Source organism: Mixophyes fleayi, chromosome 1 (assembly GCF_038048845.1).
Source record: "Mixophyes fleayi isolate aMixFle1 chromosome 1, aMixFle1.hap1, whole genome shotgun sequence".
NCBI lineage: Eukaryota > Metazoa > Chordata > Amphibia > Anura > Limnodynastidae > Mixophyes > Mixophyes fleayi.
The window spans coordinates 36,463,693-36,535,781 of NC_134402.1; the positions used below are offsets into that span (position 1 = coordinate 36,463,693).

The 72,089-nt window shown below is 42.0% G+C and overlaps 1 protein-coding gene across 1 annotated transcript; it reads right to left on the reverse strand.

Moving 5' to 3' along the window:
• Positions 1-22,528: 22,528 nt before the first annotated feature.
• On the reverse strand, positions 22,529-49,749 carry HTRA3 (HtrA serine peptidase 3). The gene is made up of 9 exons (XM_075194383.1): positions 49,103-49,749; positions 37,885-37,984; positions 31,309-31,531; positions 30,121-30,315; positions 28,898-28,930; positions 27,399-27,513; positions 26,640-26,688; positions 24,491-24,586; positions 22,529-23,044 (listed from the first exon to the last, which is right to left on the reverse strand). Exons 1-9 carry the CDS (start codon positions 49,506-49,508, stop codon positions 22,879-22,881), a joined length of 1,383 nt encoding a protein of 460 aa, XP_075050484.1. The 5' UTR covers positions 49,509-49,749; the 3' UTR covers positions 22,529-22,878.
• Positions 49,750-72,089: the final 22,340 nt, after the last annotated feature.

The following is a 72,089-nucleotide window of genomic DNA, read 5'->3' on the forward strand; positions in this document are numbered from 1 at the left end:
CATGATACCTTTGAACCTTTCTTGAATAACTAAGACTTATAGCATATGTTCCACAATATGGAGCATTAAAGAGTTACTAACAGACATAGAAAGAGTCACACAATAAACATAAACAGGGTTAAGGTATAGAAATTACTGCTCATTAAGTTTCCAGCCAAAAAAAACAGTCACTCTCTGGTGTTTTGGAACTACAAGTTCCAGAATGTCCTAAGTGTGGGGAAGTGCAAGCCCCATGCATCTTGCAGACAGGGCAAGGTTTGACTTAAAAACAAAGGCTGGAGAACCACAGTTTGCCTACCTCTAAAACAACGGGCAGAACCATGCATTGACATATCCCATAGTTTGGGTATAGGCCCAGGGATGCTGCTGTCACCTCCCAGGCCCCCCATTCTGCATGTGCCTCTCAGAAGAGGACTCTGCTCTTTTCAGAGCAAAGCCGAAACCTCAAGGGATGGTGTGGTGGGTCCCCATGGTAGTGCCGCCACTGGGGAACAATTACAATACAAGGAGTGAGATAACAGGAGATTCCCTGAGGAGGAGAAATTATGATGTCGATGACATGAACACTGGTCTGTGTTTAGAAGGGAACAGAGACAATAATTGTTTAAAAATGACAGCGTAAAATCAAAACTAAACATTTTTGGGGTAAATTACACCATTTTGTCTAAAAATATGTTAAGGCTGGTTTTTCTTGACATTGGGTTTCTTTAATTTTTATGACAATGAATTTTTCATACAAAAAGTTGTCTAAAAATGTATAATTATTATTACAAAACGTGTTTTTCATGGTTGTTAACAACCAACAACCTATTTAGTACAGTTTTTATTTCTGTTTTGCTAAAAATAAATGTATTAGCACACTGAACTGTGGAAGTCACTTTCATTATAAAGTATTGTTTTGCATAGTCTTTTTTTTTTTTTCATTTGACCTCTCTACAAGAATTTTAGAAAAATGTAATTAACATAAACCATGGTCATTTTGCATCAAAAGCTTATATTTTAACTTGCATAACTTAAATGTTTACACCATTTTAGGAGATTTCAGGGAACAGATGGGGTAAAGAAAGTAAAGTGCATCCATGTGTCCGCTCCTTGGAGATGGATCATTACCTGTGGCACCTAATCCATAGTTGTCCTAGTGAGTGCAGTGCGGTTATAAGAGGCTGCGTAATCGGCCACTAGTCTTTGCAGACTTTGCTCTGTTTATAGACTATAAGCCTGATTGGGCAGGGAGATTGTTTCTGAAAATTTTGTTTACAACACTGTGAATTCTATGCACTGTATAAAAATGTAAATAATGATAATTGAAATATCTGCTTTGTAATTCTGAGACATATAGTTATTTTGGCTGGTTTGTTCCTCTTATGACTCCAAAATCTCTTTAAAATTAAATTTTTAAGCAACAATTTTACACCTATTGAAACTTGCAATGCCAGTACATGGGTCTGTAAATTTGGGGAGCTGCAATGTTATGAATGATTCAGAGTAGAGTCAGGAGACAGCACTCAGGTAGCACACTCAAGAACAGAGGCAGAACACCGCACTCAGGTGGCACACTCAAGAACAGGCAGAACACCGCACTCAGATGGCACCCTGAAGAACAGAGGCAAGACACAGCACTGAGGTGGCACACAAGAACAGAGGCAGGAGACAGCACTCAGGTGGCACACTCAAGAACAGAGGCAAGACACAGCACTGAGGTGGCACACAAGAACAGAGGCAGGAGACAGCACTCAGGTGGCACACTCAAGAACAGAGGCAAGACAGCACTGAGGTGGCACACAAGAACAGAGGCAGGAGACAGCAATCAGGTGGCACACTCAAGAACAGAGGCAGGAGACAGCACTCAGGTGGCACACTCAAGAACAGAGGCAAGACACAGCACTGAGGTGGCACACAAGAACAGAGGCAGGAGACAGCAATCAGGTGGCACACTCAAGCACAGAGGCAGGAGACCACTCAGGTGACACACTCAAGAACAGAAGCAGGAGACAGCACTCAGGTGGCACACTCAAGAACAGAGGCAGGAGACTGCACTCAGGTGGCACACTCAAGAACAGAGGCAGGACACGGCACTCAGGTGGCACACTCAAGAACAGAGGCAGAACACCGCACTCAGATGGCACCCTCAAGAACAGAGGCAGGAGACAGCACTCAGGTGGCACACTCAAGAACAGAGGCAAGACACAGCACTGAGGTGGCACACAAGAACAGAGGCAGGAGACAGCACTCAGGTGGCACACTCAAGAACAGAGGAAGGAGTCAGCAGTCAGGTGGCACACTCGAGAACAGGCAGGAGAAAGCATGCAGGTGGCACACTCAAGAACAGAGGCAGGAGACAGCACTCAGGTGGCACACTCAAGAACAGAGGCAGGAGTCAGCACTCAGGTGGCACACTCAATCTCCCTCTTATAATCCCAGGCCAAAATTAACTTTCTTGCCCTTTAGTGTGACTTATTTTACGTCCTGTTCCACATTGGTGTAGAGCTTTATTGCCAACTACAAATAAAAGAATTCTTTCGGTATTTTAAAAAATTTTGTTTAGTAATAATGGTAGATGTTCATAAGAAAATAGTGACAAGCCTATGGGGACTTTCCTCAAGCATAACTTGTACATCTCTCTTCTGCTCTGGTCTTATTCGGACCCAAAGTCGGTGGGTTTGTCATGTGGTATGGAGGGATAATTTGAAAATCAGGACTATAGGTGTCAATGAAACTACTTTTAGGGTTACTTGACCAGCCATGTGAATCCAGACACATTTGAAATGCACATGCCTCCTATCTTCAGTTGTAAATAGTTAGTGTACATGTATACATGCTTTATAGGTGAACATTGTACTGCGCAGGCAGGTGCATATAAACTCTACTTTTCCTATCTCACTTCTGGCAGGACAGCTATGTCCAGTTTGATATTGTAATCTTAGCAATATTAATTTGCAAAGCCTACAGTTTTTCCCTTGGTGTTAATAAGTGTAGCAGAAATTATGTCTCCAAATATACTGAGAAAAATATAACTACATTGTTTTTTTCAATTATATATCTGCAGTGATATACCCCACATATCAAATATATTAACCATCACGTAATAAACATGGCAACAAACATGTACCTGCAATTTTTAAGTGATATTTATAAAAAAAAAAAAAAAAAGCTTCAATGTGGTATGGAAATGTTAGGGAAAGAGACACACATGCCAACAGTGAAGAAAGTGAATGATCACATTCCGTTTTACTGTTGGAGAATATTTTTGGGTATGGAAAAAAAATAAGGCCAAACATGCATTGTTATAACTAAAATATGAACATTTTTTTTTTCAATCAAACAATAAAAAAATCACATGAAGATTTGTCCTGGTGGAAAACTGGAAAGAACTTACTGAGATATATCTCAATTAAATATATGTAAAAAAATATGTATTAAATATATATATTACATATGTTCAGTACAGACTACCATAGAAACTGTTGTGTCAATACAGTTGTATCCATTGCACAGATGGATCTGAGTTGTGTTGCATCCAAAGGTGTTGGAAATATATAACTCTGGCTAGATGACATAAAGCTTTGGTGAAGTAGAAGTGCATTTAAAGGAAAATATTTAGTTAAAGTTGCTGGATGGCATTTATAAACCTATTAATTAAAGTTATTATTATTATAAAAGGGCGTATTCTGGCCTATATGTTTTTAAGGTGTAGTCGACAGGACTGGGAGAGAGTCTGGATGTGAGGAATAAAGTAGAGGGAAGAGTCAAGTGTGACACCAAGGCAGTGGGCTTGGAAGAATGAGGAAAATGTGGTGTTATTGACAGTGAGGGAGATTTGAGGGCAGGTAGTGATGGAGATTTGAGGGCAGGTGGTAACTCTGGCAGGAGGGAAGATAATAAGCTCTGTTTTGGACATGTTGAGCTTTAGGTAGTGTTGGAATATCCATGTTGAGATCACAGAATGACAGATTGTTACACAAGATAGGGGAGGGAAGGGGAGAGGTCAGGGGAAGAGCTATAGATTTGGGTGTCATGAGCATAGAGGTGGTAAAAAAGTAAAGGGCCAAGAACAGAGCCTTGTGAGACCCCAACAGATAGTGAGAGTAGAGGGGAGGATGTGCCAGAGGTAGAAACACTAAAGGAGCGGTACGATAGGAACCAGGAAAGATCTGTGTCACGAAGGCCAATGGAGTGAACGGTGTGTAGGGGAAGTGTCTAAAGCAACAGAGAGGCGCAGGAGAATGAGTATGGAGAAAAGGCCCATAGATCATAGAACACATTTGTGAGAGCAGTTTCAGTTGAATGTTGTGGGCGGAAGCCTGATTGCAGAGAGTCGAGAATGGAATGAGAGGAGAGAAAGTGAGACAGGCGTTTGTACACTAATCGCTCAAGAAGTTTGGAGCCAAGGAGAGGAGAGAAATAGGGCGGTAGTTGGAGAAAGGCTGGATCAAGAGAAGGTTTCTTTAGAATTGGTAAGATAAGCGCATATTTAAAGGAGGATGGCAATATGCCAATGGAGAGAGACAGGTTGAAGAGGTTACTAGAAATGGGGATGCAGTGGGTGAGAGGGTGCAGAGAAGTTGGGAGGGAATCGGGTAGAGGGGGCAGGATGTAGGGTGAGATGACGAGATGTGTGTAGAGAGACTTTGTCTTCAGTTACTGGATAGAATGACTTAAGGGTGGTTTGGTGAGTGTAGGTAAAGGTGGGTAGAGTGGGTGGAATTTGGCATGAGAAAATGTCGAATGGTGTCGATATTGTCTTTGAAGTAGGTGGCAAAATCATGTGCTGTGCGGGAGGAAGGAGGAGGAGGAGGTGCAGGTGGGCAGAGAAGTAAGTTGAAGGTGGGAAAGAGGCGACATGAGTAAGAAAACTGGTTGGATATTAGAGATTTGAAGAATGTTTGTTTGGCAATTGAAAGGGCAGAGCTGTAAAAGTTGCTTGATTAAGGCAAAACTGATTTTGAATACAATGAGTTGCTTGACTAGTTTCTAAAAGATCTCAAAGGTCTTTGTTCCAATTCTCACATAGCTCAAACATTATCTCAAGTTCTACATCTCAACCTATACAAGATATAAGCCAAATTATGACAGCCAGAGTGGTATGGTGGGGGCACTCCTGGCTTAAAGCCTTTGTGTTGGCAATCTCATTATATTGTAGGAGACCTTACCTGTGTCCCATACTTTCTCAAACATGCCACACCTTACATGTGAAGAGAGGGATTTGTGTGCAAAGATCTCATTGGACTTATGTGTCATATGACTGTGTGCACCGTCCATACATTATATCCACCTACCACTGCTAGCTTGTCACCAGTTGAGAAGGCACTAGAGTAATTCTGCTATTTCCTTCCTACTTCTCATTTTTCGGTTTTGTGTAACTAGAGAGACCTTCATGTTCCCAAATGTATATACATATCTACATGGGAACACAATTTTGTACCACAGCAGTCCTCAATATGGTTATTTGCTGCACATTTAGTGGACCCACTTTGTTGCAAGTAGTGTTGAAGATGGATGAGCACAAAGTCGATTGAGTGTCTGGTGTTCCCCAAGTGACCACTAAGGAGGTATTGGACTTTGCTACAAGACACAGTCATCCAGGATAGCCCCACTAGGCAGCAGCTGAGAACAGACAGAGAACCAAGTTTGGAGACTAATAAGGAGTCAGGACAGGAAAGGAAGCACAACTTGGGAATTGGTATACAGGCCTGGAAATTAAGCAGACTGGTGTGGTTAGGTCAGTAATGGCTGGTCAATCAGCAGACAGAGGGCAGGTATTCAACAAGCTAGGGCAATAATGGGCAATGAGATCAGCTTCAATAAATTAGCACAGAAAAAGCAGATTCCCATGGTCACATTAATGTTTTAAATCCAGCACCTTCTGATATCAGCAGACACAAACCTGAGAAATTGCCACACATTCTGCAAAACATAAATGATGGGAAGAGCAGAGACCCGGCGCCTGGAACGAGTGCTCCAAGCAAGGGAATGCTTCTGTGACACCGCACAATGTGTATGTATATAGGTAAATGTTTCTAAGTTATATAGCTTTGGTGTTATACTCCTGGAAGCCCTGTTAACATATTCTACTCTTGGAAAAAATGTGGAAACTTTCACTTACATTCCATATTGTTTGGTCCTGTACAAAGATCCACGTCTTTGTGCTTAATGTACATATTAAAAACTATTTTGTCATAGAAGAGGTTTGCTAAAATTGTTTTTTAAAGTTCCAAAATAATTTTATGAACACCTAGGTAGGGTGTATTGTAGCTCCTCTCCTTCCATGGAGCCCAGGGTGCTGTCCTTTGGTCTATCCCACCCCTGTTCTGCAGTTACTATAAAGTGACAAACAACAATGTTCACCACTTTAGGTGGTAGGGCATCTTTAATAACTATACTTAGTGCATTGACATATCTAAGTGTGTTTTACATAAATTGTACATTATGTCCTTCTGGAAACAGAACCCACTGAGAAAGCCACATATTGTGGTGAAACGTGTTCACACTTCACACCTTTCCATAATTATTTCATCTGCACCCTCACCTTCTCCCACCTGTCAATACCCCACATATTCACCCCACACACTAACCCCTTCCCCTCACCTACCCCATAAATCACTTCCTCACGGCCATCCTCTGCACTCCTACATACCACTAACCCAGTGGTTCCCAAACTTTTGCAGTTCGCGGCACCCTTAGAGTCTCCACATTTTTTCAAGGCACCCCTCCAATATAATTATTGAGCAGTCCTGTTTTAGAAGTAGTTGGGTCAAAAAAATGTAATAAGTATTGAGGTCAGGACAGAAATACTTATTTAGTTGTATGCAAAAATGCCCCCTCTGCATCCAGACACTCTGCCCTCAGGCACTCTGTCCCCTCTGCATCCAGACACTCTGCCCCCTCTGCATCCAGACACACTGCCCCCTCTGCATCCAGACACACTGCCCTCTCTCACACTGCCCCCTCTGCCCTCTGTCACGCCGTCCCCCATCTCTGCACTCTGTCACGCTGTCCCCCTCCTCTGCCCTCTGTCACGCTGTCCCCCTCCTCTGCCCTCTGTCACGCTGTCCACCCCCTTTGCCCTCTGTCACGTTGTCCCCGTCCTCTGCCCTCTCACACGCTGTCCCCCTCCTCTGCCCTCTCACGCTGTCCCCTCCCCTGCCCTCTCTCACGCTGTCCTCCTCCTCTGCCCTCTCTCATGCTGTGTCCCCCTCCACTGCCCCTCTCACGTTGTGTCCCCCTCCACTGCCCCTCTCACGCTGTGTCCCCCTCCACTGCCCCTCTCACGCTGTGTCCCCCTCCACTGCCCCTCTCACGCTGTGTCCCCCTCCACTGCCCCTCTCACGCTGTGTCCCCCTCCACTGCCCCTCTCACGCTGTGTCCCCCTCCACTGCCCCTCTCACGCTGTGTCCCCCTCCACTGCCCCTCTCATGCTGTGTCCCCCTCCACTGTCCCTCTCACGCTGTGTCCCCCTCCACTGCCCTCTCACGCTGTGTCCCCCTCCACTGTCCCTCTCACGCTGTGTCCCCCTCCACTGCCCCTCTCACGCTGTGTCCCCCTCCACTGTCCCTCTCACGCTGTGTCCCCCTCCACTGCCCCTCTCACGCTGTGTCCCCCTCCACTGCCCCTCTCATGCTGTGTCCCCCTCCACTGTCCCTCTCACGCTGTGTCCCCCTCCACTGCCCTTCTCCTCTGCCTCGCTGTGCCCCTTCTCTGTCCCCGCTGTCATCCTCCTCTGACCCCGCTGTCATCCTCCTCTGCCCCCGCTGTCACCCTCCTCTTCCCCGCTGTCACTCTCCTCTGCCCCTGCTGTCACCCTCCTCTGCCCTGCTGTCACCCTCCTCTGCCTCTCCTCTGCCCCGCTGTCACCCTCCTCTGCCTCTCCTCTGCCCCGCCGTCACCCTCCTCTGCCTCTCCTCTGCCCCGCTGTCACCCTCCTCTGCCTCTCCTCTGCCCCGCTGTCACCCTCCTCTGCCCCGCTGTCACCCTCCTCTGCCTCTCCTCTGCCCCGCTGTCACCCTCCTCTGCCTCTCCTCTGCCCCGCTGTCACCCTCCTCTGCCTCTCCTCTGCCCCGCTGTCACGATCCCTCTAACTCCTCTGCTGCGGGCCAGCCATATAAAAATAAAAGAAAGAACACAGTAACTTACCAATCCGCCGGGCGCCGGGACCCAGTAGACTCCTCTCTCCCGCAGCAGCTGTCACTGACATCGATATTCAGTGACAGCTGCTGCGGGAGAGAGGAGTCTACTGGGTCCCGGCGCCCGGCGGATTGGTAAGTTACTGTGTTCTTTCTTTTATTTTTATATGGCTGGCCCGCGGCACCCCAGTGATAGCGCCGCGGCACCCCTGGGAGCCGTGGCGCACAGTTTGGGAACCGCCGCACTAACCTAAGCTTCCACTCCCGCCAGTCCTACTGGCCCTTCTTACCAAACTCTTCATATGACGGTACAAAAATCTTAATACATTCATCACACTGTACCTTATGCATATCATGTAAACTTTCTCGGCACAATTTACATATTTATCTCGAGTTTGTTAGGACTTCGACTATTATATAAGCTTTTAGGACCGGACTAACACGTCTTCACCTTTAACAGCCATCTTTCCTGTACAACTGATGTTGTTCGGAGGTACTCGGATGCCCCCAGGACTTAAACGCTAACGTAGTACAAGCTTATCAAAGTAACTGCAGTGCAGGGTGGAGGTAACCGGAATACTGGAGGCAAGTATCAGAAACAGGCCAGAGCTTGTGGGTCAGTAGCAAGCACGAAAGATCGAGGACAGGCCAATGGTCGTGGCAAGTTGCAGGCAAGAATAATCCAGAAAACAGGGAGAGGTCAGGGGCAATTAGCATTCAAGCAAGGTCAGGGTCAAAGCCAAAGGTCACAATGGAAATCAGATCAATCAGAGTATTGACAGAACAGGAACAGGATAGAGCTTGTCAGCAAATGTGTAGCACTCGGCCGCTATAACCGGCAGGGAGGCTATGCACTCCCTGCTTTAAATACAAACATTGCCCAATCAGATTGCAGACAGCCAAGGGGCCTGATTAGCCACAGGAAGCTGTAATGAAATGAACACAGGGGCTGCCTTATAAATCTAAGGAGAGGAGGCTGCCTAACACTAACAGCCTAAAAGCGCATGCGCCCTAGTTGCTGGGATGCGGCGCTAATTATCAAGGCGTACTGGCCAACAGGGTTTCACGCAGCGTTGAGGTCCAGAAAGCGAGCTGCTGCAGCTCATGATAGAGTTACACTGGATTATTTACCCTAATAGCACTCATTTCTTGCATAAGAAACAGATTTCAGCAATGAAGTGGATAATGGCGCTAATGGGTAAACAAAAAAACTCTCCGCAAATAATATATATGTAACAAAACAATATGTAAAATAGCCTAATAGTTCATATCTATTGGGGCAGGGACTGATGTAAGTGCGTTCGCTGCGGAATTAGTGGCGCTATATAAATAAATAAATGATTATATAATATAAAAAATATAAGTCCCAAAACTTTCACAGTTCCAACATGGAAAATGATTCAACCATAAATGTGTAGTGTATCTTATGTCTTAGTTTGGTTTTTCTTGTTACTTCCAGTGTGCCAAATAACAATTTAAAAAAGCAAAAACACATCATAGTGTAACCTGTCTTAGCAAGAAGAAACCACATATAATTAAACAAATAAAAACATTGCAATAAATTATTTTCTTTTTTCTAAGTTATAATGTTAATTGCAGATGCTATTGTTTCCATTATCAAAAAACACACTATAATCTTCAAATCTACTTTTGTGCATCGAGTATGAGTGATTATGAAAATACAGGGTTTTGATGCAAGTAGTCCTAATATTCGACAATAAAGGTGTTCATTTAAAATTATCTGGTACTTATATGTTGCAATAGCAGAAATTAATTAATGATCAAGAGTGAAAAATAAATATTATCTTTATTATGAAAAAAAACTCTGGACACAAACATAAAAGTCAGGAGAAAGTACAATTTTAAAACCTCCAACACAGGTGTAGGTGGATCCTTATCGTAGGTAGATGAAAAAATCGCATAGAGACAAAATCCTATACAGATGAAGACAACGGGAAGACGACAGAAGCTCCACGGACTCTGGTTTAAAAGAATGCACCTCTCCGTGTGTCGATACCCACCACCAATGCGTTTCGATTATCAAATCTTTGTCAAGGTTCGGGGATAGTATAAATGAGACCGTATACAAACAGTTCTAAGGGGCATATTTAATAAAGCACGATAGTGCTTTTAACGGGTCATTAAGGAGTCCTCCTGTCCTCCGCAAATTTATTAAGGGTGCATCGCATGGATATCTGCTGCTTTGCACTCCTCTTCGTTTTTGGGAGCAGTCACCATTCAACAGAATGGTGACTGCTCCTGGCCACAATCTAACAAGTCCCGAAAAAACATTTTTTTGGGGAACTTGTCATGTTAATGTGCGTACATCATCGGAATTGAGGAAATCTAATGCTGTCAGCTCTGCTCCGAAGAGCAGAGCTGGACAGCGCATGTGTGGAGGGATCACATGATCCCTCCCTGTCACTCAGCGCGCTCTCTCTGCAACGATAGTTGCAGAGACAGAGCGGGGATCTGTGTGTGCATGTCCAGTTCTTGGAACTGGACATGCGCAATTGAAGAATGAAGAGAAGACCCGGAGACAGCGCTTCCGAAGAGGGGGGTAAGTATGATTTTTTTTATCACTGAAACGCCAGTTTTTCGGAACTGCTGTTTCTGTGCAGGGCTGTACATAAATGTGAGAAATAGTTCAATCCTTATCATTGCGATAAGGATTGAAAACTACTTTTCACTTTATGTGAATATTGATAAATGTGCCCCTAAGTCAATTATCACACATGTTAAATAACACTCCTCGTCTCAGACACATATGGCAACAATGTTAATGAACATAACTGAAACCTAAATAAATCCATGTGGGATAAAGCACAAAAAATGATACGTCCATCGTTAAAATCTGTTTGTTCTGTAGGATTTTTTTGGATGAGATCCCTGCCATGGACTGCTGCTCTTGAGTGTTTGCACCAGACATCCTAGAAATATATTTGTTTGTTTCGCACTCATTTCTTAACTTACGTTATGACCTCTCAAACCCCAGCTCCGAAAACCAGGAACTACCCACTCATCCACCTCTAAGGACCACGCTTGCACCCCCACATATTATAAACCTGTAACAAACATCCTCTTTTCCATCTGTTTTATGTTAAATGGCTGTTGAATTACTTTTGACATGCTCTTAACTTTCCATTGCATAGTTGGAGACAACTGGGATTGTTACTAAAATTATTTATACCAATTTCAACATTAGGTTTGTTTATGCTAAAACTGTTTATAACAATCAGATAAAACAGCTTGGTGCATATTGGATTTTCAGATGCGTAGCCCAAAAAAGAATGTTTTTGCAAACAATAGAGCCAAATATTTTTTAAAAAATGAACAATATTATTTTTCAAAATGACTTACAATCATCTGTTCAAAAGTTAGTGCGCTGCAATAGGAGGCGGAATAACAGACCTATGTTAGAGAGCAACTTATCCTGTAAACACACTACTGGCATACAAGGAATGAGATCTTTCACGCTCTACTACAACATATGAAAATATAATGTGTGCTTGCTTCCACTTAAAAGAAGTGCGGATAGTTTATCCTGTCCTCTGCAGGGCTGACTGTAAGCATATGAAATTCAGACTTCTTTAGTTTTCCTTTTTTGTCTAAAACAAGATTACTGCAATGTCTGAGAGATGCTTTTAAAAGATGCTGTTTTTTAACGACAACACTGAAGGACACATCAGAAGTATAAACATTGGACCAGTGGTCGAAGTGGAAATTTCAAAGGTTTAGAGATTTAGATAGAGTAATTCATTTTAGATGCATTTTAACACTATAATATAAAAAAAAAACATTAAATGATGCAAGGCTATCCTCCCTGTGTCCCCCACGTCTCCTGTGTCCAATAGCTTTTCTCTTTGTCCCTCTACCTCTCCCTCATGTCTCCTTTGTGTACTTACATTTTCCTCACATCTCCATAATATTATAGTACAACTTTCCAAAATATCTGTTTCCTTTCTCTGTTGCTATGTGTCCCTATCTTCATTGCAGGTATCTCCCTCTCTCCCTCCTTCCCTGCTCTTTCCTGTTTCTCACATCCTGCTTCTACCTTACTCCTTGATCCTCTCTATCCCTGTTCCTGGTCCTATTATTTCCCCTCACTAGTGAATTCACACTTTTGCCTATCCCTCATCACAGCATGCCTCCTTCATCACGCTGCACCCTCCTTCATCACACTGCACTCTCCTTCATCACACTGCACCCTCCTTCATTACAGCATGCCTCCTTCATCACACTGCACCCTCCTTCATCACAGCATGCCTCCTTCATCACACTGCACCCTCCTTCATCACACTGCACTCTCCTTCATCACAGCATGCCTCCTTCATCACACTGCACCCTCCTTCATCACACTGCACCCTCCTTCATCACAGCATGCCTCCTTCATCACACTGCACCCTCCTTCATCACAGCATGCCTCCTTCATCACACTGCACCCTCCTTCATCACACTGCACCCTCCTTCATCACAGCATGCCTCCTTCATCACACTGCACCCTCCTTCATCACACTGCACCCTCCTTCATCACAGCATGCCTCCTTCATCACACTGCACCCTCCTTCATCACAGCATGCCTCCTTCATCACACTGCACCCTCCTTCATCACACTGCACCCTCCTTCATCACAGCATGCCTCCTTCATCACACTGCACCCTCCTTCATCACACTGCACCCTCCTTCATCACAGCATGCCTCCTTCATCACACTGCACCCTCCTTCATCACACTGCACCCTCCTTCATCACAGCGTGCCTCCTTCATCACGCTGCACCCTCCTTCATCACACTGCACTCTCCTTCATCACACTGCACCCTCCTTCATTACAGCATGCCTCCTTCATCACACTGCACCCTCCTTCATCACAGCGTGCCTCCTTCATCACGCTGCACCCTCCTTCATCACACTGCACTCTCCTTCATCACAGCATGCCTCCTTCATCACACTGCACCCTCCTTCATCACACTGCACCCTCCTTCATCACAGCATGCCTCCCTCATCAGAGCGTGCCTCCTTCATCACACTGCACCCTCCTTCATCACACTGTGCCCACTTCTCCATCACACTGTGCCCCCTCCATCACACTGTGCCCGCCTTCATCACACTGTGCCCCCTCCATCACACTTTTGCCTATCCCTCATCACAGCATGCCTCCTTCATCACAATGCACCCTCCTTCATCACAGCATGCCTCCTTCATCACACTGTGCCCACTTCTCCATCACACTGTGCCCCCTCCATCACACTGTGCCCCCCTCCATCACACTGTGCCCGCCTTCATCACACTGTGCCCCCTCCTTCATCACACTGCACCTTCCTTCATCACACTGCACCTTCCTTCATCACACTGCACCCTCCTTCATCACACTGTGCCCTCCTTCATCACAATGTGCCTCCTTCATCACAATGTGCCCTTCTTCATCACACTTTTGCCTCTTCATCACTGTGCCGCATCCTTTATCACACTGTTCCCCCTCCATATCACACAGTGTCCTCTCCATATCACACTGTGCCCTCTCAATAACTATGTCCCCTCCATCACACTGTGCGTCATCCATCACACTGTACCCTCATACTTTCCACTGTGCCCTCATCACTCTGTGGCCCTCCTACATCACCCTGTGGTTCTCCTCCATCACACTATGCCTATTCCACCACTCTGTGCCCTCATTATCACAGTGTGCCCTCCTTCATCACCCAGTGGCCCGCCTTCATCACCCTGTGCCCTCCTTTATTACCCTGTGGTCCTCCTTTATTACACTGTGGTCCTCCTTTCCTTACCCTGTGCCCTCCTTGATCACCTTGCACCCTCCTTCATTACCATATGTTCTCCTTCATCACCCTGTGCCCCCCATTACATTGTACCCTCCTTCATTACCCTGTGCCCCTTAATCGCAATGTGCCCTATATCATCACCCTGTTTCCACTGCTGTCGCCCTCCGTCTCTACTTACCTTTCTATGAGCTTCTTAATGCTTCCTCTCCCTTGATGACATCACGCCCGACACTGTCAGCGAGAATGGACCTCTGAGCTCCTTCACCATCACCTCTGTACCCCTTCACCATCACCTCTGTACCCCTTCACCATCACCTCTGTGCCTCTTCATCATCACCTCTGTGACCCTTCACCATCACCTCTGTGCCCCATCATCATCACACTGTGTATTACCCTATTAAGATGTATGGCTAGGGCTTTTGCACAGTCACAGATTAGGAAGATGAAGGGTCTATATGAATCACATTGTCAGGTTCTTCTCTGGCTTATGCAGGACAATTATTAAAGCCTCTAGCATAGAGCCAAGCCAGGTAAAGAGCTTGTATGCTTGATGTAGAAGTTTACCTCACCCTATGTGCCTCTGTTGTTTTACTTGCCTTTCTATTGCCTTTTTCTCTTTTGTATTCCTCTTTTCTGGTCTTCTTGTCTTCCTGTCTTCTTTCTTCTCCGGCGCGCTGCTCCTCTCGGCTCCTCAGTTAGTCCTCACTGTAACCGGACAGTCTCATGATCGCGTTGCAGCTCCCGCCAGTCTATCCTCCTGTCTGCTACCACTGAATGTCTCAGTGGGAACAGACAGGAGGAGAGGCTGCCAGAAGCCGGCGCGCAATCACGTGACTGTTTTTTGTTTTTTTTTAAAATCTGTTTCCGGCCACAGTTTGTTTAATTATGCTGGCGGACAGATGGGGGTGGCAGGTGGAGGGGAGAGCCCCTCTACCTTGCCTAGCCCGCTCAGCGCCGGCCCTGGGAGGGCCCTCTGGGGTGGGGGAGCTGCAGGGAAACTGAAAAAAAAAGAGAGATATTGTGACATACATTCATTGTTTAAGGTGCCCATAAACCTTAGTTCTTAAGTGATCCCTTAGTTTCACCTTGTGATAGCCCGTGCTATAAGTCAGGTTATAACAAATGGGAGAATAGAGCTCAGAATGCAGAGGCAGTCAGCTAACAGGCATAGGGTCAGGACACTGGGAAAAAAGGAGAGAGAGAGAAATACTAACCAGGGAAGGGACACCTCATACGTGTAGTCAGTAGTAATTGTAATGAGGATTAGTATATTCCAAAATTCTTTCTTAATGGTTTATATTGCTCATAGACATGAGATGAATGAGAAAAACACACATTAAAACATTTTATTCGTATAAATTAAAATTGTATATATTAAAAGCAAAATATTAAAACTTAGTGGTGTAAACGAGTAGCTACAGATATATATATGTATATCTCAGGTAATCCTCTTTATAAGGCTCTTATTAGCAGTAATATTAATGGTATGATGCAACATTTGTATAGCCAAATATAAGAATTAATAATATCATACAAAATATACATTATATTTGATCAATCCTTTTCTAATGCAAAGCACATTATTAAGTGTGACTTGTTAAAAGAATCTGCACGGACAAATGATTTGTGCTGTTCAGTGCATCTATAGCTGATTGTCTGGATCAGGTTACTTGCATCAAATAACTGGTGTTTCTAAATAGAATAAATCTATGGTGTTAATCCGGTTACGGAATTCAAAGCTGGATTACAGTTACTACTGACTACACATATGAGGTGTGCATACTTGCCAACTGTTCCTTGTTGGCTTGAGGGAGATCCCGGGGGAGGTGGGCGTACAGGGGCGGGGCTTGATGAATCACACCATTTTGGCCCGCCCCTAAACAATTGTCACAATTTTGACCAATGACAGCAGCGGGTCGGGGCTAAGATGACGCGATATTTGCGTCATTAAGAGCCCCCCCCTGCCACTTATCTATTGCGGGGACGAGAACCCAGAGCTTGCCCTGTTCTCCCAAGAGGTCTCCAATAAATGCAGGAGTCTCCCGGAATGTCAGGGAGACTTGACTTTGCGTTAAAGAAAAGCAGCTAATGAATCTCTAGAGACTGAAGTGTCTTTTACATTTCTGTCTCCATTACTAAAGTCATGTTGTCTTACCTGTCAGTCTTTGATTAAATCTGGGTCTCCATGAAAATGGCCACCTCCATAGGCATCAATACATGGACATAGGACACAATTTCTGAACAGTGTCATCATGCCACAGATGGACCATCTCTTGTACTGGCTCAGCATCAGGGAGAATGCCAGACTCTTCAGGGACTGAGGGAGATCACCCCTATTTCAGGGAGTCTCCCTGACATTCAGAGATGGCAAGTATGGAGGTGTGCCTTCCCTAGTTAGTATTTCTTTCTCTCCTTTTTTTCCCGGTATACTACGAATCCAAACTACAGGAAGCAACACCCTCATTAGCAGTTATTTGTAAGAATATTATTCTACCACAAGTTAGACACCACTATCTTATTTGGGCCATTCTGTGTCAATTATACGTTATATAAAATGAAGTAAAGGACTCTGTTGCGGAATATAATCCTCTGTGCATTACTATATGATCAGGACAGCCTGCAATAATTAGGGTCAAGTAACAGGCTAATATTTGTATCGGGATATGGAAATGTTAACACCCAAATAAAGCAGCTTCTCATGTTTGCTCTTGTGAACCTCTGCCTATGGCAGACAGAGAGAAGGCCCAAAAACTGCATAAATATCATTTTAGGTATAATATTTCGGTTCATTGCATTTAACATCAGAAAACAGTGTTTGATATAACTGCAGTGCTATTTTATTATATGATAATAAAGAGATCTGTGCTGCAAACGATACACGGCTGATTCGTGTGTCTTCTTATAAAACAGATAAAAGAAATATCTGTTATTTTGAGTGTTATATTTGTGCCTTGGCTAAACTTGGTTTGTTTAGATGTCTTTCCTCTCACCACAACCTGGCCATTCATGTCTGAATCACAGATGTTTATACAGCTGTGTCAGAAAACAGCTGCAGAGAAGAACTTCTGCCGGGTGTTTATCATATCCAGCCTTTAACCATTTGCGCAGAGATGGCAAAATTCCCCAAGTGGTTCTTTTAATTGAATACATTGTATGAGAAAAGCTTATTCCTTCCAGATCGGGATCCATCCTATTGCGCACCAGTTGTTGGTGAACTATAAGACCCAGCATGCTTTGCTCCCTTTATAATGCACAGTATCAGGGCCATCTTTTCAATTGGGCACGATGGGCAGGTGCCCAGGGGCCCCACGGACAAGGGGGCCCCATAGGCAGGGCTCTTAATTAGAATAAATAATCCTGCAAAAGAAAAAACCTGCAGAAAAAACCTTCAAGGGTCACTGAGCAAGTACATCTATCTATCTCTATCTTTATATATCTATATCTATATCGGTATCTCTCTCTCTCTTTATATATATATAAATATATATATATATATATATATATATATATATATATATATATGTGTGTAGGGGCCCCGGTGCACTGCTTTGCCCGGGGGCCCATAATGTTGTTAAGATGGCCCTGCACAGTATCCTGCTGAAGGATATGTCTTATATCTATTTTATATGTGTGTCCCCGAGACAGAGTAGGTAACGATTGGCAATCCGGAGGTTTGTGGCAACTGCTAAAGATGTTTTCGAGAATTGTTTGTCCAATTACCACCTTGACCAAACAGGGGACTCCTTGAATTGTCTCCACCCCTCTGCACCCATTCTTCAGTATCTGGAACCCAGTTGCGCACATACAAGTGAAGTTGACGCCTCTGAGAACGGGGCACTAGCTGTGCTCTCCCAGACTGACAGCAGTAAGAAGGGAATTGCAATAGTCCATGTGGGAAATAATGAGTGCAATAATTTAAAATGTTGTAGTATCTTGTGTGAGATACTTGAATATTCTGGAAATATTTCTTAAATGTAATTAACAGGAGTTGGATACAGATTAGATGTGGGGAACAAAGGACAGTTCTGAGTCAAGGATGACACTTGTTGTCAACAGAAATAGGGATATCAGGTAGGTAGTTTGTGTTGGCTGGTGTGAATATAATTAGCTCAGTTTTTGAGAGACTGAGTTTGAGGTGGCGGGAGATCATCCAAATGTAATGGCGGAAAGACATTCAGTGATGCGGGCAGCATAGAATGTATCTTCCGCATATCTATCTATCTATCAATCTATCTATCTATCTATCTATCTATCTATCTCATATCTATCTCTACATCCATCTATCCCATATCTGTCTGTCTATCTATCTATCTATCTATCTATCTATCTATCTATCTATCTATCACATATCTATCTATCTATCACATATCTATTTATCTATCTATCTATCTATCACATATCTATTTATCTATCTATCTATCACATAGCTATTTATCTATCTATCTATCTATCTATCTATCTATCTATCTATCTATCTATCACATATCTATCTATCTATCTATCCCATATCTGTCTGTCTATCAATCTATCCATCTCATATCTATCTATCTATCTATCTCATATCTATTTATCTATCTATCTATCACATATCTATCTATCTATCTATCACATATCTATCTATCTGTCTATCTACCTATCTTTCTATCTATCTATCTCATATCTATCTCTACATCCATCTATCCCATATCTGTCTGTCTATCTATCTTATATTTATCTATCTATCTATCTATCTCATATCTATTTATCTATATATCTATTTATCTATCTATCTATCTATCAATCACATATCTATCTATCTATCTATCTATCTATCTATCTATCTATCTATCTATCACATATCTATCTATCTATCTATCTATCTATCTATCTATCTATATACCTATCTATCTATCACATATCTATCTATCTATGTATCTATCTATCTCATATCTATCCAGGTGCGGGCTGGCATATTTCAGCCCGGGGGGACGCTTCCAATGATGTGGCCTCATTGTGTGTCATGTGATGCGGCCACCTGTGCGCTGACGCGGCCGCATCTGGTGTCATGAGATGCGGCAGGCGGTCAAAATCAGGTGATTTTGCATCTGAGGGGCGGCCGGCTGGCCCTAACAGCGCTGAAGCTGAGCGGCCCGGGACCAATGCCCCCCGGGCCAGCCCGCCCCTGTATCTATCTATCTATGTATCTATCACATATCTATCTATCTATCTATCTATCTCATATTTATCTATCTATCTCTCATCATCATCATCATCTATTTATATAGCGCCACTAATTCCGCAGCGCTGTACAGAGAGCTCATTCACATCAGTCCCTGCCACATTGAAGCTTACAGTCTAAATTCCCTAACATACATATATACATACAGAGAGAGAGAGAAAGAGAAACTAGGGTCAATTTTGATAGCAGCCAATTAACCTACCAGTATGTTTTTGGAGTCTATCTATCTATCTCATATTTATCTATCTACATATCTATCTAATTATCTATCTATCTACCTATCTATCGATAACTGTCACATGTTTCTACATTCCGTTGCCACTTTAACTATTCTAGGTGAAATGTTATATTTCCTGTTAAAATCCACCTGATATACTAAGCTTTCAGAATGAGACAGATGATATAAAATTAATTCTGAGCTTTTTTGTTTAAAATGAAAACCGTGTGAAGCAAGATTTTTTTTTTACAGTACATAAACTTTATTTTTACAGCACAAATATATACATTACAAGCAATACACAGTATGTTACCTGCAACTGTCATTGGTGAGCAACCATTGTCTTTTACATAACATTTTATTTTTGTGCATCTATAAGGCATTAATTCTATAAGAATTATTTGATATATTCCAGAATGACTAGATTCTGGTGTAGTTTTTTCCAATGCCTACAGTCAGAGATAATTTTTTACTTAAAGTGAATCCATCACCTAAAGCAAAATGTATTAAAACATCAAAACAAACATCAATCTAATGCACTGTGTAGTTACTTTAACTCGTCTCTTTCCATCTACATTGATGACTAACATAAATGTCACTGGCATTAGGGAGGGGCTTCCAGTGAAGCAGATGTAGGAGACCATTTTATATTATATACAGGTATCAAATAAATTTCTGACATAAAGTACTCTAGGGTCACAAAATTTGTACTAAATGCTACTTTTCAGTATACCGAAATGAAAGTGTCCCCTTACCAGTGGAGGCAGCCATTTTGTGAGCTGTACCAATTTTCTAGAAGATGTAGACTATCAATGCAAGTGATAGGTGACATTCTCATATTGGTTCAGTCCATAAAATGACTGTGTGTAGATAGACTATGTGTAGCTAATACGTAAACTTCAGATCGGACCAGTTTTCAAACACTTAATCTATAATATAGCACGTTCTGCCTTCTGCCTGAATGGGAATAAAATAATTTCATAATAATTAGCACTGCTAACGTTCTAAACCAGTTTGTTCTATAAAAAAAAATGATATAGTAAACTCTACACAGTACATCTTTAAAACATTTCTGTCAAAAAACTATTTTTTTTTGTTACATTATATAAACACTAATACATTAGTCTACTAAAAAATACATCAGCAACAACTACTACTTTGGTATTACTATATATGTTGTTTTTAACCTGTGATACTGGCCAGTCAGTTGAGGTTTTACCTTAATACATGCAATAATTTATACAGTGAACATCCCTAAAACTATAAAATGTTATGTGTGTTGGTATATTTTTTTGGAACTGTTATGTTTGTTAGTATGCTTCGTTTTAGAAATGTGCTATTTGCTCAGATTAATGTATATATATATATATATATATATATATATATGTATACGTGTACATCTTGGATCAATTATTTTTTTAATGTAAACAATATATTTTACTTATTCATCTAATAATGTATTAGTTTAATAATATTTACTGTTGGGCAGAGTATTGCAACAGCTCTGTTTCACCCCACTAAAGTGTGATACAAGGATGAAACGCGTCAGCACATGTCTCACAATTAAGGCTGTAATCCACAAAGGCAATGGTGTCATAGCAGCTATTTCTCTACTCCGTTTATTGATATTTTCCTGGTTAAATACATATCATTTAAGGTGGCACTTTTTCCAGACTAAATTTCTTATATGCAGATTATTATCGCGCCCAATCTTACCTACAGACCACAGGAAAACTCGGCAAAGTTCCCAGAATTGGGCTATTAAACTGGCACAGTTTGTTCCACAACTGTAGACATTGTCTTGCTAATCTTACCTTAACTTCTCCAGGTTTACAGGATTCAGGTATAAAATTCACAGGTTGTTGAGTGTATAGTTTTGTGCTGCTCAACTTAACTGGGAACTGGAATCGTGACCTATGAGATTTAGTATAAAACTGTTATGAACCAGGATGTGTAATTTTGTCTTATTTGAAACTGTCTTACAAATAAATTCCTTTTTAATGTTTAATTTAAAATTGTCAAGCCAATTTTTGTTGTGGTATGAGATCATTTCTGCCATATGAATATGCAACAGTAATTTTTAGCTAAACAAGATTCAATCGTTTCTGTACAGATAAACCGAGGTTTATCCCAAGTAGTAAATGTTTGTATACTGCCTCTTGCAAACTTGGATGCTGACATTTGACAGATTGTGAAAATTGGCCTTCTTTTACAACATGTGTGATCATGGAAACAAGCTGTGCAGGATCATCAGCAGTCGTTCCAATTATATTGTGCGTTTTGGACTGCTTTGATATTGTCAAGCATACCGGTATTACACAGCATTACAGTTATTTTAATTATAATTAATATTTGGAATGTGATTTAACAATATGTTTCACTGTAATCTCCCAATGTCTCCCTTACTAGTCATCATCATCATCATCATCATCATCATTTATTTATATAGCGCCACTAATTCCGCAGCGCTGTACAGAGAACTCATTCACATCAGTCCCTGCCCCATTGGAGCTTACAGTCTAAATTCCCTAATATATACACACACTCACACAAAGACAGACAGAGAGGGAGACAGACAGAGACTAGGGTCAATTTTTTATTTTTTTTGATTGCAGCCAATTAACCTACCAGTATGTTTTTTTTGGAGTGTGGGAGGAAACCGGAGCACCCGGAGGAAACCCACGCAAACACAGGGAGAACATACAAACTCCACACAGATAAGGCCATGGTCGGGAATCGAACTCATGACCCCAGTGCTGTGAGGCAGACGTGCTAACCACTAGGCCACTGTGCTGCCCAAGTCAGGTACATGTAACCATTTATTGCAGTATATCTGTAACCGTGGATACATGGAGAAGTCAGAAAACTGGGTGATTAAATAATAAGTAACCCTGTTGTAATTACAGTGTATCTATTTAAAGGTAAATCTCTTAAATCAGTACATATTATATTGAAGCATTAGTTTAGATAAGAATTCATTGTGAGTTTAAGTAAGAATATCTTTAGTGTGTTGGTAATGGTTTTTGTGTTTTGATGTATTTATAAGAAAATCTGATCTACTCTGCTTGCCTAAGGAAATTCACCTGCAGCAGATTGTATCATAGTGTTCCCTAGTTGTCTTAGTACATCTTATATTAGCACATACTCAGCCTTTTGGACTGACCTGCAAGTTGTTTGTTTATGAAGTATAGCACAGACATTGCTCAAATAATTGTAATCCACCAGAACGTATAGAATCAACGACCAGTTTGAAAAGGAGGTATTTCCCGTTTTGTGTACACCATCATATCTTTTGTATAAAATGTTGACTATTTCATCCAGAAGAACATAAACACTGGTATTTAAGTAAAGCAACATAATATAACAATAGAGTTTGCCACCAGCCTAATTTCCCAGAGCTTCGGCAGAAAACACATTGAATGTTTTTAAAGAAAATACCGAATGTTCCGATCTTGTGATTCTTTCACAACTTTCTGTTCCATGGACCTTGACTTTATAGAGCTATAATGTTCTGACCAGTACACTAGTTGTTTGTTTTTTCTAAAAACTATTTTGAAACTCCAGGTTCTAAGTTAAATAGCAGGTCATCGTTCCCTCTTCGGACTTCAAGTAGTAAAGGGGATTCATGAAGTACAGCCTCCTGCAAATCACTAGAAGTCATCAGTGGTCGTCCATTTACCTTCACAATAATATCCCCATCTTTGATTCCACCTCTGCAAATGCATTAAAAAAAAACAACAATCATTGATAATAGCTCAATGGTCCGAGGATGCAAGTCAGACTGAGATATATAAACAAACGGCACTATTTAGGAACCATGGGCCTGATTCATTAAGGAAAGTTAAGCAAAAGTAAGCAAGTAAGACAAAACCATGTTGCATTGGAGGGGGAGGTAAATTTAAAATGTCATGGTAGCTTTATATTTGGGGTAGGACATGACCTAGATCAACTTTAAATTTCAGTGTACAAATAATCTATCAAGTATTTGTGTGCTACATAAAAAAACAGACAATATTTTCCTTGTGTGCAAAAAAATAAGCTCATTTGCTCCCCTTGCATTGCAACATGGTTTTGTCCAGAACACTTAAGTAAGAAAACTTACTCAATTTTCTGCTTAACTTTCCTTAATGAATCAAACCCAATGTTTCTAACTATACATACACGTACAACTGCCTGGTCCTTGTTGCGATCAAGTGACTATTTTTAGTTAAAATTCACCATACATTCCCATGCACAATGAATGAATGTACAAACTAAACAAACTAAAAGACTTACAAGACTTAAACAATTATTAATCAATATTATTGTACAAATGAGCCAAAATTAATATCAGCCAATCAGATTCTAGATCAAGTTAGCTTAATAAAATCGACAATTGGAGGTTGGTATGGGGTACAGAATATTGTATCAAGCTATTAAAAAATTCCAAACGCTCTATTTTGTGCAGTGTGTGTTTTTTTTCAGTGAAGCATTGTGACAAAAATTAGTAATACTTTAGTAGTGGGTCTGTCATGCAGTTTTGACATATCTAATTAATTGTACGGCCTGGGTAAAAACCTACCATTACAGTTGTGCAAATTCAGCAAAAACTGTGTCCCTACTTTGTGTCCCTATATTATAAATGCTTACGCCTGTTAGCGTGGACAGATGTTCCTGTGACACTGAGCCCATGTGATCACTGACAGCCAATGTGCTGAAAGTGGGCAGTTTGATGTTCCTCAGGACCACAATGAGCATGCTCCTGCCAGTACCTGGGATGTTAACTCTTTGTTAATACTCACGAATATACATAGCTGTCCAGCAGATGGCTAATGCCATGCATACATGTAAAAAGGTGAGTGTATAAGAAACTATACCATGTAACACACAGTAACTGTAAACATACATTTAGTTACGTGTTGTCCCTTCAGATATTCGCCTAATGCACACTTTTGTGTATGTGACAGGTATGTTTTAAGAGTAACATACAATAAGTATAGTAAAACATGAAAACATATCCAATATCCATATAGCATGTGATCTGTGGTAAAGTAGGAACAAACAGGAGGAGAGGACATGTTATAACGAGCCATCATTTCACACATATGTAGCAGCGTGCTTAATAACATACCGAGTGATAAGAATGTCATTAATTATCAGTGATAACAGAAAATCTTTACCTGTGGGATGGTGAATCGGGCACAACTTCGTGTACATATATTCCGCTGTTAACATCGGGAAAATCTGGATTGTTAGCCTTCAGCTCCTCAACAAGACTAGAACCAAAGTTTAGATGAGTATTATTATCATTCTATTTTATCTATTGTTTATAGAAATTATTCTGCAGTGCTGTAAAATAATGGGATACAACTTATAACAGCTAAAAAGATAGTGCAAACGGCTATGAACAATCTAGCGACAAGTAGAATTGACCCAGCTAATGACACAAATTATATTACCCTCCTCTTTTCACTAATAGGTGACGTCGGCCTGACAACCTTTTTGAAAATTGAGTTTAATTTATTTGCTAGCACAGTGGCTTAATGGTTAGCACTTCTGCCTCACAGCACTGGGGTCATGAGTTCAATTCCAGACCATGGCCTTATCTGTGTGGAGTTTGTATGTTCTCCCCGTGTTTACATGGGTTTCCTCTGGGTGCTCCGGTTTCCTCCCACACTCCAAAAACATACTAGTAGGTTAATTGGCTGCTATTAAATTAACCATAGTCTCTCAGTGTGTGTGTGGGTGTATGTTAGGGAATTTAGACTGTAAGCTCCAATGGGACAGGGACTGATGTGAGTGAGTTCTCTGTACAGCGCTGCAGAATTAGTGGAGCTATATAAAATAGATGATGATGATTCCCATTTTTGCCACTTACTCCTGCTTTATAAATGCTTCAGACTGATCCAGGACTATCTATAATGAGGACATCTTATTCTGGATAACCAGGGATGTGTCCAGCTATTGTGCTGCCTGGGTTGGCAACTGGAATGTGACTCCCTGAGACAGATGCCTCTGTTTGCCTTAGACACGATATTGACTTAAATATTGGATTTAAATACTATATTTTCCTTCTGGAACCAGGCCCGTTGGACATAAGAACTTTGGATTGAGCTGTATGCATCTCTCCGTAACTAAGCTGCCATACTCTATTTACTGTCCTGCATCGGTCCTTCACCATGAGCCATAAACATCAACATACAATACTTATGATCGGTGCAATAGGTGGAAAAGAAGGTCGTAAAATAAAACAAAGGTATAAACACAAACCCAGAAGAACACTGTAGCAAAAATATTTTTTTTATGCATTTTAATCATATACTGGACTTTATCAGAACTTTGTCTGAGGTCTTAAAGGTTTCTTAACTACAGTAACAAACGTTGCTGTCCGGTGATTGGTGGACCAGCTCGCTGTATAACTATGTCAGTTCATTACAGTACGGCAAGGGAAGAGACTAACAGCTGTACCCGGGGAGTAGTCATGGGCAAACGCAGGAATTGTACACACCACGCCACCAGTGGGCGTGACCAGCATGCATGGGGGTGAGGCTATTATTTTAGACAGTGCCTGGCTGCTCTCCAACTTTTCCTATCCCCATAATATACATGGACAATGCTGCGTGCACTACTGTTAGCTGCACACAGTTCTTCCTTTTCAAGCAGAGCTGTGTGAAACGGGAGCAGGGCCAAGTCACCTCAATTATACAGTGCCCCAGGCATGGCGGGGGGTTTCCAGGCACTAGGAAACCCCTCCCCTCCTTGGTTTGCCTATGGTAGTTGTCGGTTACGTTGTAGACAGAAGTAAGAACATTTTAGCATTCTTTTGTATATCATATATAAGGAAATGATTATTATTATTATTTATTATTTCTTTTCAGTTACCAATTTTACCCATAGATTAGCTGTGTGTCTTATGTGAACATGGGAAGGCTTTGGAATTACTGTTTGGCTTACATTGGTTAAATCAGTTTTAACCCTTGGATTAATATGTTTGAAGCAAACAAAAATAATCAAAGTAAATCATGCAACCTTGTCCTACTGTGGAAAAATGTGTTGTGTCAGCTTTGTGTCGTCTATTTAAACACAGTCTAAAGATGAAGACTTAAACCAAACATACATATTAAAGTTTATACAGCAGAAAAAAATAAGCTAAAGAACTAAAGCAGTTTAATCTTTTGTTCCCGGACGTGTTAAGCCTTTGAGTGCGTTCACAGCCTCGGGCCAGAAAGTGTTTTGTAACAATTTCAAACACTACAGCTAAAACATCTCCGCGGCAAATCATAAAAACTCCTTTTTGGCATCTACACAATTTTCTCTTTGTCAACTTACGTAGGCGTTATGGTCAGCATCTTTATCCCGATGAAACGCTTCTTCCCGTCTGAAGAAACAAACAGTGGCAAAATGTTTTGTAATATTAGATTAAAGTGCATTCAAATTATTATATTTGAATTGTTGAAAGGTCAGATTCCTCACCTCCAATGCAGACATTGTATTCACATATAAACAGTGAGTCAGAAATGATGCAGAGTGTAAACTAAATTCTAAACTTTGAAAATGTATACAACACAGCAATATGTTGAGTAATAAAGTATATAAAGTTCAAATGTTTATGTCATTATACAGTACATTACATGCTATTTGTTTAATACAACAAAATATCGATGTTTACATTGTAGGCTGCCATGAAGCAGTACTGAGCAGTAATTGTGAACTATAAATATCAGAACGGTCCATAATGAACATTAAAGAAAAAAATAATGATCAAAATCAAGACCCATAAAAATCCAAGTACATTTATTATTATCAGGAATCAGTGTGCTCTGTTATCTCTCTCTGTGTGTTGGTCTAGTTCTTATGGCGTTTATTACTGTCTGACTACAGATATCTTCTGAGCATGTGAGAACTTCCCTTCCTACTCTGTGTAATAAATCAACCTCATGGTCAAACCACAGGTCCCTGAGTTCCTGTATTTAACACTGCACCACTCACCAAAGGTCACAGTGTTATCACTAGCATTCCTGCCACAAAATCTCTGCTAGCAATTATTATCACAGTGCTTTGTATTTGAAGCATGTCCTATATTTTTACCTTTAAAATGTTTGCCGTGTGCTTCAGTCATGAACTTTGTAATACGATCGGAAGGAATTGCAAAAGAAATCCCAGCTGTCACCTTCAGAGTATTAATTCCAATCACTTCTCCATCCTGAATGGAGAAAGAAGACACAAGAACAATCAGGTCTACCGTTCCATACCTCTGTTAGTCTACTTTATTATGTTCACTTTGGTGAACATGGATCAGTGATTTCTGTCTCCCTTACACAGCATGCAGTAGTAACAGGGACAAACATCTTTGCAAGGATATGCACCTTTAATTAAATAACAAATCTCGTACTATTTACAGCAGTCTGTACACAGCACTATAACTTTTATGGCCCTCTTTCTTCTCAGCCGCAACGGGCAGATATTGATGAAGGGGGATTTGTGTTACCTCACGTGACTGCACTGGACCGAAGACTGGTGGGAACCAGTAACATCTGTGTCCATTGTGATGTAGCCACTGTGGGGCACATTTAACAAATGACGGTATTGCACTATCGTGCACTTACCGTGTAATTAGGCAAAGGAAGTCTGCAATTGATATTTATGACAGCTCCGTTCGACTGTTCAATCTCCAAAACCATTAATTTTCGCTGCAGTTCGTTTTTTCTAACAGTCACCATTCAACAGAATGGTGACTGCTCCTGGCCGCAATCTAACAGGTCCCGAAAAAACATTTTTTTCGGGAACTTGTCATGTTAATGTACAGCTGAAGCTGGCGTACATGAGGAAATCTAATGCTGTCAGCTCTGCTCCGGAGAGCAGAGCTGGACAACGCATGTGTGGAGGGATCACATGATCCCTCCCTGTCACTCACAGCTCTATCTCTGCAACGATAGTTGCAGAGACAGAGAGGGGATCTGTGTGCGCATGTCCAGTTCTTGGAACTGGATATGCGCACTTGAAGAGTGAGGAGAAGACCTGAAGACAGCGCTTCCGAAGAGGGGGGTAAGTATGTTTTTTTTATCACTGAAACAGCAGTTTTTCGGAACTGCTGTTTCTGTGCACGGCTGTACATAAATGTGAGAAATAGTTCAATCCTTATCATTGCGATAAGGATTGAAAACTACTTTTCACTTTATGTGAATAATGATAAATGTGCCCCTAAGTGAACTAAGTCCTTGTTCAGATGATGCTTTTTAGAGAATTTGCTCATGTTGCATACCAAATGGAATGCGATGCAAACTGACAATAACTTTGGACCAATCCTGCTGCCTGCAGTATTTTAAAACTTATTTTACTCATATCGGGTTCTATTTGGAATGTGGGAAGCATGATTACCTGATTACTTACAAGCGCACCTCACTTCTGGATTATCAGGCATGTGGTCTGCGTATATATATCCTGCAATTAATCTCAGACTATGTCTAAGCAACTAGTTCCTAACTTGTAGTAGAAGTGAGTCACTATTTCTTGGAATGCAACTCTGGCTCTGAAGATAGATTAGATATAGATTTTAAACAAACAAACAGCAAAAAAACAGCACTTACTAAATTTACCAAAGGACCTCCGGAATTTCCATACTAGAAAAGATAAAAAAAAAAATGTTTAAATGACAGGATATGTATAGTAACACTAAAGCACTTAGGTGTCAAGTGAATTCAAATATCTCGGATCTGGACTTCAAGTTCCGCTGTGCATGAGCGAGTCGGCCATACAGCTCAGGCATGAGCAAGTGATAGACCAAGCGATAAGACCACATGAAACCAACTGAAGTGTGGTAGAGACACACTGCTCCCACTCATTTCACATGAAGTAAAACAGAATTAATCTTCACATGTATCTAACATTGGTTACATCACACTCTTTTTTAACCTGGAATGTCTACCTCCCCCCTTTTACCCAGATGGGAGACGGTGGAACTGACCTGTGTTGTGAGTTTGTGGCTTAGCGAGAGTGGGTCCGTCCATAACACTCCCTTAGAGATCAATAGAAGCCCTTTAGTAGACTAAACTCAGCTGGCTATTAGGAATATTTTAAAGGGAAAAATGCACGTAGCCCAGTGACCCAGCCCAAGGTAGCCGACTATAGGACTGGCTCCCCTTGTCCCCCAGCCCAGTTAGCCCCTGACCTGCTGGCAGTCAGTGACAGTCTTGGATGAAAGTACCAGGAACTTGTCGTCTGTGCACTTGGCCTTTACGATGTACACTGTCTGATATAGCGGAGAAGGTTCTTCCACACATTAATAAAAGGGCTTTCAGAATGTGAAATAGTGCTCCCACAATATTTTAGAAACTGGAAATCCTTTATCTGCCTAAATAGACTGTGGGGGAAGGCATAGGCACACCGAGGGGGGGTTCCTAGTGCCTGGAAACCCCCTCCCAGCCTGGGGTACTGTATTCTTAAGGTGGCTGGACCCTGGTAGGGACAGTTGGGAGGTATGTCTCGCTTCACAAGGCTCTGTTCGAAAAGGGAGAGCTGTGTGCCCCCAACAGTAGTGCACGCAGCATTGCCCGTGTGTATGATGGGGATAGGAAGAGTTGGAGAGCAGCCAAGCACTGTCTAATATTATAGCCACGCCCCGAAGCATGCTGGCCATGGCCACTGGCATTGTGGTATGGAAACCCCTCTCTACAAATCCTGCGTTTGCCCCTGGAAGGGGTAAGGGATCGGCTTGTTATGGTCACAAAAATTAGGAGCAGGAAAAACGACGACTAATATAAATAAAGGCATACAATACGTGTATATATCCAGACACTGAGATCTGACTTACATTAATGATGGCGTCTGTCTGCACATAATCCATATCGGAGTCACGTAAACCCAGCTCTCTTCCATCTCTCTGAGCCGTGCTGACAATCCCTGTTGTCACAGTGTTCTGCAACGCAAATGGACTTCCGATAGCTACTACAAATTCTCCAGGTCTAAGATCTGCCGACTGACCCAATAGCAGGACTGGTAACTTTTTCTAAAGCCAAATGAAACACAGTTTGGTTACATAGTTACTGTATACTAAAGTTACACACATGAATAAAGGACAAAACAGTGTCATGTTCCTATGCAAACGTAAATAACTACTAATTAGTCATGTTTAATCCCCCACCATAGTCTACTGTGCTGTTACTTGGTAACCATTAAGGAGAAAATATACTCCATACTCCATTAAAGTAGGACAAAAATATAATTATATATTATGTGTATACATTTACTCATTGTTCAATAAATGTTCACTTTACATTTATGAGATTAACCTAATCTGCATATGGAGCGAAATCTCTCAGCCACCGTTTTGTTTCTCACTAAGGTAATATGGAACTCCAAGGGGACAGTAGACAAAATAATTAAAATGGGGGAATGAGATACAATTTAAGCCAAAAACATGATATTCTTTATATATGGATGTAATATAGATAGGACGGATTTATATTCTTAGTTTGCAATTCACAGAAAATCACAGGCTACAGCTTACATCGTGAAATGTTGAGTGAACAAAGCTACCAAATAGACTACTTCATCTGTACACGTAATGTTAATAATAACCTTAGAACCAATAATGCTCTAAAAGGGTTGTACATATTTGAGTTCTGTCCTACAATAACCAATCCATACAGGGATCCCAAATTTTGTGTCACTGTCCCAATTTTTGGCAGTCAAAGTGTTTCTCAGCATGTACGCTGGAATGGAGGTGAATCATTACAAGGGTTAGTTGGGAATGTTGGTACTAGGTATGTTCAGGGATATTTATCAATGTGGTCACGAATACAGTTTGGTGGATAATTGGGCACATATTTTAATTATTTCATGTATTTATTCACATTTCATTGTTAGGGATTGATAGAAAGGGCGGGCTCTCCATCGCCACCTATGGGACATACAGCAGATCTGATTTTCTTTTAACATTACAGGCAATATTTTTTGTCTAAGGGAAGAAAAGGCATGAGTAGCATAATCTTATACTTACTTTTGGGTAAATCTTGATTGTTGCAATATCTGATTTCTTATCAATGTCTTTGATTGTTGCCTCGTAGGTATCCCCGTTATGAAGCTGTACTTTTAGGTGCTGTCGGCCTGAGACGGTGTTACTGCTAGACACCACGTGGGCATTGGTCACAATTAAACCCATGTCAGAGATGATAAAACCTGATCCACTCGACAAAGGAACATTACGTCCAAATAATGGATGCCTGGGGAAATTTGGGGAAAAATGCTGCAGGTTAGTTAAGTAAACATCATCAATATATCGTCAATGTCCATTGACTATAACAAGTAGGAGATCCCAGCAAATAGTAGGATATTTTTTAAACTATATCAATGTAAGCTATGGCAATTATTTACTGATTGAGTTTTCTATAGCACATACAGTATTACACATTGCTGTGCACTCAAAATTTGACGGGTAAAGTTTATCTGTCCATTTAAGCTTATAATTATTTTTTGGGGTTATAAAGTGACTTGACCAAGGTTCTCCTGCACACCCCTTATCACACACCCAGTTATAGTGATATGGGGCAATTTACCCCAGAATGAGCGCAATGCCCAATGACAATCTAATAAGAATTGTTCTGACCATTACTGCCCATTGGTAATGCCACTGTTAGATGACCCCTATGACTCTGCAAAGACATTAGCACTTTGTACCAGCTCTGACCCGGTGGAGTTCTTTCACTGGGACACATAATGTACGTTTCGGTGGCACTTTGTAAGAAAAGCTAATTTAAAACAAGGTAAAGAAAAGCGAAATGCGTCATATGTAATCCCAATGGCTCCTCTGACGCACCATATTTTAAGACATGAATGAGGCTAAAAAGAGAAGTAATTTCGAAGAAAAACTGAAAGATTAATTGAATGAAAGTAGAGGTTATAAAGTGTTAGGAAGGTGGACTTTGATATGATGATTACATTCTTGCACAGTGCGTCTCTTTAGATTTATATACCTCCCACAAAGACCTGTGGTATGCAGAAATGTCTCCCAAGATGGAGTGAGCTTTGTAAATGAGGTCCACTGAATACTTTCACAATAACGTCATTAACTCTTACAGGCAGGGCCGGATTTATCACTAGGCAACCTAGGCAATTGCCTAGGGCCCAGCGGTCCCCAAAGGGCCCTTCCAGGGCCGGCGGTGAGACCACCCTTTAAAAATGGGCTGCTACTTATGGGCCAGTGCTATGTGCTTGCCCCCCCCGGGCTAAAGTCTACCAGCAAGCCCCTAAATAGGGGTATATGTTATGCTAAAAAACTACAGTGCAATGGATTTTTTCAGGGAGGGGGCCCCAAACCAGTATCTTGCCTAGGGCCCCGTGAGGTCTAAATCCGGCTCTGCTTACAGGTTGATGCGTGTCAATAAAATAGAACACTGAGCAAAGTGAGATGAACTTTTAATATGTTGTCTCTAGATTGTCTTTAAGGGGGAGATCCAATTCGGCTTGAGGTGTCAACGGAACGGAGACACATTGTGCCGATGTTATGGCAGGAATCTCCGCTCACTTTTTCACGCATCCCATAGAGGTGTTCAGAAAAATGAGCGGAGATTTTTAACATGATAGCCAGTAATAGGCGCAGTTGAACAACAAGGTGATGTTCAGCGGCACCTCGCGCTGAATTTAATTAATTTCATGCCGAAATTAAACATTCTTCTGTACTTTTAAAACTGTATGATTTCAACTTCCAATTCTGCCACAATATAGCTGAGGAATTTCAGCTCAGTAAATAATGCACAAGGTAAGATAATGGCCATTTGAGCTCGGTCTTCCTGTGCTAATGGTAAGTCATTTCAGGACATAGTATTTTCTTGAATCAAAATATGAATGGGGGAGGAGCACAGATTAAAAAGTAAGCACTTAAGAATTTTTATGACTGTCTGAGACCATAATTGACTTTGGCAGTGCCGCTTTCTCCAGCGTAACAATACCTTACTGCGTTTAGTACTTCCCTATATTCAAATACTATAAAACAAACTATTCCTTGGCTTTAGCTTCCTAATTGGTGATTTAGAGAAAGCCAGTCTTGCATGTGGCTCATTTATTAAGGCCAGATAATCATTTAATTTTACCACTATGGCGACGTTGTTGGTTAGTCCTGCCAAGTTTTGAAATAATCCCATGTATGCTTTTGAAGAAATGTTTAAGTTTTCCAAGTAGACATAATACTTGGCAATGAGCCGTGTTACTATGCAAACAGTAGCTCAAGTCAAGGCTATTAGACTTTGTGCATTAAAAAAAGATCATATTTCAAATCATAGGATAATTTAAGAATACAGTAAAGCAAGTCCATAGTGCGGTACTGGGGAATAGGGTTTGATTCAGGGGTCTTACATGTAGTGAAATTCAGACACAATATTTTCTTTTGCAGAGCAGGATTATTAAAATGAGATAGAGGGGTAGAGAGGGCTTTCTTGCTATGCAGAGAGGCACACGTACATTTCCACTCCGTAAAAGGACTTGCACATACTTTCTGGACCTCCCATCTGCAAATTGTGTCATGCATGTCCTGCCCTCTTTACAAGAGGAGTGATACGATCTAGGAGAGTCTGGAAGAATTCCTTGACATTTGGGAGTCTACTGGACATTCCTGGAGAGCAGGCAAGCAGGATTTGGCACCAGCTGTGACCTGACAGTCTTTGGGTCTTCCACTACTTTAAAGGGCCCCATTATATGCCTATAAGTTGCACTTTGGCAAAGAAACTAATTTCTAGGCGCACTCCAAGCAACGTAATCAAAGAAGCCTCAAACAAATAAAAGTGACACAAAAGCAGTTCTGGGGGTAAATGTATCAAGCTGAGAGTTTCCCGCCGGGTGTGGTAAACCAATCAGATTCTAGTTATCATTTATTTAGTACATTCTACAAAATGACAGCTAGAATCTGATTGGTTGCTATAGGCAACATCTCCACTTTTTCAAACCCGCAGGAAAACTCTCAGCTTGATACATTTACCCCCTGATGTCCCATCACTGTCTTGAGTTATTTAAGCCATGAACTCCCCAGTATAATTGGAGACATATGGGAAAGTTTAATTCAAGGAAAGGGGTGGCCCTAAAGTGGTTGGATGTAACATTTACAGTTGGATGCACGCATCTTAAAACGCATCAGTCTCCCTTCAAACCTAGGTGCATCTCTAGATTGTGGAGGTGTCTCATAAATGAAGGCCAATGTGTAAATATACTGCTCTAGTCTTTTGCTGTCTGAGTTAGCATTGCACTATTATTTTCTTTCATTTAGGGTCATACACATAGAGGCTGATTCATCAAGCGATATTGTGTGTACAATCCGCAAAATCACTCTGCACAGCAACATTCAATTCATCTTAGAGCGCAAAGGACTCTTACTACAGCTTATGAGTTAAGGGAGCCAATGTTGTCGGGGAAGGGGGGTCATTTGGGCGTAGTCAGTGTACTCTTAGGGCGTGCCAAACACGAGCGCAGCGTCTGATCAAAGCTCTGGGCATCCCGAATGTACTTGTTTTTCAGTCATTTATTTTTCTCCAGCTACAGGGCCAGTCTAAGTGCTGCTTACTAATGATTTTGGCTGTGTATACATGCTGCAAAGTCTGCAATCAGTAGCAACTGTAAAAATATATTTTCTGTATATTAATACCATCCTAAGAATGTATTTCATGGGGGAAAAATACCATTTATTTTTAATGTTTTGTCATTAATGCCTATATTATTACCAGGTGACATTAATTCAATGTTTTTTTTTTCTTGCGTTTTTTATATACCACATAGGTATTGGGCTTATCCTGCAATGTCCTGTATAGTGGAGTAGAGCAGACCTACATCTTCAGATCTGCTCCTTGTTGAATTCGGGAGTGCGCAGACTCAGATTACATGCGGTCTGAAACAAGCGCACATTGCGCTCAGTATGCGTGCATAGATTACAGTGTTACTTGTCTCAGATTGTTAGTGAACAAAAGATTGGTCTGAATTAGGGAAGGTTTTGGTGATTCACTTTTTTCATTTGCACCTATATGGACAACAAAACTCAAGAATTAGCCTGTATTGGTGCAATATCCGTGCGTGTCTTTGCTGAAGCAAACCAGGGACACAACTTACAGAAAGTTTATGTGATGAATTGTAGTTTCCTGGGGCAGTATCAGGTATTAAATATTGCCCCCTGAGAATGCTTATTGCAGAGGAATACTGAAAATTAAAAGAGAGCATCATAATCATGTTCTATAGACTATTATGGCAACTGTAGTGCTCCAAGGTCCGCCAAGATAGTATTGTATATAACATGATTAGATAACATCTATTCAGTAGCGCTGTGTCCCGGGAAATTATTTGAAGCATTAGAACAAATTGCATGTTTTAATCTGTGTTTGGTTATGGTCAGAGCAGCAATCTTCATCTCTTGCTACACTGGATGTTCCCAGGCTAGAAGTGGGAAGGAATAAATCAACTTGTAGACAATAATATTGCCAGAATGTTCACAGCAGCACAATTATTTAAAGATATAAGTTTGCTGAACTCGTCTTCTCTCACTCATCTGATTGTTTGAAGGCACAGGACAGGGAAAAAATCATGGTGTGAATGAAGGCAAGCCAGAAACCACAGACTTAGGGCTAGATTTACTAAACTGCGGGTTTGAAAAAGTGGAGATGTTGCCTATAGCAACCAATCAGAATGTTGCTGTCATTTTGTAGAATGCACTAAATAAATGATAACTAGAACCTGATTGGTTGCTATAGGCAACATCTCCACTTTTTCAAACCCGTAGTTTAGTAAATGTACCCCTTAGAGTTAGATAGAGGAAGAGGCAGTGCCCCCAAACAGTACAGGGTAGTAAATAAATTGATGGGTGAAGATTGTCAAATGTGCATCTATATGTAACGAACAGCATACATAAAGTTTTTTCAAAGTAATTTGTTTTAACAACATAGGATAGACATCATGTAATATTAGCCAATATCTTAAGAACTGCTAGTAGATTTTGTTCCCTGGATATAGAGAGAAGGAGTGAGCCTGTCACCACTGGGATAATAGTGTTTTATTTATTTTATAGTAGCTTTGGCATATGCATTTAGGCATTGAAAAACTGCCTCGCCAGTACTAATTAACCAGAAGAGCTGTAGCATTTTGGGACGTCAACTTGGGAGAGTGTATTGCACAGTCGGATGCTCAATTTGGTAGCCAAGGTGAGCAATTAATGTACTTAGTGTGAAATGTCACAGGCTATCTCCCAGGCAAATGTGAGGGTAGAGAGACACATTGTTTTAGTTGAGCTTAGGAAATATATATATATATATATATATATATATATATATATAGTGAAAAGCGTGCAAACAGATGGCTCCTCACACAGGTTTTTCTGAACCACTTTGACGTTTATTTACTTTTCAGGGTGAATAAACAGCCTTGGCAGTGTCTTCAGCAATCAAATCAAACATAGTCACAGCAATAAACACAGTCCCATAGTCCTAAACTCTGGCTATCGCAGTTAGGTCCCTAACTGGTCACTGGCCACTTGTTGGCTCCAGTCTCACACACACAGCACAAAATAGCTATTTATACCTTCTCCCCAGCACTGCTCTAGCTGATTCCTTGATAGCTTAGACAAAGGTGCTCCACACGTGTGTGTGTGTGCGTGTGTGCGTGTGTGTGTGCGTGTGTGCGTGTGCGTGTGTGTGCGCGTGTGCGTGTGTGTGCGTGTGTGTGCGTGCGTGCGTGCGTGTGCGTGTGCGTGCGCGTGCGCGTGCGTGTGCGTGTGCGTGCGTGCGCGTGCGTGCGTGCGTGTGTGTGTGTGTGTTTAACCCTCTCTGCAGGGAAACCATGAATCTTTCTTCCACTAGAAGGAGGCAAAGTATCCCAATTGCCACTATATATATATTGCCAATATATATATATATATATATATTACTACTTATATATATTTACATATATTACTAGTTACTACACCAAAAGACTCCTACAATCACCCACCACTGAGCTTCCTCCTTCTTTACCATGGGCCAGATTATTATTATTATCATCATAAATGTGTAAGGAGCCACAGTGCTTGCAGCGCCGTACAGTAGGGAAAACTGTACATATGTAAAACAAGGACATACAAGGCAGACAAAATAAGTGCAGACATGAAAACAAAGGGTATGGAGGATTCTGCTCATTAGAGAGCTTACATTCTAAGTGGAAGAGGGCACAGCTGAAGCAAGAGGAGTAAATGTGGCTTAGAGTGGAGATTGGGACAGCTGTGAGAGTGTATGAGTGTGAACAGTATCATCAGGGATAAGGTAAGCTTTACAAAAGAGATTGGTTTTTAGAGAATGTCTAAAGATTTGAAGATCTGAGAGGGCGGGAGGGAGAGTATTTTGATATGACATTTGAGTGGTATGAAGGGGTGTTGTTGTTGAGGGCTTTGTAGCTAAGGGCGAGTAATTAGAATTGGATCCTGGAGGACACAGGGAACCAGTGTAGGGATTTGCAAAGTGGTGCAGCAGATGTGGAGCGGTGGCAGAGGAAGATCAGTCTTGCAGCAGCATTTAGGATGGATTGAAGTGTGGCTACATGGGTGTCGGGGTGATTAGCAGTAAGTAACAGTCATTACCTCAGAAAAAGTTCAATGTGGGCAACTGCAGGTGCGATTTTCTCCACCACATCCGCAATGAAGTTAAATTTGTATCTCGGACTGTTGGGATGTTGGTGACCTATACTGGCAGAAAAAATTGGGGATGTTAGTAAGAACATTCATTGGTGAAATATACACACAGACAGGCTTACTGTAATTACAGTCTTTGGGTTTTCACTTCTGGCTAAAATGTCTTTGACTGCTTGTAAAGCCACAAGTAGTCCTAACCGTGGCTGACTCCATTTATCTCGAATATACAAAACAGGATAAAAATAAGACAAGATTCAGAGGACTATCACTGAAGCTTTAGGTGTAATTTGTTCTGCAAAGGGCAAATTTATGTTACGTCCTTTGGTGGCACAAAATCCAGTAACTTCAAAGGGGTTAACACAGAACTTAATTTGTTCAACCTCACAGCATACACGTAGTTCCAGACTGGTGAGACTGGCCCCAAAACGTCTTCCCTGTCTCGCCTAGTTGCGGTGATGTATATGTACTTGAGGATGACCACATGAAAGGTCCACTTTGGTGTTTATGTAACAAGCTTCTCAAACGTGTAGAGCAGTAAGGTTTCATGTGGCCCCAAACCACAGGCATCGTCTTCACATGGAAATATTACAGACAATACAAAACATTTAAATATTTACATTTAAAGAACCATTGAATGAAAAATATAAATTGTCTTTTATAAACAAAAATGCCAAAACATTACTAGACAGACATATAAATATATAGATCGATAGGTTAATATGAAATAGATAGATAGATAGATATTAAATAGATAGATAGATAGATAGATAGATAGATAGATAGATAGATATGATACAGATAATAGATAGATAGATAGATAGATAGATAGATAGATAGATAGATAGATAGATAGATAGATAGATAGATACAGATAGATAGATAGATAGATAGATAGATATGATACAGATAATAGATAGATATAGATAGATATAGATAGATAGATGTATAGATAGATAGATAGAGATAGAAAGATAGATATAGATAGATATGATACAGATAATAGATAGATTGATAGATTACAGATAATAGATAGATAGATAGATAGATAGATATAGATAATAGATAGATAGATATATAGATAGATAGATATGATACAGATAATAGATAGATTGATTACAGATAATAGATAGATAGATAGATATGATACAGATAATAGATAGATAGATAGATAGATAGATAGATAGATATAGATAATAGATAGATAGATATATGGATAGATAGATATGATACAGATAATAGATAGATTGATAGATTACAGATAATAGATAGATAGATAGATATGATACAGATAATAGATAGATAGATAGATAGATAGATATGATATGATACAGATAATAGATAGATAGATAGATAGATAGATAGAGCCTAGCTTTGTATGTTTGTGGATGCACCAAAACAGAACATTGTGGATAGAGTTCCGCGACACTCCTGCATCCACCAGAGCAGCTGCCTATTCACCAACTCCTCCCAGCGGCAACTGGACAGTCAAACAGATAGTGCAATCTATGGGGCATATTCAATTAGCCGCAATTAGCACATTGTCCGGTACTACGGTACCTCCACATCGCGGATTTCTCCTCGCACCCGAGAAATCCACAATGTTACATCAGCTTGGTGTTCCTTCAGGACCGTTCCGGAGCCACTCTGCAACTAATTGAATATGCCCCTATGTGTTTACCCACAAACCGGGTGCATTTGCACAAACGTAGACATGTGATGCCACAAATGGAACATTTGTTCTGCAAGTCTGCACTTTTGCAAATAAGCCTTTTTTTCTTTCCAAAGGATAAATGAGTAATAAACTATGATTTACATTGGGTCTATAGTATCAGGCTTTGCTGACTGGGAGCCTTTATAAAGAACAAGTTAACCCGTGCGTGATACTCATGCATTCTAGTCAAATCAAGCTACATAAGGTGTTAAAAAGGTTCTTGTCATGCATTTGGGCCTAGCCCAGGCCTCCTCAGGGGAAGAGCGTTACTTCCCGACGTAAGCGCCCTTTTTTAACGTGGTTTTGTCCACATGTCACCACCTCATCATTTTTCTCCATCACCTCATCCTTCATCTTCATCGCCACATCCTTCATCAAGCTACTTAAGGTGTTAAAAACTCCCCAGTGTCACTCCCGGCAACCACCAACCACTCCCAACTGTCACTTCTCCTTCAAGAAATAGATAGGTCAGTGTATAACTCTGCCCAGCAGGTGGCGCTGCAGCTTGTTTTTTTTTTTTTTTTCACACATGCCACTAGGCATTTATATAGTAGATACTATACACTATATGCCGAGGGTAGAGAAAGATGGAAAAAACGCTTTGCTTTAATTTTTACTTTGAAAGTTTGATGCAATGAGGTCTTCCACTGAACATATGGCTACAACAGGGCAAATTATTAATCCAAGTCAGCAATTTCTGGGGTGGGGAAGACTTTTGCAGGCATATGGTAGCATACAGTGAACAACTAATAAACAATGATTAGTTTTATTCATAATAATTAGAAATAATTGCAATATTAAATATTTCCTTAGTAAGGATCACACCACACCCATGCTGATCTCAAGGCTTTTGAGCTGTCTTATATCACACTTTATCTGTTTGTTACTGACAACCGGTTGAAGATCACAACGTAAATAAAATTATTCAAAATAGGTAAAGATGGGGATCCCAGAACCTCAACTATTCGCAAACAGGGAGGGGGTCAAAAATGAAAACATTTAATAGTGATAGCAGCCCTCTAATATATACTCGTATTCTATTGCATTTACAGTAGCTGCTTTAATTTCGGACTTTCGAATTTGTCTCTATATGACAATCTGACTTGCAATCTGACTTTAGTCATTTTCATTCATGCTTGATGCATACAAAACATTAGCAGAAATATTTGATTGCACAGTGGTTAAATATTTGACACCTACTCAGATATGGCAGCACTTCTAAATATTTTACAGTAACACTTTTCTAAACACTCTGCTCACCCGTTTTACCAGCTAATTACTGTAAATAAAGTCGGAGGTAGATCTTAAGCTGTGAGTGTACAACTGTACAGAGACGCACAGGCACTTCTTAGAAGAAACGTCTGTGTGTCTCACTCTTTACATCGCTCTATGGCAGATTTTCACATTTCATGACTGCACGACCATAAAATTCTAGATCATTGGCCTTAGTGCATAAATAAACAAACCGCTGGGCTCCCAGTTATAGGGCAACGGCAGATGTGAAGCTGCTGCTCAGTGGCTTCGTCTCATATACCTTAGGAAAGATTAGGAAGATTAATATTTATTTTCCATTTTAACAATGCATATCGTAGCACGCTTACAGGAAAGACACTACATTCATAACCTTGGAAAAAGGGAATTCTTAATCTAAATGGGACAGTAGCCAATGAAACAGACATTAGGCTCATCTAGTCTGCTCTGATCAAATACAAAGTTGCAAAAAATGGCAGCCCGCAGTCTATGCATTTTTTGGGCAAATACACTTATTCAACCAGCAAGTGCACAATTTTACAGCCCCTAGTAACAAATAGTGGCCATAGTGCAAACGTTGGTGCGTGAAACAACAAATAACTATTTGTTGTGCATGCTATGTTTTTTTTATACTTTGTAAGTAACCGTTTCTATCTTTTTAAAAGAGAAAGTTTTATGAATAATCGTCTAAAGGATGAATTAATTATAACAATCCAAAATCATTTTTGGTCCACTGGCGAAAAATAATCTAATTGGTGGGAAAAAAAAGCACAGTATTTGCTTTATTTAAATTATATTAGCAAGGTCAACTCAAGGACTTATGGAAATACCATCCATCCCAGGTTATAATGAGCAATAAAGAAATATTATATTTCAAAAAGCATAGAGAGTAGAAATTGTTGAAATTGTTCAACGAGGTTCGTCGCAACGGTTCTAAAGTTTAAAAATTTGCAATAAATTCTTAATCTTCAGTTAGACAAAGAAAATTAAAGTTAAATTGAACATTTTTTCCATGTGAACGGCAAATTCAAACAATGAACTGAAACACAATAATGTTCACTCTTCAAAGTAATAAAAAAAAAATACTATAAAATGTAACCATTTTAAACTACATCAGGCAGAAATTAGAACATTTTACACGTCATTTTAACATCTTTTAACTGTGAACGGCAAACAGGAACTTTGAACTTAAAGTTCAAACTCGGACTTCAAATTCAATTTAACAGTGATGACGGCCAAACAAAAAATTTATTTGGATTTTTGAGACTGGTTCAACCAAATGTTTGAGTCAGTCGAACCACGACCATCAGTGTTTATGGATCTCAGGGAGCTGTGAGCTGAAATCCGGCTTAGAATTACCATAATACCGGTAATACATTTTATTACCATTTAAGGGTATATAGAAATGTTTAGTGAAGTGTTGGATTTTGCTGTCACCCATAGAGTTAAAGTTGACCAAAATAACCTATCTTACACTAAGGAGGTCAAACAAGGTCAAAACAGGTTGTTAGATGTTCTATGTCAGCAGAAAGCTGTGTTACATTCTAAGAAACCAGTGGTATTACCCAGAAGTCTGTTCTTCTGGCTAATTTGCATATTGTCCCTAGTAGGTGTAGCTTGGAAATCTCCCTAACTCCTAGGGCTAGATTTACTAAGCTGCGGGTTTGAAAAAGTGGGGATGTTGCCTATAGCAACCAATCAGATTCTAGCTGTCATTTTGTAGAAGGTACTAAATAAATGAAAGCTAGAATCTAATTGGTTGCTATAGGCAACATTCCCACTTTTTCAAACCCGCAGCTCAGTAAATCTAGCCCTTACTGTTTTAGTGAGGTTGTCTCTGTAGCACTTTACAGATGAGATCAAACAAGGATGAAGCAAACTCCAGTTGGTTGATTTTTGTTAGCAGGAATGGGGTTTGGGTATAGACCCTTATGGGCTACTCTCTCCCCTTGTTGTCAGAGGCTCCCTCCTTATGCGGGGAGCTGAAGAACCAATCCCCCAGGGGTAAGCTTTGGCCAACCTCGGGCAGAAGGGACTGCCTAAGACTTGTGGCAGAGGTGGTCCCAAAGATCCTTGCTCCCTAAAGGACCTTATGGATCTGGGGGTCAGGATGTAAAGCGCCCCTTGCCTTTAGCATTGGCAAAAAGGGGTTTGAAGATCATTGTCTCCGTGAGGGGCCTTTTGGCTCCTGGGGATGAGGAGGAATGGTGCCCTTTTCCTTTAGGGAAGGGTCCAAGAGTCCAAGTGCTCAGCACAGGCTTTTACACTGTACTGAGCAATTTGGATCACCGCACCTCAGGCTTCAATAAAGAAAAAAAATTAAAAAAAGGGCTGCCAGAAGTCTATTCTCCTTTTGATGTATCTTATTTACAGACAAACAATAAATGAAACCTATAAAAGATACAAAAAAATGGTAAAACTAAGGTTAAAACCAACATCATAAATTGGCCCACAAATTAGCAAAATAGGAGTGGTTTCAAATTAGCCGAAAGCTACCACCACCTGGACAGATCTGTATTAAACATTGCACACGAAAAAATATCTTTAATATTCATAATAATACAGCACATGCCACATTTCCCATCCTTAACAGCACATGAGGGGCTAGATTTGATAAAGAGCGGTTTGACAAAACCATCAGTTTTTTCGGTGTTTTTTTCTGGCGTTTTTAAATGCTGCCACTTGTGGTGCCACGTGTGTGCAATATCAATGGTGCTCCCATCATAAATAATTATTGTCCCCCGTTAGCAAGCAAATATTATTTCTCCTGTGTCTGCTGTCTTCAGTGTATGAAAAACCTGCCCCAAACACTATATTTGTGAGTGTTATTAGTTGCTGTCTTATAATAACAGTTTGGGGCATATTCAATTGACGGCGGGATCGCCGAAAATCCCACGCTCAAAAAAATATTACCGTTATTACGGTAATCCTGCGCGGGAAAACCGTTAATACGGTAATTTACTCGCTGGATTTCAGGGAGCTGCGAGCTGAAATCCAGCGAGATATTACCGTATTAACGGTAATATTTTTTGAGCGCGGGATTTTCGGCGATCCCGCCGTCAATTGAATATGCCCCTTTGTGTTTTTAGCTTTAGCAATCCTTTTACTAGGAGAAAAACAGAAAGTAATAAACAGAGGAGGCTGAGTGTGTATAGATATAGAGTGCCCAGCACCAACCAGACTTTACTGCTCCGTACACTGTCCTTCTGGCTGTTCTCAAAATATTAGCTGAAATATTCCAAGAATGAAAACAATAGCAAGAAAACCCATGTTGTGTCTGTGTTCTGTTTCGTTACCCTACAGTAAGTTCTCTGAAATCTGAGGCCACGGGCTCCAGGTAGTAATATATAAATGGAACTAAAGCCAAAAATATACACTAAAAGTAAAACACCATGTAGTAGATATCTTTACTTTTATCTCTTTAAACGAGATCATGTTATTATCCGTTTCAACTTACATAAGTTCTACAATCTCAACATTTGCTGAAATGTGGCTGCCGTGGTCTGTAGCATTGTATGTATTTTGTGTATTCCGAAAATTTCGGCATAATGAAGATTTGCTGCTTTATTTTGGTGGCCATTGCTCTGCTTGTGGTCTGATTTATGCAATCCCTAGAAGCAACCTCAGTGGTAGAAACCACTAAGGTGCCCTGAGGTAGCTTGTTGCCATTACTTGTCGGAATGTCCAAGAGACTCACGAATTTCATGGACTCCTCCCTGACTACCGGGAGATTAGGACAGCCACCTATCATTCAGGGCCATCCTCACCCCCCCCCCCTACCTCCCCCCGCACTTGCCCTCTTTACCTTCCTTCCAGGATCTCTCAGGGGGAGGCTCAAAAAGTAGGCGTGTACTGCTACTACTTCAATATGCTGTAGGAAGGAGGAGAAGATTGACTATCAACTGTAATTTTGGCTGATAAAACTCAACATTCAATAAGAATGCAGTGTAAGCAGGGGGAGTTGGCAAATCTTATCCCGGGGGGCAAGATTCGACTCAGCAGCCTATTTTAAAGGAAAAAAAATGTAGGTGTCCCTGTGATCTAGCCCATGGTAGCCCAATATGGGACCGGCCCAGGGGGCAGATGCCCCCCTGTCCCTGAGTGTAAGCCAAGAAATGTTGCTGTCTTCTGGCAGAAGTTTTTTTGGGTGTGAGGTAGGGGGAGAGAGATTTACCCATATGTCTACTTTGTAATCAGATAACAACACCTTCACTCAGCTTGTGCACGTTTCGTCTCCGCAAACACTACAATCTTGCCCCACAAATACATGCACTTTGGTGGAAATTTAGGCACACCAACATAAATCGACAGCCCGTCAAATTATGTATAGGGTAAGGGAAGCTTAGGCCCAACATGTGCACTGTGGCCACTTAACCTTTAATTAGGACACTGTTTGCTACTTTCTCTGGTATCTCTTTTGCTCTCACTACTCCAAACCATCCACCGACTGAACCTGTATTCTACCGAACTTCCAGGATGGCGAGTCGAGGTTGACGGACATTAACCACTCAGTCAAGACCTCTTTGGTCTTCCTTGGTCCCCACTGAGAGGTAGGTGTAACTTGGGCGGTGGAGAAGGCATTTAAAAAATAAAACTTTCTAAAAAGTAAAATGAATATCACAGTATAAAAATTACAGGGGGTTTGCAGAATGATTACAGTCACCAGGGTCATATGTTTATGGATATGGAACATACATACCCTACTGAACGTATAGCAGTCTAGCCTAGGACTGCCTTCGTCTAGATTTGTCATACATATTATGAGGGATGGAAGTAAAGTTGTCAACAGTCAGATACCAGTCTGCTCTACCATTGATGACCACTGAAGTTTATTTCATACTTGTCACATGAAGTCATGTGACAAGTGGTAGGAGGGGGCGTGGTGACATTGTCGCGTCACCATAGCACCACCCCCACTATGAAATGCCGGCATTGAATAGTGGGGGACAGAGCTTAATGACATGATTAAGCCCTGCCCCTTCATTCAATGCCGTGAATTTCGGCGAATGCGGGAGCTTTGCCTACTCTTCCAGGAGTCCGGGAGGACTCCCCGAAATTCGGGAGCCTCACGGGAATTCCGGGAGAGTAGGCAAGTATGGTTTATTTATTCAACCAAGTCCGTAACTTACGATGTGGGATGAATTTTCATCTGAGTACAAAGAAGTGTTATGAAGTGAGGTAGTCTACAATTCTACTTCCACTGTAATATGCCAAACCTTATTAGAGTTTACTATCATCAGTCTACCCCTCAGTCTCTGGTGATTTCCTTAGAGGTTGCTTGAAGCATGTACCCATACATTAACGAGACAAGCCTAATAATCATTTGCAAGACTGATGTATAATAAAAAATGTCAAATAATGTTGGATTAAAATAGTAGTAAGGGTGGAGTCACGTGACTGCTTTTCACAGCAACTAATCCTTTGCATTTGAAATCATTAATTTCTATGAGTGAAACTGGGAGGATGTCACTTTTTATCGCACTAGCGGTTTTTAAATCACTGACAGCAGCATTTTTGACATGTTTGCCCAATAGAAACGCTCTCCAATTAAAATACAGTATATTTGAGCAGACCCAATCACATGGAGCATTATAAGCGCTCATTATAAAGTGGGAGATATATATAAAGTCTGCACCTTTTCAGCTGCAAAAAACATTAGGCATGAGCAATTCTAAAGCTGTAAAAGTGCGACCGTGAAAAGAGGCCGCGTAGCAGAACCTTAAAACTTACTGATCCATCTGTTCATAGTAACCTCACATGTGAACGGGATGGATAATGAGGGATAAATGTATCAAGCTGCGTGTTTGAAAAAGTTGATGATATTGCCTATAGCAACCAATCAGATTCTATATAAATAGGGGATATCAAAAAGCGCTTCTGGTTCCACTACACAACGACATACAATGTGGGACAAGGTATTAGCAAACACACAATTTCAAGTGTTAATCAGTTCTCACAAACAAAAGTCCGAAATTTCCATATATCGTTTATAACTCCCCAAAATGTAAGATAATCCTCATCGCAGACGGATAGTACTCACAAAATCCCCGTCTAAAAGATCAAATTAGGCCGAGTCCTCAGAAAGGTCGGGAGGTGATGATAAATTCACCCGCTATGTTCTTTGAGGTCAGGCGGTATCTGTCTGGGTTAAAACCATGTAAAGGAATATGGCACATTTTCTGATGATTGGGAGGATACGTTGATCATCTTCACTTTGTAGGAACAGGGAGGAACCTTCCCCCCCCATCTGCATAGTTGCGATAGAACCATTTTCGAAGATTGTCATCTGATTGGTCCTGGAGATGTGTTTTCTCTAATCGTCATAAAACGTGCCGTATTCCTTTACGTGGAATACCTTCCTTTACGACCTTTCTGAGGACTTGGCCTAATTTGATCTTTTAGATGGGGATTTTGTGAGTACTATCCGTCTGTAATGAGGATTACATTACTTTTTGAGGAGTTATAATTGATATATGGAAATTTCTGACTTTTGTTTGTGAGGACTGATTAACACTTGAAATTGTGTGTTTGTTAATTCCTTGCCCCACATTGTATGTCGCTGTGTAGTGGAACCAAAAGCACTTTTGATATCCGCTATTTATATATCATTTGTTCTATTTATCAGCAATCCGGTGTATTGCTTTAGGATGAGGTCAAGCAGCATCTATTTGAGTGTCAGTTGAGTCTGTTTTTTATTCTTTTCATTAACCAATCAAATTCTAGCTGTCATTTTGCTATAGGCAACAACTCCACTTTTTCAAATCCGCAGCTTGATAAATGTACCCGAGTGTCTTAATGGTTATAACATCTGCATTGAATCGGGGCCATCTTTTCCATTGGGCACGATGGGCAGCTGCCCGGGGGCCCCACGGGCAAGGGGGCCCCATAGGCACGGCTCTTAATGAGAATAAATAATCCTGCAAAAGAAAAACACCTGCAAAAAAAAACCTACAATGGATACATCTATCTATCTCTATCTATATATATCTATATCTGTATCTGTATACATCTATATATCTATATCTAGGGGCCCCGGTACACTGCTTTGCTCGGGGGCCCATAATGTTGTTAAGATGGCCCTGCATTGAATACCATGATGTCTCTGTTATAGAACATATTACCAATACTGTCTGTCAGTTATACCATCACATTAATGTGGAAGGCCATGAGTGACAGTTCTGCATCCCTAGTTTCCACAGCTGCTGCATATGATATTGCATTCGATAAATGACTCCAGATTAAATCTTAAACCAACTGCCATTGGGTGGTTAGAAAATGAAACACTGCTGCTGTCAAATTTAGTACAGAGAACACAAAACATAAATAACATTTTAGCTATGTAATAATGACTCCTCCTGTTCCCCAGACGTTTGCTTCTGTGTCTGTGAATGTTACACTTAATTCTCTTTCCCATAACAAATATCACAACATTGTTGTAATAAGACACACTACTCTAACACACAGTAATATACAATGTCTTAAAAGGCAGTTTTTTGTGCCAACTGGGGAGTTTAAACATTCCCCAGATTCATGAGAGTGGTTTAGTTGGGATTTAGACAATGTAATATATAAATAAAAAAACATTAGTTTAACTACAGCAAGATTTTTAACCCCTGCCATATAATCCAAATTTACAACCTGTGGCTCTCCAGCAGTTGTGGAACTGCTAGTTCCAGCATGTTTTGCAAGGCAGTGGCTTGCAGAGCATGCTGTGATTTGCAGTTCTACAGCAGCTGGAGCGTCAAATTATGCCTAGGTAAGATTTAATCTTAAGGGGCCTGATTCATTAAGGAGAGCAAAACAAACAAAAAGGAGTAAATTGGGACAAACCATGTTACAATGCCAGGGGTGCATATTTGTTTACTATTTTACACATAAGGAAAATGCTGGCTGCTTTTTCATGTAGCACACAAATACTTGATAGCTTTATGTTTACACTGAAATTTTGAATTGATCTAGGACATGCCCTACCCCAACTATAAATCTGTCCCCACATTTTATACATATATACCCCCCCCCCCTCCAATGCAACATGGTTTTGCCAAGGTGCAAATTTACTTCTTTTTTTTTTTTTTGTTTTACTTGCCTTAATGAATCAGGCCCATAATTGGTAAACAAGCAACTTGATGCAAACTATTTCTGGAACGGCACTAATTACCACAAGTATTGTAACACAGACCCATGATCATGCATGCCACTACTTACCCGATTGGCAGGCTCCCTTGTGCACCTGCACCACAGAAGGGTGCCCTTTTTGCAATGCCCTCCTGCTAGCCAGCTTCAGCTGGCACAAGTTGTTGTACGTTTGCCCGTCGTTGGCACACACTTTGTAATCGTGCTTGCACTGGCAGGTACCCTTCAGCCCTCTCATGCCAGGTGGTGGCTTGCACTGCAGAGTATCTCCGCACGGTGGGTCTCCTTCCCGGCCACAAGATTCTCCTTCCCCCGCGGCGCAGATCAGGCAGCAGTTGCAGCGATCTGGAACATACCCATTGGGGCAGACAGGGCTCGGACACCTTGACACGTCACAGCGAGACGGGCAAGCTGAGGAGCCATGGATCAAGAGTAGGGAGAGCAGCAGTAGGAATGGGCAACAGGAAGACCGTTTCATACTTGGATAGCAGATTAGTGTCAGAGAGGATCTTCTAGTTGGGCAGATGGCAGCACACACAGTATATCTTCTATACCTTCCAGCCTATATGATATATAACAGGGTTCTTCTATAGACGAAGTCAGCTGGGCACACTCTATATTGGAGAGAGGATCCGGGGTGATGAGAGTGCTCTTACTCAGGTCTGTAAATGATGTGTGTATCTCTCTCTCTCTCTCTCTTTGTAACCTCTGTTATATGGAACAGTTCTGTGTAAGCTGGGGGGAGTTACAGGGGCTGGAACAGTCATGTTTTAAGTTTCCTTAGACTCAGCCTACAGTACTCCCACCACACCCACCTCTGCTGGCATTCACTGCAGAGAGAGGAGACGATAGTGGCATTTCCTTGTTTATGCCAGTGAATGTATAACTAATAATGCCACCTTGTCTGCTATGCCCTGATCTGACGTTTCAGCAGCCAAAGCTGGCAGATGAAGACTAAATTACAGTCACTGACTCCACAATTATAGATGATAGGTCTTCATAGTGCTGACACACAGTAATTACATCAACAATTGGCTGCAAGTACTCCAGACATTTGGCGCAGACCCATATGTTCACGTTACTGTATGAAAATTATTTGAATTTTCAGAGTTGAGGTTGCATTGGTCTGTGCAGTGCAGTGATGTGTGTCCTTTACTGCTGCACTGTGACCAGTCATTTCATAATGATTGTTAAGTGTCTCCCAACAGCTGTGACGTATAATGAGACACACTGCCATGTAGCGGGCCTTTCCTTAGTGACCCTCATTACCTATGGCCAACAGCTGGACCATGCTATATATATTAGGGTTGTTGAACTAAAGCCATTCTGTTCAATAAAGATGAACGGAATCTTTTGTTCAGCTCTATTATTATTGTCTAGTATTTATATAGCACCAACATACTGCACAATATTGGAAAATTGCAGTACCAACAACAAGCAAACACCGATGCATGAGATATAAAACCCCTGCCCCATGAGCTTACAATCTAAAGGAGAAGGAAGGGTGAGAGTCAGTGAAGAGGAGTGAAGTATATAAGGGGTATAGGCTGACCACACAGTGCGCTAATATATAAAGACTCTGAGACAAGTATTTGGCAAAAATATTTTGGTCACAGTTCTATTAAACACTTTCTAACTTGTATTTGGCAGACAAGCGGCGTGCAAGGCTTAGAAAAGTTACCACATTTTTCCAGTTCTATCTAGAAAACTAGGGTATGTTCTACCTGCCATGGCGGCACAGCAACAACATCCTCCAGGGACTGGGCACGTCGCCCGTATTGGCCCAAGCGTTGAAGCTGGAGGTAGGCATGCGGCCATCTACCTGGAGTGATACTGCCCGGCCCTGCTGGCTCGCCCCTTTCTATGCCATGCTCACAGCTTTCCCACCAAGCAAGGTCCTCATGAACCTGTCCATGGGGACCCAAGCCCCCACCGCTACGGCCTCCTGGAACAACAACCTCCCAAGCGCCTTCTGCACGATATTGTTAAACAAATCAAGTACAACAACTTAGGTGCACCCCATTTATCCTATAAAAACCTGAACATTTAACCCCAATTTGCTTCTGCTGCTGTCGCCGCCATGGGAGGTAATAAATGTGGCAATAGCAGGGTTCACTTTCTTTCTCGCCCTATCAATGGCTGCCCCTGACATGTCTAACCACACAACCAACTACACCTTTCAAAAAAAAATTCACGGTAGAATTCACATTTCTATCTGCCTCCTCTATAACGAGGCCGCCCATTGGGTCATGCAACTTGATCCTGAGTATTATCTCTGACTAAAGTATTCGGGTGTAGAGTCATTAACCATGGATATCAATGGATTTTCTGTTCTCCAAATCGTTCCCACGGAATGAATGACATAATTCAGGTACCCAAACCTTCCTGCACCATCCATCGCACTTATTAAACTGTCTCACTTCAGTCCTTCTCTGCCCAACCCAGCGGTTCCCAAAGTGTGCGCAGCGGCTCCCTGGGGTGCCGCGGCTCTGTCACAGGAGTGCTGCGGCCGCCCTTGCAAAAGAATAAAGATAAAAAAAGAACTTACCAATCCAGCGCCTCCTCCTCCTCCTCACTGTTCTCACTGACTGCCGGGCGTGACGTCATCACGTCCGACAGTGTCAGTGAGGAGCCGCAGCAGAGAGGAAATCAGGTAAGAAAACAGCATAAAATGAGGAAAGAAGGTAAGTAAAGGAACGGAGAGTGAAGGGGGGCAAAGTGTGATGATGAAGAGGAGGACACACAGTGAGATGGTGAAGGGGGACACACAGTGAGATAGTGAAAGGGGACACAGAGTGAGAGATGGGGAAGGGGGACACAGAGTGTGAGATGCTGAAGGGGACACAGTGTGATATGATGAAGGGGCACAATATGATGGTGAAGGGGCCTAAATACATCTTACGTTATTTTGACCCAACTACTTAAAAAATGGGACAACCCAGTAATTATTTTGGCTTAGGGGTGCCTTGGAAAATTTATGGAGACCCTAAGGGTGCCTCGAGCTGAGAAAGATTGGGAACCACTGGCCCAACCCCTTATTAAGTCTGTGCTGGCCAACCTATTCAAACCCATGCTATTCAATACTTATGATATCTTACAGACTCTTGGCCACCTAGGATGAATTTGGTTAAATCAATAGTAAAAATCAGAGCAATAAGTCATGGTAACTGCGTTATTACGCTACTACAGCATTTCACCACCTTAAATAATCTGTTCTTTAATTACTGTCCTACATCAGTGTTTTACAAAGTACACATATATATATACCTGCTATACCAAGTCCACCATCATACTATATATGCATTGTTATTAATTAATTGATGACCTCAATGCTGCTCGTGATATAATTTAAAGGAGTCTAACCACATAATAAATTAACCTGTGCAGCATAAATAAAATTTACATTCACCTTGTAATGAAAATGCATGTGGTTGAGGAACTATGAATACATTTAGAAACCTTACAATGTAATAATATATAATATATGTATGCAGTTTTGAAAATAATGTCTGTATTATAATAATTATTGGTGAGGCGTCTGTAGTATCCTATATCTATATATATCACCGCCAAATAGTAATTTAAGGTAGCGTATTTATAAGACTACATCAGCACAGGACAGCTATGTGACCAGGAAGTGGAAGGAAAAGATAGAGGAAAAGAAACAACAGCATGTATATATTCTGAGTGACTACAAGTCTTACTACTAAGAAGTAAATGTTTATAATAACACAGGGGCGGATCTAGAAAACTGCTGTACCCGGGGCGATTTAGGGGGGGCTATTTAGGCCCCGCCCCTTTCTAACATCTTAGGCTGCTGACGGCTGCATACTATGTGCAGGTCCGTCCAGCCGTGACAGGCAGGGACAATGTGCTGCCGGCTGCTCTGATTGTGTTTAAAACACAATCAGAGCAGCCGGGCAGCACACTGTCCCTGCCTGTCACGGCTGGACGGACCTGCACATACTGTGCAGCCGTTGGCAGCAAGTGTCTGCTAGGGGTCGCCCCGATCGCCCCCCCCCCTAGATCCGCCACTGTAATAACATACATGGTTAGTCCTTATTGCAATTGTAACCACAGCCTGGCTATAACCTTGTCCCCTCTTGGTAATCAGCCCGATCAACCTGCAACTTCACTCCCTGTCTCCTAAACCAATCAAGTCAAACAAAGAATGTCTGTGGAAGGGGGAGGCTAATTGTTCGTACAATCAGAGCATGATTGTGTATATCTCAATGACAACATTGTCTCGCACAAAACAAAGTGCAGATCACATCTTTGAATTAAGTCACATGTGCCACTGCCTTGTCCTATCTTAAACAGTATTATTTTGTTATATATGCATAAACCATATTTTCCAACATTTAAAAAATGGTTTCAGGGACGGAGATTATGCAAAGGACACATTTGCCAAAGTGGATGTGTCCAATCCTGGCCAATGGGTGTATCCTACTTCACAATAGGGCATGTCTATTATGATTTATATGATTAATTCTCAATCAACCAACTCCTGCCATCTAAGTTCTTGCTCTCCCCCTTTTGGCACAGACATTCCCATTGTGTACATAGTGTTAGGAACTCAGGCAGCCAATACCACAAAACCCGGAGTCTGCTCCGAAAGTCTGGTGTTCACTGTTGCCCCTAGTGGTGGGGACAGACATGGCTGCAGACTAACGGAGGGTCGTGAGATGGGTACCGGCTGCGGAGAACCCAGGAATGAGGAGTAATGGCAGGCAGCGAATCCAGAAAACTAGCCGAGGTCAGAGGTCACTTGCGAGCAGGAATAGTCGGAAAACACGCCAAAGGTCGGGGTCACAGGCACAGTAGCAAGGTCCAAGTTACAGGCTGAAAGGTCAAGGGTCACTGGCAAACAGGCAGAGTCAAAGTCCAAGCATGGGTCATACACAAGAAATCAATCCACAGGTTGTCACCAACACGATACAGGAGCAGGCTAGCTGACAGGTAAACTGAACGCTATAACCGGCAGGGAGGCTAAGCCCTCCCTGCCTTATATAGTAACATGGGCCAATCAGGGCTATCCCTGTGGTGATTGACAAGTGAGAGGCCAAACAGATAAGGCCAGATAAAATAGCCCACAGGCAGACAATTAGCGCATGTGCCCGGCTTCAGCACTTGCCGGGCCCAAGTAACAAGAAATGACGTCCCGGCCGTCTCCATGACGACTGGGACGCCCGCCGGGACCAAAAGTGAGTCGCGGCGGTGCCCGCGGCTCCTAACACATAGATCCCCTATTTTTCAGCAACAACTCCCTTTTTCTACGAGATGCACTGTTTGCTCAGATAAATTCCTCCTGAACCGCCCCCTGCAGAAAAATTCCCCCTATTGCACCCAGCTCCCCCTTCTTTTGTAAAAACTACCCTCTGGCACAGGGATTCTCTTTTACACCGATATCCCTCCCCAGTTTTGCACAGAGATCTTCCCTTACTTACCTTGTCATCCCTCGCTTGTCATCACCCGTATGCACAGCCAGAAAACTTTCTCAATGTTTAACCCTGGATGGCCGGTTCCGTCACATTATCACATTGTGCGCCCACTGATGATGTCCACGAACAGCCAGCACTAAAGGTCCTCTGCACAAGTCAGGGAGCTTTGTCTACTCTACCAGGAGTCAGGCAGGTCTCCCAAAATTCTGTCTCCCAGACAATCCAGGAGAGTAGACAAGTATGACATTAACTTATAACTGTCCTAACCCAGGCATCTTTGCTTAACAATTGCTACCTAGACATGTCTGAGCATATTACAAATCCACTAATATTTATACTTTGGTTCACACTACTTTACTGGAGTGCGAGAGGACCGTTTCATGAAAAAAAACTGAGCGTTAAAAATGAAATTGAAATTGAAAGTTAACGCGCTCAAAAATGATAAAAAATAGTGTTAAAATGACTTAACGCAGTCAAAAAAACAAACTCGCTGACAATTGAATACCCCCCAATGAGAGGGGTAATGTGAAATGGATTTGGTGTCGATGGTACACCGGAGCATAACACATCACTGAGCCTCAGAGCATAATTTGGGTGGAGTCCGGCTCCAGAGGCAGGCACATGCTGAAACCCCATTTGAGCTTTCGGTTCTGGAGCAGTACTGGAACTTGGTCCTCACTGAGCATGCATGGCAACTCTGGAGCAGTACTGGAACTTGGTCCTCACTGAGCATGCATGGCCCACTCTGGAGCAGATTGACCAGTATGAATGAGCTCATCCCACCGCTGGACCCATAGCAGTCACGTGGACTGCTTGAGAGGTATTGAGCTACTAATGGTACACCAAGAGATGGGCACGTTGACAACACCTTCCCACACATTAGTGTGGAATTTACATCGAAGGTTGGCAGCTGTCATGCCTATCCAGGATCTCATAGAACCTCCTTTGTGATAAATATTTTGCAGATTACTCATTAATGAATCTGTCACAACTACTCAGTGACAGGCACTTCATATTTTGGCCATTCACACTTATGTGGAATCCTGGAACACCATACACTAAATTCACATTAACCTGTATTCAGTGGACATCAGCATTTCCAGAAAATAATTTCTTACAGGAAGTTTAATCTGGCTGGATAACACCTCAAGGGGGATTTATTTGGAAGATCTAGTATGTGACATAACCAGTCACTACAAATTCAAAATGAATTGTAGAAAATGAGCAATAGGATAAGTACATGAAATGGACATAGAGGGTCTCGTGTTTTGATTATCTTTACATGTAAAGACCCCTAGTGATGTTTTAGTAAACCCTGCACCCCAGTGATTACAGGACAGGTCACCTAGAGGGCGAGTTAGGAGTTTGAGAAAAGTGAAATAAGCCGGTTGCTATAGCGATAACTCAGTCAGCAAGGGGGAAGAGACACTCAGAGACATACAGAGGAGACAAGGAGAGAAGAGATGGGATTTAGTGGCTAGAGGACCTGGGAGAGTGGGGAGGAAGCTCCCAGGCTTCCCCGGCATTGCCTGGGAGTGTGAGCACGGTGACTGCGCCAGGGCAAGTACTGTGTGCCTGAATAGGGGGAGAGTCCCCAGAACAGAGACCCCTGGAGAGAAGTGGCAGCATGCATACACTATGGGATGTAGGAGCTGCATATGTGTTGGAGATGAGCTACACTGTGATTCTAGTTGAACTATGAGTAGCTGTGACCAGGAGAACCTGGTATCTACTGTGATAAAACCAGCAGTGTGGCTGCATATACAGAGGGGAGGAGTCCCCATTTCCAGAGGGGGAAAAAACCTGATATCACTAAAGAGAACCCCAAGAGAGAGAGGGGGGACATTTTACATGGAAGAGACCCTGGAGTGAGGGTTGCTGCAAGAGGCATGGTAGTTGAAGTGTCAGAGTCAGGGTCTTTGCATACACAAAGAGAAGTGTCAGAGTCAGGGGCTGAGAGTACACAGAGAGAAGTGTCAGAGCCCAAAGGAGAAATTATCGCCACAGAGGAAGTGGGAGCTGCAGTTGAGAGTTACACAGCGTGTGTCAGAATTGCACACAGAAGCTGCCTGCCTGTTAGCATCCATGTGAATGCCCCTGCAGCGATGGGGTGAACTGCAGTGACGTATGGAGTACTGGAGTGTAAAAAACAGGTGATCTATGTTATATAACATCTAGATAACAATAACTACTAGCATAATTATGGTAAGGTGCAGGCCATTTGGTTCTAATATATATTTAAATCTTTGGTGTTTTTAAATAAAAATCCCCTTTATAGAGTATGAGGATTACAATCTACTCTGATTAATTGCAATACCATATAATAGCATCTCACATTAGAATGTTCTGTGTAATGTAAGAACTGTGCAGGAGGAGTAAATAGATGTACCTGTAACCATATGCAATGGGGCAGATGGTTGGCACCCCAAAAGTAGTATAAGGAATAATTCTACCGAAGGTATGGTGGAGAGGTGAAGGTCAACCCCAATTGGAATAAAAACAAGGCTAAAACTGCATAAACTGGTGGGTTTATTCTCTTTGCTTGTGGCATAAGGCTTTACCACAGCAGCAGATCAGTAGCGGTAGGGTAGAGAAGTAATAGCACAATACCATCAACATGCAATGTTATTCAACATGTCACAAAATAAATCACATTTTAGGAATCCTGGTTCAACAATATGCAAACATAAATCAACACAAGTTTTATTGGTGCCTAATAACAAATGTGTTTGTTGCAAATAAAATAAATAGTTAAAAACAAGAGCACACATGGAAAGTAAGTGTATGCGGAGAAAACCAGGCACATATCCTACTGTTGCTGATCAGCATGTATCTTATAATAGTTGATCACAATTATGGTTTTTTTAATGAATGCAAATTGCCCCCAAGACTGGGGGGCATAATTGCTGCCAACCAGTGTCAGGGCTGGAATTTCCAGTGCCCGCTAATGGCGAGCCAACCCCTACTCCCCGTACAGACCCGCCTTTGTGCGCGGGTCTGTGCAGGGAGGAGGGGTTGGCAATGTAGGGACTCGGCAATAAGGGAAAAGGTTCCAAGAAATAACACGTCTTTTTTTACGGAGCAAGCGGGCTGGCGGGTCGAACTGATATCCACGGCGCACTGGGTTACTGTGTTCCCCTGCACCTGCAGTCAACTATGCATCAGACCCAATAGATTTTTCTTGCATTTATTTTATAATGTACAATAAATGTACAGCAATAATGCGATATCCATTCTTATATTAATGAAAAACAATATACCTAGAAAACATATACATCAAAATAATCAGCATGTTGTTGGTTCTAGAGCACTTGTGTCTCCTATAACGTGTAGACGAAAAACAGAAGTCTCAATTTTGAGCATGAGTCATCCTGCAACCAGTATAAATAATAAGAAGTTTTTGAGGTTCAAAAACTCCCAACCAGATGAATACACATTTTTATAACTATCTTTATGATGTTAACATAATATAATTAATGTAAATCACTTTTAGACACAATGAATTGCAAAAGTAACATGCTGACTTCTCCTATTCTCCATTATTTGCAGAAGTCACATAGTACAGTCTCTCCCAGGACAATATATAAATAGACAGTTCAAACATAATAAATGACTAAGATTAGAACTCGGATTAGTGATATACACTCATACATTGTACATGTGTTACAGATGTTGTATAAAGTCATTATGTAGTCATTAGTAAAAGTTCATTTCTATCAATTTAACGATATCTGAAAAAGTTAAAAATTAAGTGTTACGGTGATGGGAGTGGACAGGAAACCAATGATTAACTAACTGTATCTATGAGATAAAGGATTCATACACCAGACTCAGATATTCCCATGAGTGCATAAGATAGTTATAATAAATGTGAGAAATGGGGATCCACCTTGCCTTTTTCCATTCTTCATACATTAGACAATATACATGTATTCATCACACGTCTCTATAGCAGATATACAAAATATACAACTGCCACCTACTGGTTATAGCAGGCTCTGCACCACTTACTCAAGATTCTAGGCACAGGTAATTCAACCTTCATTTAAATTACTTATGGAAAAAAAAAATCTCTTTTGATGTATATTTTAGAAATTGTAGGGTAGTCATTGATATTATATTGTTTGTGTTCATGTTCCTAGATCATCATCAACAACATTTATATGTAATTGTCACGAAATTTCAGTGATGGACGCTAACTGGTATTAGCGCAACTGAACAGGGAGGTGCAGACTCTAACGTACCCCCGGTATTCAGCAGGTGCCCCTGAAGGGATTTTGGGCTTAGCTGCATATGGTGCGCAGGTCGCAGTTCTCCAAGACAGTCACCGCTGTAGCGACAGTACTAGACAGACATAATCAGGCAGTCCAGGTCAAAGCCAAACGAGCGGTGCGGTACACAGGGAGGTTCCAGAGAGAAGTCAGGTCAAGCCAAATAGTCAAACCAGCCGGGCAGCAAGGTACCAAAATGAAACACAGGAGAATAGTAATAGGAAGCTAAGTCAGAACTGAAGAACACTGGATCAGAAGCTCAGGAAGCGCTGGAGCAGGAGTGAACCAATACTCTGGCACCCAACATGTGTCAGAGGGTGCTCTATACACCATAAGGTGCATCCTGACTGTGTGATGGAGATTTGGCGGTCAGACACGCTGACCACTGACAGGTCAGCGGAGATAGCGTCCCACTGCCTAGCAAAGGGATGACACTGAACAGAGCATGTGCACGCATTGCGTGCAAAGAACAAGATGCTGACGAGAAGGTGCAGGCATCCGTCTCCTGCACCAAGTGTCAGTGCAGAGACAGCGCCTGACAGTACCCCCCTCCCCAGAAGAAGAAACATTGGAAATCTGATTCTTCAAAAACTTTGACAACATATGGAGGGCATGTAGGTCTTTCTTATCCACCCAGGACCTTTCTTCAGGGCCATAACCCTTCCAGTGGATGAGGAACTGAGTCTTACCACGAATGGATTGGGATTTCAATATGCGTTCAATCTCATATTCGTCGCCCAAGGCCGTCTTGATGGAAGGAGGTGGAGGCTGAAGTTGGAGAATTCATTAAGAACCAATGGTTTTAATAAGGAAATATGAAATGAATTATGCACACGGAGTGAAGAAGGTAGAAGGAGCTTATAGGTAACTGCATTAATAATATGAGAAATGCGGAAGGGTCCAATAAATCAGGGGGTGAATTTCATTGAAGGTAGTTTGAGTCTGAAATTACGCATGGACAGCCACACCTTGTCCCCAACGTGAAGAACTGTAATCTTCCTACGGTTGCGATCAGCAAAGTGTCTATGCCGTTCCGAGGACTGCAAGAGTTTAAATCGTACCTGAGTACAAATCTTCGAAAACTCACTGACCATCTCTTGAGCTGCAGATACTGATGCACTGGGAACTTATGAAAAGGTGGGAAGTATGGGATGTCTGCCAACGATGGCAAAGAAGTGAGATGTTCCAGATAATTCATGTTGATGGATATTATGTGGAAACTCTGCCCAACGTAGATTATCACTCCAGGAGGATAGGCGATCAGAGCAATAACAACGGAGGAACGTCTCCAAATCCTTGTTGACTCGCTCAGTCTGACCATTGGTCTGGCTATGGTATCACAAGGTGAATTTTAGCTTAATTCCTAGATTGTTGCAAAAGGATCTCCAAAATCTTGAAATGAATTGTACACCTCTGTCGGAGATGATTTCAATGGGGCAGCTGTGGATCTGAAAAATATTCCTAATGAAAAAAGTGGCAAGATCAGCAGCAGATGGAAATTTCTTGAGAGGGACAAAATGTGCTCATTTGGAGAAACGACCAACCACCACCCAAATAGTATTGAAGCCATGACTATTGGAGAGGTCAGTAATAAATTCCATGCTGATGATTGCCCAAGGTGAGTCTGGAGCCGGGAGTAGAAGAAGAAGCCCGGCTGGTGGACGCCTGGGTGTCTTGTGACGAGCACATGCTGCAACATACTTGTGAACATCAGCACTCAAGGAAGGCCACCAATAGCTGCGGGACAAAAGAGCACTGGTCTTCTTAACCCCAGTATGACCAGAAAATCTGGAACCGTGAGCCCAAGCCAACAGTCTGGGACAGAGATGGGTCTCCACAAAAAGCGTTCAACAGGGGGTGTCTTAACTGAGGATTTAGTCAAGGCCAGAATCTTCAGAGGACTGATGTTAGGTCTAACGTCTGGCTGGCAAGAATCCGAAGGATCAAAAGACCTGGGTCCTGGAATTTTTTGATCCAACATGATAAGTCAGGATCAACTGGAATCTAAAAAAAAAAGTGACCAGCGGGCCTGACAAGGATTAAGGCACTGAAACAGATTCCAGATAGGTGAGGTTCTTATAATCTGTGAATACCGTGATAGGATGGAGAGCGCCTTCAAGCAGGTACCACCATTCTTCTAAGGGTATCTTGATGGCCAGGAGCTCCTTGTCCCTGATGCTATAGATGGCCTCACTGGGTAAAAATTTCCTGGAGATAAAGCCACATGGAGAGAAGGTGCCAACAGAATTCTTCTGAGAGAGAACTGCTCCCACAACCACCAAGGAGGCATCAACCTCTAGAAAGAATGGTTGTGGTTGGTCAGGCTATCTTAAGACAGGAGCGGTGGAGAAAGCTTCTTTAAGTACTTTGAAGGCCAAAACTGCCTCCGGAGGTCAGTTTTTGGCTAGTCCACCCTTACAGGTAAGTGACGTGATGGGCGAGATCAACGAAGAGAAGTTTTTATGAATTGCAGGTAATAGTTACAGAATCTAATAAAATGCTGAGTAGCATTTAGGCCAGAGGGTTAAGGCCAACTAAGGAAAGATTGTACCTTTTTAGGATCCATTTGAAGACCCATGCCGGAGATTATATACCTGAGGAAGAGGACCTGCCGTTGATCAAAAAGACATTTTTCCAATTTGCAATGATTGTTGGTGATTGGTGTGGAGGTGGGACAGAACTTCTTTGACATGATCTCAATAAGAGGTGATGTTCCAGGAGAAGACCACGATATCATCAAGGTAGACTACTACAGACTGATACAAAAGATCTCTGAAGATTTAGTTGATGAATTCTTGGAAAACCGCAGGGGCATTTACAAAGCCCAAAGGGCATCACTAGGTACTCATAATGGCCGTCTCTCGTATTAAAGGTGGTTTTCCACTCGTCACCTCGGCGATTGCGGATAAGGTTATAGGCCTTCTCTAAGGTCCAGTTTGGTGAAAATCTGTGCTCCACGAATCAAAGAGTTCTGATATGAGGGGTAACGTTTTTTCACCATAATAGCATTCAGCTTCCGGTAGTCAATACAGGGTCTAAGGGTACCGTCTTTCTTTTTGACAAAAAAGAACCCTGCACCCGCCAGTGAAGAAGACTTGCGGATAAAACCACATTCAAGATTCTCAGAGATGTATTCAGACATGGCTTGTGTCTCAGGGAAAGATAGGGGAAAAACTCTGCCCCTAGGGATGCACTTGTTGGGTACGAGGTCAATGGGGCAATCCCAGGGTCAATGAGGGGGCGGGAACTCAGCTGCAGCTTTGTTGAATACATCTACAAACTCTGCATTGGCCTCAGGAAGAGCAGGCTGCGGAGTAGAGGCTAGACAGGAGATCGAAGACTTAGGAGGATGTACAGCAGTCAAACAATGTTGTTTTTTGGTGGACCCACAAGAAATAACTTGGGTATGAGACCAATCGAACTGCGAATTGTGAGCTTTAAGCCAGGGAAGGCCCAGAATAACAGGAGTGACGGACTGATGAAGAATCAGGAATCTTATCCACTCAGAGTGAAACGCTCCTACCGCCAGCCGTAACGGACTGGTAATGCGGTCGATGGAACCGTTGCTGACACGATTACCATCAATCGCGGTCAGTGCCAGAGGCTGTGGCAGTGGAAGGATGGAGAGACAAAGCTTGGAAGCAAACTCAGCGGAAATGAAGTTCCCAGCAGATCCAAAGTCCACAAAAGCAGTCAATTGCAGGGGGCCATACGGAGAAAATAGCGTAATAGGCAGCAGAAATTCAGAATCTCTCAAGGAGTAGGGAGTGAGGGACTTAGATCTTAGGATGACTCCCCTGTCATTGCCTAGGATGGGGCGTTTTCCGGCCTCTTGGAGTATGAGGAGAGAAGATGACCCGAGACCCCACGTCTGTCACGCTTCTCCTGGGAAAGACGAGAGCGGCCAATTTGCATGGGTTCCTCCGGAGGAATTGCTGGAGCTTGGACCTGAGGTGCCAGGTGAGGAAAGGAGCGCCGGGTCCGTTTTCGTTCTTGAGTATGTTCTCTGTAGCGGATGGCCACCTTAACACACAGAGAGACCAAGTCGTCAAGATTAGATGGGAGCTCACGGGAGGCCAGATCATCCTTGATGTGGTCATTTAACCCCTGCCAAAAGGTGGCTCGTTGTTCTAGAGGAGTTCTGAAGCCAAGGTGCGAAACTGCACAGCATACTGCCCAGAAGCGGCGTAGGAAACACGGCCGGGCTCATCAAATACCCCCTGAAAATTCTTAATGAATGTAGAAGAATTTCAGAGCGCAGGATCATCCCGTTTCCAGAAGGGAGAAGCCCAGGACAAGGCTTGACCAGAGAGGAGGTAGATTATATAAGCCACTTTGGTCCTCTTGGAGGTGAAATTTTCCGGGCAAGCTCAAACTGAATAGCGCACTGGTTAAGGAACCCATGGCATTCCTTAGGATCACCATCATATTTCTCCGGCGGTGGAATACGTAGGCCTCTGGAACTAGAGGTGCTAGCAGTAGATGTTTTGGCTGCAGAGAAAACCGTTACTGCTAAGGCCGCTTGACTTGCTCGAAGTGACCCTTGGAGGAAGTCTAAATGAGAGACAAGCCCTTGTAGACATTGCAAGAGTTGTCCCTGATTGGAGTCTTGATGATACACCCTCTGGGCTAAGTGGAGCAGAAGGTTTCGAGCTGAGGGTTCATCCTGTCCACTCATATAGCCAGAGTATACTGTCACGGAATTTCAGAGATGGCTGCTAACCAGCGCAACTGAACAGGGAGGAACGAAGTCTAAAATACTCCCGGTATTCACCAGGGACCCCCGCAAGGGAGTTTGTGCTTAGTTGCAGAGGGTACACAGGTCGCGGTTCTCCAAGACAGTCAATGGTGTAGCGACAGTAGTAGACAGGCGTAGGCAGGCAGTCCAGGTCAAAGCCAAACGAGCTGTGTGGTACACAGGGAGGTTCCAGAGAGGAGTTAGGTCAAGCCAAATAGCCATACCAGCCGGGCAGCAATGTACCAAAGTGAAACACAGGTGAATTGTAGCAGGAAGCCAAGTCATAACTGAAGAACACTGAATCAGAAGTTCAGGAAGCGTTGGGACAGGAATGAACCAATAATCTGCCACTCAACATGTGTCAGAGGGTACTCTATATGCCATATGGTGCATCCTGATTGGGTGATGGTGATTTGGCAGTCAGACAAGCTGACCGCTGACAGGTGAGCAGAGATAGCATCCTGCTGTCTAGCAACGGGACGCAGCTGACGAGTAGGAGCAGGCGTCCGTCTCCTACACCAAGTTTCAGTGTGAAGACGGCGCCTGACAGTAATGTAATGAGCGATTACAATGGTAAGATGAAAAGCAGGATAGGACAGTGTCTGGAAGTCCTAGGGATTGTAGCGTTTTTATGAGAAGAGAGTGGTCAACAGTGTTAAATGCAGCAGAGAGATCCAAGAGAATGAGAAGAGATTAATGGCCTTTAGCTTTAGCAGTGATCAAATCATTGACAGCCTTGGTCAACGTGGTTTCTGGGAAGTGCTGAGAATGAAAGCCTAATGAAGAGGATCCAGTAGGTTGTTTGCTGAAAGGAAACTTGTAAGGCGAGTGTAGGCAATTATTTCTAGAAGCTTGGAGGGGCATCGGAGCTGAGAGATGGGGCGGTAATTTGAAAGAGAGTTTGGGTCAGAATTTATTTTTTTCAGAATAGGAGTAATCACTGCGTGCTTGTATAGTGATGGCAAAATGCCAGTAACGAGAGAGAGAGAGATATTGGAGATTTTAGTTAGAGGTGGAATGAGCACAGGAAACAGGAATCTTCTAATTTGTGAGGAAATAGGATCAAGCGAACAGGAGGCAAAGTATGAAGATAAGAAGAGAGTAGATACTTCATCTTCATTTGTGGGATCAAATAAAGAGAGGGTGTCAGAGGGTGCTGGGAAGAACTGAGCTGATTGCTTGTCGAGGAAGATGATACCATTTCAAGTCTGATCTTATCAATCTTGTCCTTGAAGTAGGAAGCCAGATCCTGGGCACTAATAGTCGTCATAGGGTTTGGGGAGGGTGAGTTGGAAAGAGATTTGAAAAGGCGTCTGGGGTTTGAAGCCTGAGCATAGATGAGAGATTGGAAGTATGTTTGTTTTGCAGTGTCCACAGCATTTTGATGAGTGGTAGATAAAAGTATATGTGAAGAAATCATTAACGGTACCAGATTTACGCCAGATACGTTCTGCTTTATGGAAAAGTTTTTGAAGATTCTTATAGCTTAAAAGGAATATTCACTTGGGCTCACGCACAGTAATCTGATAGTCATGGGTAATGGAGGTGTGAGCCGTGTTGGAAACTTTTGGCCATGACTGCAGTATTAACATGTGTTAATGTATTTATTTAATTTATTTTCTCCATGCGTTCTGATGGGACTTTATATTGCACATATGCATTGTGCATATAATGCAGTCTCTTCTATCTGTCTGCATACGGCAAGTAACATATTGTACTTATACCCAGATTCAAATGAAAACGTTTTTTCAGATCTGCTTGTACTTGAATACGAGCGTACGTGCATGCAATTTTTGTCCAATTTTAATAAATGCCAATTGCGCTCACTTTACGTCCCTTGATGAATCAGGCTCCTTTTGTGTAGCTTGTGACAATCCTCATGGCAAGAAATGTTCCTAAAAATGTGCCCTCTCATCCCCTTTATCAGCAAAAGCAAATCTTATTTCGGCACTGCTTCGCAAAATGAAGAGCATCTTTGTATCATCTACAAAAGACATATGTTCTTTTATAGACCACAAGTAATGTTACTAATAAAACATTAAACCAAACAGGACCCAAGATTGATTACTGATCTTCTCCGCTGGTTTCCAGCCCATCCTCTGACCTTACACCACGGACTACAACACTGTCTCCTGTCCTTTAGCTAAACTTTAATCCATTAAACTATGAGTCAAATCAAAGGATTTTTAGTATATGAATGAACTAATTTATTTTGAGAAACAATAACAGATGCTAAACTCTAAATTAGCCACTGATCCACCTGTCAAAACAAACTCCACTAAATGTGTTTGACATGATTTCCCAGCAGCAAATTCAATGCTGCTTTGAATCTTGTAATTTGTTTGACTGTAAATAGTTATTATTTATTATTTTTTCAAATGGTTCCATTAACTTCAATACTATTGAGGTGAGTCACAGGATTATAGTTATCACACTCTTCCTTTTTATGCAGTGGAACTATTCTTATAATTCTCCAATCGCTTTAAATTAGGCTGGAAAACACACTACAGTATTTTCAGTCGGTTATCAATAGACGAAAGTTCGGCCCGATATTGCATTAGTGTGTGTACGCTCCAACAATGAACGATTATAGTTCTAAAGCACATCATATTGTTTAATTTGATTTTTAAACCGGACTAAAAATGTTGATCAACAATGTTATTCCAATTCTGCAGTGTGTACGCACTCAAGACCATAGATCATAGGACCATAGGTCCATAGATCTCTATGGAGTGTGCAGAGTCACAATCTTTTCAGCTGCTTATGACAGATGAAGAGCTCAGATCTGAGGGTAAATCATGTAAAACATATATAGCAAACACTAAACTTCTCTTGGGTGTATTCCATCTGGAGTCATTGCCTTATCTCATTTTCCAGCATAATCTTCTTGAGATTTGTTGACTTGAACCTGCAGGTTAAAGTTTGTGAAGCACAAAACTGCCAAAACTCAGTGTATAATCCTTTTTGTGTCATAATTTTTTTTTTAAGTTGTGGAGGGTACACAATCACTTCCACTCAGCAAAACCACCTTCATTTTGAAGACTGGGTGAGGCACAGCGGTTAGCCTCACCCAGTGGCTCAGTGGTTAGCACTTCTGCCTCACAGCACTGGGGTCATGAGTTCGATTCCTGACCATGGCCTTATCTGTGTGGAGCTTGTATGTTCTCCCTGTGTTTGCGTGGGTTTCCTTCAGGTGCCCTGGTTTCCTCCCACACTCCAAAAACATACTAGTAGGTTAATTGACTGGTTTCAAATTGATTCTAGTCTCTGTGTCTGTGTGTGTGTGTGTTAGGGAATTTAGACTGTAAGCTCCTTGGGGCAGGGACTGATGTGAATGAGTTCTCTGTACAACGCTGCAGAATTAGTGCCGCTATATAAATAGCCGATGATGATGAAGGTGAAAGCTCATATTTGCTGTATCATGAATGCACAATGCACTATGTGAGAGATCTATAAGTGGAGGAACCAGAAAATGTTCTTAAAAATGTATTTTATTTAACCACTATACAAGGTTACACCATGTTTTATTAAAGATGGCGCCATAACAGTGACATAGGGTATGGAGTATAAAGAGGGAAAATCCTTACGACAACTTTAGGCAAAATTTCCACCCCTGTTTCCACAGAATATCTCCTTAAGTTCATCCTTTTTGCTGTACTGTGAAATACATGCCTAATATTTACCTTTTTCTCTTGACATACGAACTATGTTTGTATGATGATTTTTAATAAATAATGAGTCTCAGAAAATGTCAACAATTAGGCTTAAAATAAAGGTTGCACACTTCTGGCCGAAATGAAGAAAATGGCAGAGAGGGTTATCTGATTTACGACGTGCTAGAGAGAGGTTTTGTTATTTGCAAAAAAAAGGCAAATTACATCCCACAAAAGTGCAAAGCTGCAAATGCCCTTTTAAGATGTCACTTGGACAAGTTCATCCAGCTTTACATCGAAGTGCATGGATTTGCAGGCAGAGCCTGATTAAGAGTTCAGGCAGCTGATGGCTAATACACTCATCATCATCTTCATTTATTTATATAGCGCCACTATTTCCGCAGCGCTGTACAGAGAACTCACTCACATCAGTCCCTGCCCCAATAGAGCTTACACTCTAAATCTCCATACAGACACTCACAGACTGAGAGAGACTAAGGGTAATTTAATAGCAGCCTATTACCCTACCAGTATGTTTTTGGAGTGTGGGAGGAAACTGGAGCACCCGGAGGAAACCCACGCAAACAAGGGGAGAAGATACAAACTCCACACAGATAAGGCCATGGTCGGGAATTGAACTCATGACTCCAGTGCTGTGAGGTGGAAGTGCTAACCACTAGGCCACCATGCTGCCCACACATTGTGCTCACCTTCGTTTTACATGCCAGGCTGATAAGAGGTAGGTAAAAGTGAACTCGTCCTTAATTTAAAATCAGGCTTCCTACACCCATGTGTTTGTCGTCTACTTGCTTATCCTAACCCTTTACCATGGAATACATCACAATTAAAATCTTACTACAGTTTTCTTTAATTTTTTCTTTTTACTTTGGAGAACATCTATTCTTTTATAAGTAAAAATGAATTTCCGTTTATACCGCTCTCTGCACTCGAGCCTTCGGCTGCAGCCTAATCATCCTATTGGATAATCAGGCCCAGATTGCGTTGTGTGCATGGATGAACGAGTTCGTACCATGTGAAGGGAATAGTTGGACAGACTGGGGCATCCCTTCATCATCATCATCATCATCATCATCTATTTATTTATATAGCGCCACTAATTTTGCAGCGCTGTACAAAGAACTCATTCACATCAATCCCTGCCCCATTGGAGCTTACAATCTAAATCCCTAACACACACACATACAGACCGAGAGAGACTAAGCGCAATTTCACAGGTGCCAATTAACCTACTGGTATGGGTTTTTTTGGAGTGTGGGAGGAAACCGGAGCACCCCAGTGCTGTGAGGCAGAAGTGCTAACCACTGAGCCACCTTCCCTTGCTAAGTGCCAATTGTCCCACAAGCACACCTATTACTACACAGAAGTGCAGAAGCTAGATTACATTTAGCAGGACAAGATTATTACAATGACATAAATGACACATCTACAAGGACATTCAAGGCTTGGTGAGAAGACACACACTTTTTTTTTCACCCAGCGCAATACCACGCGAATCGCTGAGGGCTATGGAAAGGTGACGGGAAGACAAAGCAATGTACTTTATGTGTTTAGAAGTTTTTGCAATAAAAGCAAGAGATGAATATTTCTAACAGCAGGAACTAAACAAACATTATAAAGTAATTAAACATATATGACGGTAAGCTTGTTAATATTTTATCACAGTTAAAAATGTTATCCTGGAGATGTTAAAATCAACCTGAAGGCTTAAAAATGTTCTAATATCGAAGTTTTAATGTCTTAATAGATATTCCTTTTCACTAAATGGTAACACAATTTCTCCTTCTATGATGTAAATGCTGGTTTTGTTTGCAGTACGTAGCGGTAGGAAATGTCAGCATGTTCTAGATGAAGAGACAGTCTAAAGTGGTTGACAGTGGTTTATTGAGTGGTTTACAGTGATATTCAGCGCCATAATGACTGTGAGTACTGAGTCGTACTGAAATGGTAATTGGGAGGCAGGAGACAAGACATGTCAAGGGCGGATTAGCGTTGCCATTTCTAGCTAAGAGTGGTCAGATTCATCTGGATTGTTGCCTACAAACATACAGACATTTACAGATTATTAGACGAACTCGCTGATTCCTGGACATGACTGGCTGCGCTCTGATGTAGGTGCTTTCCATGACACAGACACTCAATGTACCTCAATGTAGCTTTATACTGTTTTTTTATACACTGGTGTACAATATTGAGTTTATTTATCATAGTAGATATTATTGTATTACCGCTGATGATTAAGCAATGGCTAAAATCATTCATCATCATCATCATTTATTTATATAGCGCCACTGATTCCGAAGCGCTGTACAGAGAACTCATTCACATCAGTCCCTGCCCCTTTGAGCTTACAGTCTAAATTATCTAACATACACACACAGACAGACAGAGAAAGATAGAGACTACGGTCAATTTTAATAGCAGCCAATTAACCTACCAGTATGTTTTTGGAGTGTGGGAGGAAACCGGAGCACCCGGAGGAAACCCACGCAAACACGGGAAGAACATACAAATTCCACACAGATAAGGCCATGGTTGGAAATTGAACTCATGACCCCAGCGCTGTGAGGTAGAAGTGCTAACCACTTAGCCACCGTGCTGCCCATTTTCATTTTCTTCACCAATGCAGCGGCGTTTAGCTACAGCAATAAATGACCCCTTTGACTTTGTAAGGTTGCAGCATTGATGCAAGACTCTGGCTAGCCAAGCTGCAGATATTTTTTATAAATTAATACATAAGAGTTTTAAATTCAGTCTATTAGTAAATCTTTTCAGAATTTTGGTGCAACTGACTGGATAGTCAAGTGTTTTTTTTTTTATCCCTTAAAATTTGGCTACCAACTTGTACCACAGACAGCATCCATACCGCTATTATTTGTTATGGTTTTAGTAAAGGTCTCTCTACTAAACAGAAACGCGTTGAGAATATAGAAGAATGCGAGAGCATTGCCAAACCAAACAAGAGGACGGGAAAGAACACTGCAGAACATTGCAGGCAGGGCCGCCGAGAGAGGGGGGGGAGCGGGTACTAATTACCCGGGCCCGGCATGTCAGGGGGCCCGGCCCGGGCCCTTGCGCTGCTGATTTTTTTAAATTTTTTAATTTTTTTTTCCAAAACGTTTTTTTTCCTTTCCTTTTTTTTTTTTTTTTTGGCGGGGGGGGGGGGGGGGGGGGGGGGGGCTCGGTCGTTGGTGGGGGGAGCAGGCTAGTTTAAAAAAAAAAAAAAACATACTCACCTGATCGCGGAGCCGGCATCCCTCCTCTCTGCTGCTCTGTGCTCTATTCAGACTGTCTGAATGCTGGGTGTGATGTGGATGTGATGCCCAGCATTCAGTCAGTCTGGAGCAATGGAGCACAGAGCAGCAGAGAAGACCAAGAGAGGAGAAAAGGTAAGTGAAGGGAGGAAAACGAGGGGGGCACAGAGGGGTTAAAAAACGGGGGGGGGGGGGCAGCATGACAGAGGGGTTAAAAAATGAGGGGGAGCACAAAGGGGTTAAAAAACGGGGGGGCAGCATGACAGAGGGGTTAAAAAATGAGGGGGCACAAAGGGGTTAAAAAACGGGGGGGCAGCATGACAGAGGGGTTAAAAAATAAGGGGGGGCACAGAGGGGTTAAAAAACGGGGAAGCAGCATGTCAGAGGAGTTAAAAACGGGGAAGCAGCATGTCAGAGGGGTTAAAAAATTAGGGGGAGCACAGAGGGGTTAAAAAACGGGGAAGCAGCATGTCAAAGGGGTTAAAAAATGAGTGGGGGCACAGAGGGGTTAAAAAATGGGAAAGCAGCATGTCAGAGGGGTTAAAAATTGAGGGGGGAGCACAGAGGGGTTAAAAAACGGGAAAGCAGCATGTCAGAGGGGTTAAAAAATGAGTGGGGGCACAGAGGGGTTAAAAAATGGGAAAGCAGCATGTCAGAGGGGTTAAAAATTGAGGGGGAGCACAGAGGGGTTAAAAAATGGGAAAGCAGCATGTCAGAGGGGTTAAAAAATGAGTGGGGGCACAGAGGGGTTAAAAAATGGGAAAGCAGCATGTCAGAGGGGTTAAAAATTGAGGGGGGAGCACAGAGGGGTTAAAAAACGGGAAAGCAGCATGTCAGAGGGGTTAAAAAATGAGAGGGGCACAGATGGGTTAAAAAATGGGAAAGCAGCATGTCAGAGGGGTTAAAAATTGAGGGGGGAGCACAGAGGGGTTAAAAAATGGGAAAGCAGCATGACAGAGGGGGTGAAAAAATGAGAGGGGCACAGATGGGTTAAAAAACGGGGCAGTATGGCACAGTGGGGTTAATAAACAGGGGTCAGCATGGCACAGTGGGGTTAAAAAATGGTGGGCAGCATGACACAGTGGGGTTACAAAGGGGGGGGGGAGGCATGGCACAGTGGGATTGAAAAAGGGGGGGAGCAGCATAGTATAGTCTGATGAAGGGGAGCCAGATGAAGGGGGCAAAAACAGCATGGAGGGCACAGTGTGATCATAAGGCATGGCGATGATGAAGGGGCACATTATTGTAATATTGGAGCTGGAGGAAGGCCTAATTATTAATCGTGGGTGCTATTGATTTAACGCTGGGGCTGGCTGTAATTTTCTAAATGTAGCCATTTTTTTTTCAAAATAGGTCCTTCAACATTTCTGGATCCGGACAAGCCACAACTAAAGAAAGCAGCAGCCACAGGTGGAGAAAGTGAGAAGAACAGGTAGGAGAGAGCAGCACAGTGTGTGAAATGTTGTGATTCTAGTAGGGACAATACCAATTTTTGGTGAATGTTGTGTCCAATGTAAGGTGTAGGCCAAGACTGAACTGTTTGTGTACACACTGCATTGTTTGTATACTACCCTGTGGTGGTAGATGTCCTGAAAGTCAGGAGTGCTTAAACATATGTGACGCTCCGGCGAATTGAGAGCCTAGTGGTTTTTATGTTAGCCACGCCCCAATGGCACGTTTGCCA

Bases quoted from the DNA above. Each gene is read 5' to 3' on its own strand.
- HTRA3 (XM_075194383.1), bottom strand. From the start codon at position 49,508: ATGAAACGGTCTTCCTGTTGCCCATTCCTACTGCTGCTCTCCCTACTC. The intron at 28,931-30,120 runs GTAAGTCAGATC...TATCTTTTCTAG, and splicing joins AGACAGACGCCATCATTAAT to TATGGAAATTCCGGAGGTCC. The intron at 23,045-24,490 runs GTAAAGATTTTC...ATGCATTTGCAG, and splicing joins CCCGATTCACCATCCCACAG to AGGTGGAATCAAAGATGGGG.